At 46.1% G+C, this 72,089-nt stretch overlaps 1 protein-coding gene across 3 annotated transcripts; it reads right to left on the reverse strand.

Moving 5' to 3' along the window:
* Positions 1 to 6,659: 6,659 nt before the first annotated feature.
* LOC119445745 (monocarboxylate transporter 9) lies at positions 6,660 to 43,024 on the reverse strand. Of its 3 annotated transcripts, XM_049663584.1 has the most exons (6): positions 42,602 to 43,023; positions 29,383 to 29,477; positions 25,829 to 26,068; positions 24,988 to 25,131; positions 14,755 to 15,759; positions 6,660 to 7,203 (listed from the first exon to the last, which is right to left on the reverse strand). In XM_049663584.1, exons 3-6 carry the CDS (start codon positions 26,055 to 26,057, stop codon positions 7,055 to 7,057), a joined length of 1,527 nt encoding a protein of 508 aa, XP_049519541.1. In that variant the 5' UTR covers positions 26,058 to 26,068; positions 29,383 to 29,477; positions 42,602 to 43,023; the 3' UTR covers positions 6,660 to 7,054. The 3 variants fall into 3 exon arrangements, with proteins under 3 accessions (XP_049519541.1, XP_049519542.1, XP_037565960.1); XM_049663585.1 differs by lacking the exon at positions 29,383 to 29,477 and having other exon boundaries at positions 42,602 to 43,024; XM_037710032.2 differs by lacking the exons at positions 29,383 to 29,477; positions 42,602 to 43,023 and having other exon boundaries at positions 25,829 to 26,074.
* Positions 43,025 to 72,089: the final 29,065 nt, after the last annotated feature.

Here is a 72,089-nt window from a genome sequence, read left to right on the forward strand (position 1 = left end):
GTAGCGATGCCTTTCCGGTAATAATGCCTTTTCGCGCTTATTGCGCTATGTCAGTGGTCAGAGCAACGATCCGCTCGCGTTATCAATGGAATCAGCCGGCGGTGAACGGTGGATGATAAGACTAGTATAGAATAAATCATAAGCCATCGCTATAAAATCTCCACCCTGGTTTTCTTTAGGTTTACTTTGTGTATGTTTTGAAAGAACTACACAGACGCCGAGAACCATCGTCTGTAGGTCTTCTTGTGGGTAGTAAGGACGTGCTTTTGGGCTAGTTGGTTCTTCATCATCAAGTAATAGACAGCGCCAGAATATACACGGGACCAAACGACGAGTAACGAGACAGACACAGGGCGCACTAACAACTGAAGGTTTATTCACAAAAAGCGCAGAATATGTATACTGGCTGAACATGAATAAACACAAAAAGGAAACTGTCACTTGCATCACATGGCCAAGCCTACTGCGCGCGAAATGGGGATCTAGTAAGGAATCTGATATCCTTATCCGAGAGTATGACGGAGGGCATGCTAACACAGGACTCATCCAGCTTTTTTATTTCCAGGGCTTCAACAATCTCCCTTGTTAGTCTGTCTGCTGATTTGAACATGATGCTGGTATTTTCCATTAAAGCAGCGCAGCCGCAGTCCCTACAATGAATGCCTAGATGTCCTGATATTGTCTTTGTTGTGTTGTACTTATGTTCTTTCAATCTCTCATTTAGGCCCTTTCCCGTTTGGCCTATGTAAGATGCACCGCAATTCAAAGGAATTGAATAGACCACGTCTTTCGCGCAGTGCATAGGCTTATCTCGATGATTCGTTGTACATACAGATGCCTCACTCATCGCTGTTGCCTACTGCCGTGGAAGACAGTTCGGATTTTGCATAAGACACAAGGTCCTTCCGCCCGAAGTCGTGCATCTCTTCGGCTACGTTACGCCTTCGACAGGACACGGAAGCAGAGTCTGTAAGATTTTGCGTTCAGAATGGCTACGGCAAGCCCGCCTCTACAAGGACCACCTTCAGGCATCCCTTCAGCTGAGTTCAACGAAGGAGCGTGCTGGGAACGAGTGGCGAGAGTGGATCCGTGTGGTGAATTCTGCCACTAAAGCCCTGTGGCAGCAAGTGCTGCCTTGGCTTCGAGGTCTTCTGCCAAAGAAGACTCCTGTAAGTGGAAACCCTGTTCACTTGTTAGGCGATGCTTCCATTCCGGCGTCGGTGCAGCAAGTCTTAAGCTGTGGACCGAAGTTCGCCGTTGAACCCCAGAAGAATAATCCGGAGCTCCTTGCGATAGTCAAGAAACTGTCTAGACGTGCGCCCGAAGCAGAGCAAGACCGATGTGCAGCCGAAGGTGTAGATGTGCTGATTCGCTGTGGATCCTCAAAAAGAAACTTTCCAGTGCGTAAGACTGTAACTTACCTGAAAGAGCATTCACTATCTCTACTACCAGCGGATAAGGAAGGCGGTTTTGCGGTGATGCCCAAGTCGATGTACTTGTCAAAGGCATCCGACGCATTAGCTTCAACGTTTAAGCAGTGCGCGAATGTTTCTCTGCCGAAGATTAGAGCCAAAGCCTTAAATCTGTGTAAAAGGCTAAATCTCATCAAGCTGTCCAGTGCTATCAGTGCTAATAAGGCACTAAGTCTTGACGTGTTTTTTTCAGCTAAGACCCATAAACCTGAATGCCCTCTGCGCGTAATTGTATCGGAAAACCGAGCATGGCAAAAATCCTTATCCTTGTACTTGAAGCAGCAGTTAGACAAATTGTTGATAAATGACCCGTTCAAAGTAAGAAATTCTGAAGATGTAGTATGCTTCCTTGCAAGAAATGAAATCTTGCAGATGAGTGCTTTTTCAATAGATATCAAAGATCTGTATTATTCGATACCACAAAATGCCCTTCTAACTACCGTAGCAGACTGCATAGACAGCTACGGGATGGTGGCCTTCCAAAATGCTGCAGGTATAGCCGTAAGCTCGTTCTTGGAGCTGCTAAGCACATACCTTGGCTCTACTCATGTTGAATGGAAGGGACACACTTTTTTACAGAAGGACGGCATCTGCATTGGATCTTGCATTGCTCCCGTTCTGAGTGACATCTTTTTAGCGAAATTAGACAGGCTGTTGCAACAGCGCCTATCAGCCATTTATGTACTACGTGTGTTTAGATTTGTTGATGATTTTTTAGTGGTCTTAGAGTGTGACGAAGAAGACCTGCAAAAGCAGTCTTCCGAGATAATTTCAGTCTTTAGTGAGTGCCTAGCACCTTTAGTAATAACCTACGAGCTTCCAGTTGACTGTCATTTACGTTTTCTTGATTTAGGGCTGCATTTCTCATCCAAACATGTCTGCTGGGAGTTCCAGCCTAGAGCAAGGAAACCAATTTTGATGTTTCACTCTTCTCATTCAAAGCTCGTAAAGCGCGGTATAGTTCACTCATCCTTTGACAATGCCCTAAAGAAATCATGCGTTCATCGCATGAGAAGAAGTTTCGACGAGCAAGTACGTCGCCTAACTGAAGCGGGGTATCCGCGAACATTGCTCTCTGCAGTTGCAGAAAAGATGCTCAGACTCAAGAAGCAAGGCAATAACGCCAACAATGCGGGAGCACAACAAGGCACGAAGAATGTGTCCGCCATTCCCTACATACATTCTATTTCGCATAACCTGAAGAAAGTAGCGGAAAGGGCAGGAGTAAAAGTTGTTTTTACCGCACCGGAAAAGCTCGCAAAAATGTGCAGAGCGGTTAATGAAGGAAGCAATGGATGTGTATGTACAACGAATCATCGAGATAAGCCTGTGCACTGCGCGAAAGACGTGGTCTATTCAATTCCTTTGAATTGCGGTGCATCTTACATAGGCCAAACGGGAAGGTGCCTAAATGAGAGATTGAAAGAACATAAGTACAACACAACAAAGACAATATCAGGACATCTAGGCATTCATTGTAGGGACTGCGGCTGCGCTGCTTTAATGGAAAATACCAGCATCATGTTCAAATCAGCAGACAGACTAACAAGGGAGATTGTTGAAGCCCTGGAAATAAAAAAGCTGGATGAATCCTGTGTTAGCATGCCCTCCGTCATACTCTCGGATATCAGATTCCTTACTAGATCCCCATTTCGCGCGCAGTAGGCTTGGCCATGTGAAGCAAGTGACAGTTTCCTTTTTGTGTTTATTCATGTTCAGCCAGTATACATATTCTGCGCTTTTTGTGAATAAACCTTCAGTTGTTAGTGCGCCCTGTGTCTGTCTCGTTACTCGTCGTTTGGTCCCGTGTATATTCTGGCGCTGTCTATTACTTGACTTGTGGGTAGGCTGTGCTTGTCCCAGTGGCTTCTTTAACGACCACCTCTATTGTGGTTATAATATCTATATGATACCCTTCAATTTTGTATTTACAATTTTTTTCTGTTTTCTGATTTATTTTGAGTTTCTTCCCCGGTAATCAGTGATTTCGAATTATTTATTATTATTCCAGGCATGTCAGTAACTGAACTTGCAACTAAACTTATGTTCTCATATCATATCTATAATGAAAGCCATGACTTTTGTACTGTACTATTGTTTTTCTACTTTTTCTGATTTATTTTGAATTTTGATCCCAGTCGTCTCAGGAGGTGAGCCGTAAGTGCTGCGCAAGAAACAAGAGTGTCACTCGATACTCGTGCCACTAATAGCTGGGCGTTGATGTTTATGTTCACCGAGCTTTTGCACCGTTGGTATTGATATTGGCACGTTGGTATTGCAGCGAGCTTTTTGGGTACAGGATATGTTTCAAATTTGTACAAAGCGAGTCACCATTCCTTTTACTGAAACGGTCGCAAAATCGAAATTCTAAATTACTCTTCACAGACAAAAGTATTCGTTAGAAACAATATTTTCCTCTATTTCATGGTAAGAGATTATTTACTAGAAGAGGGAATGAAGGCCAAAGTTCCATTTTCTGTATTTTGTGCCAGTATTCCTCAAATACGACGACGTCACGGATTTTACTTTTCACTCTCTCGTAATTGGACTAAGTTCATTCTTTCGTTCATTTTGAATACCATATGGTCGATCATATGACACAAATTGACGTAGCCCTTATCAGGCGTCATAAAAATCTTATGGCACTTCTAATGCTGGTGCCAGAACTTCACAATGGCGTGAGCAGCAGTTTCGCCTTTGCGTCTGTTCTGGCTTACCAAGCCTCTGGTCACGGCAAGTGTGACGCTTTTTTACAGCGTAGCTGTTAAGGGCTACGTTCCCTAGGATCGTGTCTGCGGGTAGAAAAGAACTATCATCATCAGCATTAGCATTGGCTCCATGTACGAAGTGGTTTGACTCCGTCTGCGCGGCGGTTTCCCGCCACTTGCGCCTTAGCACAGGTGTCAAAACGGATGATGGATAGCCCATTGTTATACCCCTTGCCACTGCCGATTCCCCTTCCACAAGTGTCACGATACTCGGCGGCGGCACGTCTCACCAATCGTTGTGCCCCTTTGTCTCGTGACGTAGAGATCACGCTAGCGCTGTTGTCAGCAGTTGCCCTTTGGACTCGCTATGAGACGGACCCTCGCTTAACCACATCTTCCAGGATCCTGACGTCAGGATCCTGATGATACCGTGAAGTGTGCCGCGGCTATGAACGCTGTGGCTCATACGCTAGTCTATGACGAGGGGGCGGACTTGGCGCAGCAAGCGCACTACTTGGCCATCGCGCCGGGCGAAAGGAAGACGCTGGTGTCCTTGCTGTTCGACGAACATGCCGAAGACGCGCAATATAGTCAATAATGATAATATATGAATTCACTATAGCAATATTCACTATAGCAGATCCACCATAGTCACAGCTTCGCTGGCGTCCATCTTCACAGTAACGAAAGGGCTCTGATTTCTTTCAAAGGGGCCCTGAATGACTTTTTATCGAACTATATTCGCGGACAACTTTGTGTGCGGCAATGTAGGAAAAGCTACGGAGGCAAAGTGCGCACAAGTGCACGAGCGCGCTCCTGAAAAGAGTCCCGCATTTTAATCTACGTTAGTTTAGGCTGGGGAAGAGCAAGCATAAACACCTTACCAGCAAGAGTTAAATAACACAGAACACACCACAGAGTGTAAAAGACTACTTATTTTGCGGCTTTTCCCTTCCCCGTCTGGACAAACGCGAAACCGTCGCACGTGAAGCTGCGTCGATTTAGCGTCTGTTCCGAGCAACCAAACGCACTGTCAAACGCTGCCGTACGACTAGGCACGGTAACACATGTGCAGTAGCCACGCGCCCGTAGCTATCCCTTAATTGCCACAGAAAGTTCATTGCCAGCAGAAGCGGAGTTATTGGCAGTCAAACACAGCGTTCGCGGTGCTTCCACTCCTTCTTCAGTGATTGGCGCTGCGAAGGCTACGGCGGAGTGGGCGTACCCACTAAACTCCCCCTAATGAACGTCATCGTGGCGCGCATTTCAAGTTCAATTTTGGATGTTGACGTAGGCACCCCTACTTCAGTTTTAGCGCCTACGGCGCGTACAACGTAAGGCACATCGCGATTGTCTTCAGTGAGCCGCAGTGCGCTTAGCCAGTGGACGCGTCGCGGCAACTCGCGGCGGCCGCGGTATCTACTTATCTACGCTACGTAACAAGCCGCAGCTATATGCAACGTATGCGCAGCGTTTTCGTTGTGCGCGATAGCACTTCTGTGCGTGCTTGCGCTCAATGCTCCAGTCTGAGCATGCTAACCTGGTGCGGACCGGCGTTGTTCTTCACCAGCTTGACCAACAAATATTCATCGTCATCGTCAGCCTGTATTTATGTACACTGTGGGATGAAAGCCTCTCCCTGCGATCTTCAATTACCCCTGTCTTGCGCTAGCTGATTCCAACTTGCGCCTGCGAGTTTCTGAACTTCATCATTCCACCTAGTTTTCTGCCGTCCTGGACTGCGCTTCCCTTCTCTTGATATCCATTCTGTAACTCTAATAATCCACCGGTTATGTATCCTACGCATTACATGGCCGGCCCAGCCCCATTTCTTCCGCTTAATGTCAACTAGAATATCTGCTATCCCTGTTTGTTCTTTGATCCACACCGCTGTCTTTCTGTCTCTTAACGTTAGGCCTCACATTTTTCGTTCCATCGCTCTGTGTGGTCCTTAACTTGTTCTCGAGCTTTTTTGCTAACCGCGTTGGTTGGAGGTTAACCAACCAGTATTAGTCACATCCAGCTACGCATTTTGAAGCGCAATCAATGTCTGCCAAGGCGTCTAAGCAGTAGCGGCCAGGAGTCAGCGCTCTCTCAGACGTACCTGTAGTCTGATCTCAAGTTTCGCGTAATTCGAGGCAAGTTGAGCGTTCAGAGCTAATAGAATTTAGCGGGGCCCGATCACTACGACACCGATAAGCAGAGTGGCCAAAGTTTAATTCTTACGCGGGCGGCCACGGCCGAGCAGGAGCAGACTATAGTCGGCTTCTTCCGGAAGTACGTAATTATTATAAAAATTCTAAAGAAGATTTTTCGCTTGCTTCAGCCTATTTATTAAACTTCGTTAATAAATATACACCGTAACAGTAGGAAGAAGCGCACTGACCCAAGCACATCGAAACAGCCTTCTTGATGTCAGCCATTCGCTGATAGCAGCCGCGCTTTCGGACGCCTTATAACAAAATAAAGCATCCAGAAAAAGGTGAGAAACATGGCTTCTGTTTAAAAGAGAGCGTTTGAGAGAAAGGTGACTTCGCGCTCCGCTTACGAGTTCCATGCACCGCGCACGACTACAAAACTTGGGTGAGATGTTCACAGCAGCGTATGCTATCTGCAGACTATGTTTTTCACCAAGCCCGAGTGGTGGTTCAGGCCTCCCTTTAATAAAGTGGTAAGTTTCTTGTATTGCTGAATTTATTTTTCTATTTAGTGGCCCATTGATATCAGGCATAAAAGCCGCCTACATTTAAGGTCTTGCTGTCCGCATTCCAGCTCGGATAGCAGTGTTTATTTACTGACGAAAATAGGTAACGTCGTTGCGACACCGCAGTCGCCATCCGGTTGGGGCGTTTACTTAAATTGGCCCTCGTAAACTCAGGTCGAGGAGCAAGTTTGTAGATTGCTTCTCCTCTTGCTGGCGTCAATGAAGGCCTGTGCAGACACCATGAGTGCGGCGAACAGGTCCACGGCACCACACATTCGGTAGAGATTGTCGTACGAGCCCCTCGTATCACGGAATGCACCTGCAAGAGACAGAAGGAACAGGCCTTAACTCTCAGAAATCTTAACGCGCTTGGAGCCGAAACATCTCCCACCTTTCTATTGTCTATTTGTCGTTTTCTTACACGACCATTTGATTCTTTAGGTTACCCCGCGCTATCGACACTAAGCCGGCGCTTATAGTCATGGCACGAGGAGCGTTTCCTGCTTCGTCTTTCATTCCAATATCCACAATGTTGAAGTTGACTAACTGAAGCAGCAGCAAAATGATTATTGTTATGATTATTATTTGTTTTGAAAACATACATTCATATGACTTGAAGGGGAAAGCGAGAAGCAGGCTACCAACTGCCACCGGAAGGGGGACAATGCCTGTCTACTCTTTATAAAGGAGGAGACAGAAACATAGAAATGGAAGATAGGAAGAAGGGGAGGAAAGAGAAAGATTGCGAATTTCAAAAACAAAGCAGAACACACATCACAGGTCACACATATCACAGGTCTCACACAGTGGGGTCGGTCGCTGCAGGTGAGGCTACTAAAGAAAGTTAAAATAGAAGAAATAGTGTCTGAGGTGTTGGCATTTGAAAATATAAATAGGCTACAAACGTGAACCTAAGTTCGTTACTTAGGAAGTGGAATGCAAAATGGAATGCATTTCGGAAGCATGCACGTTAGACCCTTATGTCGCCTTGCCTCGGATCAATTATTTGTAACAGCGCGATGCACACTGTTATCACGATGAACGAGCATTCCCGGAGTGATAAAGCTTGCCGGTAACAATACGCGTAATATATGTCTGCACGGATAATGATATGGTGTCTACGCTATGTCAGCTAGAGCCGAGTGACGCCCGTCAGGAAAACCAAATCAAACCACTGGGCTAAGCGCCACCAAAGCAACACATGGGGTATGGAATAGGCCTTATCTATGGGTTCGAAATAATTTTGACTACATCGAATTGTGTGATTTTTGAAATATTGAATTCCGGCTCTGTTGGAGCACGGCCACCGCTGCAAGAAATCCAACCCAGGAGCTTTGTCAGAGCAGCCAAATGCCATAGCCAATTACAGTTAATTATTACAGCTGAAAGTACGGGACCTATACAAACAATGGCGTAAATCGTCTAGTCACGAATAGGCGAATCTTAATTAAATCAGTAGGCTTCCTACAACGTCGGCAATTTCCGCCCACTTGATGAAGGCAGCTACTCGGAACCAAATTGATCAATCACCGAGTGGCTCTCGAGGAGCTGGACAACGCTCCACAACGAAGAACATGCAGAAACGACCTATAACGTGCGAGTACAGATACGATTGCACTTCTGCACACTGGTCGTGTTGCTTTACCCGGACTGCTCACATTACCCATACCACAGGCCAACGGGTTAGCAAAGACTGCAATGAGCAGGCATACGCCACGGATGCGCAGACACTAATAAAGAAGCTTCATACTGTGAGTGGTAGAGCAAATAGCTTGACGGCATGCTCGTCTTAGATGCACGCGAGCAACTCATCCTCAAATATTTTTTAAAGCCCCCAGCCGCCATCTGGTACGCGGAATGCACTATCTACAATGCACATGCCTGATATATCAACCTGCAAAATAGCACCTATAGCGGCTCGACGCTGCGAAAAAAAGAAATACAGCGCGAAGTGTGTTTCCTCCCAGTTTAGTTCCTCGTCTAGGATGGGTGAGATTTCGTATCATAGTCATTCAATCATCGCCGTATCACGAACGTTATGCCGGTGTTGTCACGTCATAACTTGCGTCATCGTGTGAACACTATCGTGATGCCTAAACGAAGTTATGGTTGTAATTCTTGTCGGGGACCAATTGTTGGTTCATTGTGTAGCACCAGTGCGTAAAGTCATGGGGGAGGGCGGCCCCTCATCCAATTTTTGAGAAGGGGTGAAGCTCCCCCTTCGGGAGACCAACTGCAGCAATGCGGCACCCATTTGACAGGCGCTGGAGGTGATTCGGGTGTTTTTTAGCAGCATAGTTTTCGCCCATCACGGCAACATTCAAATAACTGTAAGGGACAGAAAAAAGTGTTTTCTCAAAACTACTTCAGGATAGCAAATAGTGCACCAAAATGATGGACCCCAATTTATTTAGAATGACATCGGGGAGTATCGAGCACAATGTCAGGGACGTGTGACGCGGAATGACCGTTTTGTGATAGAACCAAACCTGGTAATCTGTGTGTCTGTCGATAGTAACGAACTCGACTGTAATCTTACACAGTGAAAAGTGCGTTAAATAGTTGAACCAAGAATCTAATACTGTTAGGTGAAATGCCTTCCTTTGCTTTACTGCAGCTGATTTTACAAAGAGTTGTGAAGTTCCACCTCCTTTACGTCTTCGGTAGTCTCAAATCCAACTTCTGCGATCAGAATGATGCATTTTGTGTGGTACCATGTACAGCAGCCAAATCAACCTTATAATGACCGCAATATCGTGCCCACATCCAACTGCATAGTCACAACTAGTATGTGTGTTTTAGATGTTTACTCGACTCTCCTAGCAGTAAGCAAACAGGCAATATGCAACAAATAATGCCCCTTCCCCCCACCCTCAGACCTCCAAATTTATGGAACTTTTCGGGGCACCTCAGGAACAAACTTATTGTGCTGATTTAACTCCTTATTGCTTCAGCGCAAATTCTGGCAAAATTTTGCCACCTACCTATACAAAACGATGGCGGCAGTTGACTTCCTCTTTTAACTTAAGAGCAGGCGCGTAGCCCGGGGGGGAGGGGGGGAGGGCTGATGGGGCTTCAGCCCCGCCCCCCCGAAATTTTTTCGTGCCGGCATGCACCGCCGACCAAAACTACCACCGCCGCGGGAATCATTCTGGATTTTGTCTACAATGTCTTTCACGCACGAAAAGACATTTCGGCACGCACATTGCGAACTCGGGATGGATTTCGTAGCAACGCCCTTGCACCTGGAGTCACGTAACGCAAGGAGCCTCATCTGAGCACAAACTTTCAAGGGCTTTTCGATAGCGGGCGGGCGCGTTGCGGCATATCGCAGTGGCCTCAGAATCTACGGAGCGCATGGATTTCAATTCAGAAACTTTATGGGTATAAAGTTCTGATAAAGTTTTGACGCGAAAGGCGCACTGACATTTCCAAAGGTGTGCTTTAAAAGATTTTCAATTCTGAAACTTTGTGGGGTTAATGCTCTTATAAACTTGGACCAACATGCATGCACTGGAGCCCTCGTGTCCAAGCCGTTCCAGAAATGAAAGCACGCGCTCGCAATCTTCCACACACACGAACGTACTAAATATTACCGTGACTGTGAGCTAGAAGCTGATAATTTTCTCCAAGCATTTTCAGGAAGCGTGCCCAACGTGATCGATCAGCTGGATCACGGCAGGTAAAGTAAAATTTGAGAAAACAGGAGAAATGAAATGGCCTATTATTGAGGAAATTATTTTTGCAGGCTACAAGGTCTGGCTCTCCGTGGCCACAGGGACAGTGGCCCTATAGATTTAAGCATGGCCCCCGCTGAAAATAAAAGTATTTTCAGAGCGCTTCTTCGCATGCGAGCTGATTGTGGAGATACATATCTGAAGAACCATTTGGAAAGTTGCCTCGTATTTTAGCCCAGATGCACAAAAACAAATTATAGAAATTTGTGGCGAAATTATCAAAGAAAGCCTAGTTGCAAAACCAGGCTGCTTCTCCATACTTCCTGACGAAACGACGAACATCGCTGGAATCAAACAGCCTACTGTTTGTGCAAGGTGCCTAAACAAGGATGCCAACAACCTCGAGGGAGTGTTTTAGGTTTTAGCACCGGAATAGATGCCCTCTCTCCTTGCGACTGCAGGTTCTGTGTAAATGTGTACAAACTGTTCCGGATTCTAGTCACCCTTCCAGTACACACTGCCATCGCAGAGAGAATATTTTTTTAACAAGAGCTTACTAAAAACCTACTTGCGCTCTACAATGTCTGTGGAACGCATGGTTAGACTGGTGCTTCTATACACCCACAGAGACGTCGGCATCAACGTGTCCGAAGTCATTGACCGCTTCGCTCCACTTCCCTGCCGAGAGAAGTTTGTCCTTTAGATAGCGAAGCAGCAAAAATCAATGCAAGTAAAAAGCTCTGTTCCTTCAGGTCCATAAGCTCGTAATTATGAAAACGTATGACTGTTCGTTAGCTTTTAAAACCGCAGAAATTTTAGCCGTTTATTCTAGCAGTTAGCATCATGATCAAAATTATCATGCGAATACGAAAATTACGAGGACATCAATAACCAATTTTTACCGACCTTACTCATTGAAAGCCTGGCCCACGCGGCGTTTGCCAAAAACACACTGGGGTATTGGGTAGTTCAACTTTCCGCACCATCTGTGGCTTTCGTTTGTCCTTTTCTTTCCTTTTTAGCTACCTGCTTTTATTTCTTTTTTTAACGAAGCAATGCCCTCCTTAAATTTTGGGTGCAGAGTAATTGTTGCCGCTGTGCAGGGAGTTAAAAACACATTTTCGTACTGATTTCTGCATTATTCCTCGATTATTCTACTTGTATGGTGCTGTCGCGACCGCTGCATGGCCCGAGTACATATCACGATTTCTGCGATCATAGTTTTGTTCTCGCCTAGATCATCTGTCTTTCTGTGCGCAAAGTTTACTATCTGTGACGGCGCAACATGTTTATTTGTCTTGTTTGACGCATTATATACAGTGACGTTTGCTTAAATACGTATATTTATTGGAGACTTAGACGTATATTTAAATATCTTGTTGCGAGGTGTTGTGTATACAAGCAGTGAACTTTGTTTCCAGCGACTCTTTTTTGCCCTTTACCGACTTGTATCTTCGCATTTGTATATTCCATTCTATCTTCGCATTTCTAATGTATATTTTGCAGAACTTCTGCGTTTATGTGACTGCCACAGATAAGACGATGAGACGATTGCCCTTCGGAACGCTTTGGGGCACTTAGACGACAGGCCTTTTACGGAGGAAAAGATCTTGGGCGCGTGGCCTCGTGCGTCTTCTATGTGCAGGGCTACAAAGGTGCTGCTGCGTTTTTTGAAGTGCAGAAGCCTGTATGACCGCCTGTGACGAAACTCAGCGATGAACGCTTAACTGTAAATGTGCAACGTGTGAACTGTGAACTTCTCTCTTCCTTCTATTTCAATCCCGTCTCCCCCTTCCCCAGTGCAGGGTAGCCTACCGGGCTCAGCATGGTTAACCTCCCTGCCTTTTCCTTATGACTTCTCTCTCTCTCCTACTTTTTATTTGTACTCACCGTTGCGAGTATGATCTCGGTGTAATTACAATACACGACCAGTGACAGCTGCTCCTGCGCAATGTATTGCAACGAGGGACAGCGTCATTTAGGTTTTTTCCTGGCCGTTGCATATGTGCAAGAACGTAAACAAGGTTCTTGAATGACGAAGACTCATCAAAATATTTGTCCTCAACTTATTCATTTCATGGCCTTTACGTTCTTCATATCAGCTGTATACACTGTTTTGCTGGTTTCGAACTGATATTTTCTTTACTTATTAAATAGACAAAAAGAACGCGGCCGCATTGATATCAGTTATTTCTGCCAGAATTTTTGGGACCTACGAATATATTCTTTCATGAAAAAATACATATTTTACTTGACAGTGCGTAGCGTTGAATAATTCGTTTGCAGCATCTAATATACAATGGCATTGGCAATGCAGTTATTCATGTATTTGATCCCTCGACAAATTCTATAAGGAGGAGGCCGCGCTGCAACCTGACCCCCCCCCCCCCGAACAAAATTTCTGGCTACGCCACTGCTTAAGAGGCATGTTTATCTCGGGGAAAACTCAGATTTCCGTATTGAAATGCTTGTAAAACGCCAAAATCTGTTTATGAGGTAACCGCTAGCCAAATCCGAATGAAAGTTGTGGCATGTTAGAGAAAAAGTTAGGTTCTAGTGACTCTTGAAAATAAAATTTTGTTTAGGGACTACAATGTTGTACAAAGATTCACAGAAATTAGTAGGTGTTAAAAAAACTACGCACGAAGTTTGCAAATTCGTGACTCTGCTCCAAGAGACATCCCTATTTTGTAAATTGGATTTGCTAGATAACCTAAGCGGACAATCCTTAAATACGAATGTACAGCTGAGGTGAAGTTGTTTCATTGCTTACTAAGGTTTCACAAAAGTTGTCACAAATTAGTGCTATGTTTTAGAGCAGGTTCCAAAAATTTCTTCCGCTTTAGGTTGCCTAAAAACTGCAGTTTACAGATTTGTGGTATCAATATTTCTTACTCAGTTATAGAACTTTAACTACAGCAAGTATACTTTAACTAGAGTAACTATTGTAATAACACTTACAACAGTAACTATGCTTTCATTTTTTTATATGCGACAAAGGCTCATCAAGATTGGTGCAGTGGTTGCCAGGAAAAACTATTTTTCCCTCCTCATGTATTTAGCTGGGGGCTTCCGAACTAAAGCGTTCTCTATTGCACATTTCATTCAAATGCGTGCAACAATTTCTTGATATAAACGTTTCCGCGCTTCAAGTGAACAGACGTACCCAGCTGTGCTGTCTGCAGCATACAACTGGCGCACTAAGCAAAAAAGAAACATTGCTGTAGCATACTTGCAGTGTTGGAAGACACTGGTTTATTAGCAGGAGCAGCCACACGCATACGCGAAGCAAATTGCAAATTGAGGACTCTATAGATGGATGTGCGGACGTTTCTGTATTAACAGGAAGGTTGCCATTCCCGTTTGACACCGTGCAACATCTTTCATCACTTGCACGGCGTGAGATCGTGTTAACTTGTCCTTCACGTGGCTATATCGATTCGCACCGTGCCCTCCTCGCTGAATGCAAAAACCACAAGTCTCGCCTTTCTTTTGGTGCTCCGACGGAGAACTTTCACTTCCCAATCAGCAATGAAAAAAGTCACTAAAGAAAATGACAAACACTTTTTACCAATGCACGTCGATTATCGCGAATCGCACATGCCCAGCGCGAAGCACGAAGAATAAGAGTTTACGATGTTGAAAGAACGACTGGGTTAGAAACACGAATAAATCTAAGTATCGGATAAACCTACTAGTCTACCGCGTGTTATAGCCTATGGTCACTCCACATTATCGGTGCGTCATAAGATCTTCATAATATCCAGTGGTCTGAGGCTTCGTGATGCCATAAGAAGTTTACTACCCACAAGACCTTGCGGGCCTTAGCAACCCTTTGCTTTCGGCAACCTGAAGCCAATGTGAATTGTCAATTTCATGCACGAATTTATCCAATAACTTTCTCGCTGGAAGATTAGAATTTCTTTCAATGCATTTACTGTGCTACAAAACTTTTGTTTTCACTACAATTGCACTAGGAGGCAATAGAACAACTACGAAAGCAATCTTCGGAGGTAGCTGCCAAAGGAATGAAGAAGTAGACAATATTGATGCTAGCCCCTTTTCTTTGTAGCTGGGTTATTCATATTACAAAACATCGAGACATGCCCCCTCTACAGCCTTATACGTGCTTTCCTTTTTCCCACCTGTACACGCACACAGAAAAACAGAGGAAATTAGGAACCATTGCTTACCCACGATAGAAGGTTCGCAGAATATGAGCGGTAGCAATGCCACGCCCATGAGACCCCAGGACGCCGCAATGCTGTGCACACCCAAGTAGTCCGCTACGAGGACGGACTTGAAGGTGTTCAAGTATCCCTGCTGGACACCAGTGACAAAACTCACCACTGCCACGGCTGCGAAGCTGCCCACATGCGGAAAAACCCAGAAACACAGCGTCAACACTGCCAGGCTGAGGGCCGTGATGGGGCAACGGCTGTGCGCGAGCTTGTCTGTAATCAGTGGAACGATGAGGCGTCCGATGAAACCTCCCAAGCACTGGCACGTCACGAGCTGGGCGGCAGCGTTCAGTGCAATGCCTTTGTCCACTGCATAGTCAACTATAGTGGAACCGAACAGCGGAAGAGTGAAGTCTGATGCCACCATAGCCACCAAGAGAACGTAGAAGCAGGGCGAACGTAAAACCTTTATGACTTGCCCGATAATGCCCACGGGAGCGCTGTGCTGTTCCAGTGGTTTATGCGACGGTGTTGCAGAGCACATCGAAGGCTTTGAGGCAATATTGACTGCGTTCTTGGTACCGATGGCATGTGCACTTTGGCCTACCTCACCATTGGTCATCACTAATGCAGCGTCACGTGCGAATTCAGGTTGTTGTATAGTATAACTACTACCACTGGGGTCTTGAATTTGCGTTGTCGCCCCGTACAAGGTTGCGGCCACATTTCGCACTGCTTCGCCCGATGCCCTCCGTTGTCTGCAACGTGACCACCTGACGGGTTTTGAGTATCGCAGCATGAAAGCAAGAGGAATCAAATTTAGTGCCAGTGCTCCGACAATAAGGAAGCAGCCTTTTGGACCATGTTCCGACGCCAAGTAGGACAACAGTGAAGGTCCGACCATTCCTGACACCGAAACGCCCAGGAACTTCATACCCATGGCGAAGCCTCTGTACTCATCAAAGTAGGAAACAACGTACACAGCTGTTTCTATAACAATAGCGCCGTACGATGCCCCTGAAATGATTCAAAGTAATAAACAGTTAGCTGCAAATCTTCTTGCATACAATTTCTTAAAATTTAAATGCACTTCTCGCGTTTGCAGATAGAACTTGCTTGCGTGTGGATCATACATTTCTTTCATTATTAGCTTGACTTATGCCTTGGCTTGACTTCCTTATTCCTTGATTCACCCTGTAGGGTGAATGCCTCGATGAGCGAGCTAGGTTCATCCAAGGCTTCTTTAGGCAAACTTATGTCAATGTCGGACGTTTCGTATTCTCTTCGCGCGAGCCTATTTCCTGCCGTCCTCATTCTCTTGGTGGCCTTTTTTTTCGTCTAATTGATCATCTGCTATTTGTTGTATGGCGGACGTGCCCGACTCTAATATCATACGTCAGCGATATATGGGCATTTTCTTTCTTGCGCGTCGACTCTCCTAACACAGACAGTTTTATGCGCCGTAAACAGTCAACCCTGCCATTTGTGTCTATCCCAATAGATGTGGTTGAAGACAGGCTTTGGGTGCTTTTTCTTTTGCGAACTTTCTACTGGGACCTTGTCAAGACTTTAGGTCGTAGTTTAAGAGCACAACTAATATTCCTGAGCAACACAGACGGAACTTGGCTCACGGCTGTGCCAAAGCCATCTGTCAAGAGCCTGCATTTTTTACTAACTTTTCACTGGTCTTACTCCCTCTATTTTTTTCAGCCACTACACTTTTGTTCGGTGCCGATTAGGATTAGTGATGCCAGTCTTTGCATTTTTCTAAATAAATTACCTCTTTCTCTGTGCAACTTCATTTCTAATTTCATCTCGACCATAATATCAGCCACATGTGTTTGCCCTATTGACCACAATGTCACCATCCTGCTATTTCCATTCGAATTCTTGTATGGCCATCAGCTTTTGCTCCAGCTTCTTTGTTGTCCACCGCGTTTCAGCCTCAAAGCTTGGCAATGGCAGAAGCCTCGGATTTTATTATTCTCTTATTACCCACTCTAGGAAACTAGAAAATGATTTCTTCTCGAAGATGCGCACTGTTAACCTTGTGATTTAAACGATGGCAGTCCCGTTTTTATACGGAGACTTAAAGCAGTTGCTTCGATTTACCTATGTATTTCTCTCACAGTGACTTAGCGACATTTGGCTATGGCTCTTCGATAATGAAATTCGTGGTAATGACCACCATCAAAACAAGGCTCTAGCCAAGTGACACTCGATGCTCATTTTCAATGCATCGACTGAACAATGGAATGGTCCGTCGCGAAATAAGTGCCTCAAGGTTATCAATACTCTACTTCGGCTCTCGCGAAAGTTACGAAGCGACATTTCAGTACCTCCGTGGCAGTCACCATTCTATAAGCACGCCAAGTCAATTTAGTGCTTAGGAAGGCGCGAGATACACACAGGATTCAGCGTCGTAACAGCGCACTCCGTTCCCAAAAGTAATATTGCGAGTCGCTTCTCCCGCAAAAACATCTGTCGCAATGTCACACGCATGAACAGGTTATCGTGGTCCTGCAACATTGCCAAACTAGATAAAGCTCTCCAAAGGATTTTCCGTCCACCAAGGTCGTCGACACCTTAAGGTTGCCGAGTAATACAGGGTTAGTCACCGTACACTGCGCATTATCTCTGAGACGCTGTAATCTCGCAGAATGTTTATATTAACCATGATTTCTTCATTATATAGCTGCAAGGGTCACTAGCTGTGTGGAGAGGTTCTTCATCGCGTGTGCCTGATGGTGTTGGTTACGCGGTTCTTGGCAACTTACGCACAAGATTCCGACGTGCTCCTCTCACCGTATACTGCGAGTTTTGCGTGAGGGATTAGTTCCTTATTCATGGAATTCTAGCCGCCTCCTGCCACGGCTCATACTAGTAACATTAAACGGGCTATCAATGAAGAGGCTTGTGTCGACCTGCCTAGAGTGATTTGAGGGCATTGCGAGGTAAGCCTGATGTAATGCGACACCTTTCAAGAAAGGCATTGATAACAACAATAACCGCGCTAGATCTGTTGAGCACCAAAATACTTAAAAGGAGTATGCGCAGCAATGTTATTGGTCGTTCAAAGAGCATACAGAAGTGGGACTGATCAAGTCACCCTTGCCGCCTTGGAAGATGGCAGATTCGTTGGCAGTACCTTACGGTAGATATATAACTATTTTAAATGCAACCTATTGTTTAACACTTCAAGATGGTGAGGCATCCACCGCGGTACGTAATACTCCGCCAGATGGTCGAATCCTAAGATTGACGCTTTTTACCACAGCTCTCCTTAGCCTAATTTATTTTTCCTGCCATCCCTTAATGCTCCATTTATGCAAATAGTATTTCCAGATACTATAGTTTTTGAACTTGGCACACTGTGAGGCCCGAACGTCTATACAGAATGATCACAATTTTATTACCTTAACACGCACTCAGAGGCTACAACTTTCCACCTTGCCAACACTACTAGAATTATTGGTTGTGAAGTTTCAGTTCAATAAATGCCTCTTGATGCAAAATTTCGCGACGTTCATGTGACATACCTTTCTGCAACAGCACAGCCAATTCTCTATTTATGCAGTAAGAATGGTGACACAGTTTCCCGTAAAAAATGGAGTATGAGTGTTTCGCATGGTTTCAATTGCACCAGTGGTTGTGACACAATCAGACTTTCAGTTATTTAAATACTGATCTTCACGTTTCTTTGTCCAACCTGTAAAGGTGCAATTTTTCAACTAGTGAAATTGCTAGGCCCAGAAGGCGGCCCAGCAATTTCTGCCTTGTCTTATAATCATATATCTGCGCTTTTTCCCTGTCCACTTTCTTCGTCTCTTTCTAGCTCCCGCTCTACAGATAATGCAGCTAACCATATTTTCACATCTGCGAAGCACCGCTATCAAGAGCAAATTTCATGGTGCTATGCAAATCTAAACAAAACACCAACAAAACAAAAGGTGTCTGCACGCTTGTTTTCCGCGGAAACGGTGTGAGCGCAACCACGTGATTGAGTGAGTGAGTGAAATAATTTCATTGCACTTCCGGCGAGGATGCAAACTCGTCGCGCACGCGGCTAGTCCCACGTCGGGACCGGCAGGTCTAGCCCACGGGCCCGGTCTCGGCACGCCGGACAGCCAGGATTTTCTTGTCTAGAGCGGTGCTACGCAGAAGCGAGTCCCACTCCTTCTTACTGAAATTGGGGTATCTCGACCCGGCACTCACCGGGCATGTGTGCTAGAGTGTAAGTCTGCCCAGAGGACGTGCAGGCATCGCCGCAATATACGTCGGGGTAAACCTCATGTACAAGGGCCTGACACGGATTTGTACCGGCCTGTAAAAGTCTGAGAAACAGCTTGCGCCCTATTCAACTTTGGGTGAAAGGGTGGAAAGACCCTTTTAGACACGTAGAAGAATTTCGTAACCTCGTTGTGAGTAGTGGGAGTGTCCCTATGGCCGTAGGGGGGAGGGTAGTTGGCGCTCCTGACAGAGGAAGCGCGGTCGGTGAGGTCACGCGAAGCCTCGTGAGCAGACTCATTAGGGTTCGGGGGAGCACCCTTGACTGACCCTATGTGAGCGCGAAATCAGTGAATCGAATGATGCGTGAGAGCATCCGGACTCGAGACGCTAAAAAGACGAGCAGCTTGCTTGGCGATATGACCCTTCTGAAAAGCCTTAACTGCCGGTTTGGAATCACTATAGGTCTCAGACCCACGACCATCTAGTAGGGCGAGAGCAATCGCCGCTTGCTCGGCGACTTCAGAGTCTGAAGAGCGAATCGAAGCGCTATTCTAAATCTTGCCACTGGAGTCGACCACGACAAAGGCAAAGGATTCCCATCGCTGTACTCCGTGGAGTCGACGAAGCTTGCTCTGATGCATTATTGCTTAATCTGTTTGAGGATGGCTACTGCTCTCGCCTTGCGTCTGCTCTCGTTGTGGACGGGATGGACGTTTCGAGGCACGGGGGCCGCTTCGAACTTGTCTCGAAGGCACCTAGGAATCGCGGTACTGACCTTCGGGGATCCCGCAGGGGGTAACCCAGCTCTTCAAGGATGTGTTTACCTGCCGATGTGGTAGTCAGGCGAGCGAGTTGCGCGCTTTTTTGTGCTTCGGCAATCTCCTCGGTGGTGTTGCGTACCCCCAACTTGAGGATTTCCTCGGTGTGGGTCGTGGTGGGTAGCCCGAGAGCCCTTTTGACTACATTGCGGATAAGAGCGTTGAGCTTGTCTTGCTCTGCTCTGAGCCAGTTGTGCATAGAAATCGTGCATGTGAAGTGGCCTAATACGAAGGTGTTGATCAGGCTGAGGAGACTGGCTTCCTTCATGCCTCGGTGTCTGTTTGCGATTCTGCGAACGAGGTGGAAAGTGTTGTCCGCCTTTGCGATGAGCTTACGGAGAGCCTTTCCGTACCGGCCGTTGAATTCGACAAACATGCCCAGGACTGGAATCACGTCGACCCTGGTTATCACGCCCCCGTCCCAAGTGCGAAGACTGGCGCTGCTTTCGGTGACTGGCTTCCAATCTGTGCCTCTGCCTGCCTTCTCTTTTCTGTAAAGCAGAAGCCCCGACTTGGTGGGGGAGCACCGAAGTCCGGTGTGGCGGAAATGCTCCTCGATCACGTCGGTTGCCTCCTGCATGAATTCTTCGACTCAGCCCTCGCAGCCTCCGGTGCACCAGATGAAAATTTCGTCCGCCAAGATGGTGTGCTTGACGTCCTTCACGGCTGACAACCTCTTGGAAAGACCAATCATAGAGATGTTAAACAGACTGGGAGAGATTACGGCGCAATGGGGAGCGCCCCGTCATCCAAGTGGCATATCTTCATAGGTGAAGTCTCCAATGCGAAGCTAGGCCTTCCTGTCCGTTAGACAACAGCTGACGTAGCTGTGGAATCGGGAACCGAGACCCAGGTCCGAAATGATGTTGACGATAAAGGTGTGGAGCACGTTGTCGAAAGCTTTCTCGGGGTCCAGACGGAGAAGAGCCTTGACGTCGCTGAAACGCCTGTCCACGATCTGATGCTTGATTAGTTTTACTGCATCCTGCGTCGAGAGTCCGGCGCGGAAGGCAATCATGTTGTAGATGTAAACGTCGTTCTCTTCGAGGTACCCGTTGAGCCTTTTCAGGATGATGCAGGACGTTAGGGAAAGCGGCCTCAGGTTCTCGATGTTCGGGGCTTTGCCGGGATTTAGAATGAGCACCGCGCAGGCCGTCTTCCATTCTGTAGGAACAACGCCGCTCTTCCAAGACTCGTTGATTTTGTCGGTGCGAAAGACGATCGACGGGTCGTGGAGGTTTCTCAACATTCTGTTGATGACTCCGTCCGGACCCCTCGCAGAATTGCGGTTAAGCGCGAAGATGGCCTGCCGGAGCTCGGCAACAGAGAAGTCTTCGTCCAGCCCGAGGCGCGGGGGCCTCGGTAGCCCAGGAGTTGGGTCGTTGGATCCCCGTCGCGAGGGACGGGCACGTACTTCTGAATGCGTTTGGATACGTGTACATCCACCGTGTGAGACCTGGTGGCTTCGAGAAGGGCCCGGGCCAACGTATGCTTCTGATTTGACGTGGAGTCGCTTTCGTCGAGAATGTGCTTCAGCATACCCTAGGACGTGCCGTTGCACATCTGTCCGTCACTGGATTCGCAAAGCTCGTCCCACTGCTAATGGCATAGCGCTTTGCAGTGGTCATCGATGATCTTTTTGAGCTCCGATATCTTCTTTCGGAGTCTGCGATTGAGCCTTGGACCCTTCCATCGGCGGAGCAGGGCATTTTTTGCCTCGATCAGATGGGCCAGTCTGCTGACCATTCGCTCGACGTCGAGATCGGTTTCCACTTTCTTGGTTGCCGCGGAAGCGTCACCACGTGATTCCGCTCCAACAACAGGGAGTTGCGTATAAAACAGGAGACACACAGTACCATTCTGCGGCCGATCCGGCGTGCGGCGCTGCATGCTGTGGCATGCCAAAGGCGCGCATGCGGCATACGACGATTCAGTATATACGGGAAGTGCATCTGAACGTCCCAACTAGCGAGCAGCGCGTAAGCTCCGCCCAGACCCAGTGTCCCACCTTGTAGGCTGGGAAGACTTCATATTCTCGCCGAGATATACAAAATTAACTTTACACGCCAAAGTTTGCGCCAACAATGGCAATAAAATTGTGCCTTTGTCACCGACAAAAGACTTCACAACGGCGCGTTGTCACTCATGGCTCCACTGATAGGGCTGGTAGGCCTAGCTCGGCAGTTGGTGCACCACCCCAATTTCAGTTAGGTCATCCCTTAATTTCAAATAGGCCCACCCTTACTATAGGCTTCCGCATGCATGCCACTAATTCACGTAAGATATCAATTTATATTCCAAATTGGTCCGGCTTTGATGCTTTCACCGATGCATTTTAGAGAACTGCGCTATCTGTTTTAGGAGCAGAGCTAATAATTTGTAAACATTATGCTTCTAATAATTCGAAAGGATCATATGCCCGATTCCGCGAAAATCCGTCGGCGTTGGTGTGACCGAAAAATGGTACCGAAAACGGGTGACGGCGCAAAGAGTAATAACATGTCATAAATGCTCGATTTGTCATCAGATTTCTCGGGGAGATTCCTGTAAACAAAGTGGGTTTGAAAGAAAATTTGGTATATTTCGATCTGAGTGGGAATCAAACTCGGGATTTCCGGGCTGCGAGATGAGCACGCTTTCGCGACGCCACGGCGCTCCACGGTTCTAGTTAACCAAAGGTGTGCCTAGTGCATGCGTTATTGCACACTTCACGTAGCAGCCATCTGGCTCGCTCAAGGTGCGGCCTAGTGCGTGCGTCATTGACCTCGCGACGGTGCAGCCACTGTGGTGGCGCCTTGTGTTGAGTGTATAAAACGAGTGTGTTCAAGACGTTCCGAAGTCTACAAACCGTATAATGTTTTCGCATTCCCACACGTAAGCGGCCCAAAGTGTCTCTGCTTTTTCCAACTTCCCAATTTTTAAGCGAAGCTTTATAGGCTCACAAGTTTCGGTGGTGGTGATGGTGTCACGCTGAAAAGTGGGCCGATCCTGGTGATCGTGCAGAAAGGGTCCAAGCTCAATGGCACATACCAGGGACAAAAAAGAAAGAGAGAGAGAAATAGAGAGAGAGAGAAAGGAAGAGAGAGAGAAAGATGGACAGGGAGGGAAAGAGAGAGATAAATAAAGATATAGAGAGAAAGAGAAAGAAAGAGAGAAAACATGAGAGAGAGAAATATAGAAAGAGAGAGAAAGAGAAAAAGAAAGAAAGAGAGAGAAAGAGAGAAAGAAAATCACCAGCCCTTTCCTTGTCGAGAAAATGGCGGTATGCGAAGGTTGTGCGTGACCTACTACTTTACCTTCCTTTTTCTATACTTTTCGTTCCCTTTCGTGGTACTTTTCGTTCCCTTACCTTCTGCTTTTGTTTCCTTTTCGTGCAACTTTTCCTTCCGTTGCGTTGTATGTTTCCTTCCCTCGATGCACACATTTAATAAAAGTTTGTTTTATACCATGACTTGTTGTGAATTTTACATTACCCTGACGAAGGTCAGACAAGCTTCGCGCACCCCATTTTCTCGACAGGGGAAGGGCTGGTCAACTTTTTAAAACTCCTTTTAAAAATTTAGGCCCTAAATTAAAGTTCCGCTTCCAGCAGTCACTGGAATTTAACGTTCTTAAATGGAACAAATTCGTTAAAGTCGCACTTGTGGTTATCTCAGAAAGGCGTTTAATATTTATTTGAATAGGCGGCAGCGGAGTTTGGCCCGAACTAAAGTTTGCTGCCCTCGGGCGTCAAAGTAAAAGCATGTGACTACTTTTTACTCTTTTTCGGGGGGCTTACCTACGAGTGGTCTCTGCATACGCACACGTCACGCATTGGAATGAAAAGGAGTAATCGTCTCCTCTTCTAATAACCTGTCAAAAACCATTATTGCACATTTATAGTGCTCTCGATACCACACCACTGGTCTATGACTTGGCCACATATCTGGTCGGAGCAATATTAATAATTTGGGCTCCCATTTCCCATATCGCCTAGTGTCAGCAGTGACATGCGGAACCAAAGAAAGAAGAGAAAGTGATAATACGATCGAAGCCACAAAAGAGGAGATTTCAAAGCAGAAGTGAAGCGAGAGCGTGGAGACGCCATCTTGGATAAGCGGCGCGCGCATAGAAGGACGTGGTGGCCGGGGCGTAGCGTTCCAGTAGAAGACGGCTGGATAACGCCACTCTGGATCCTGCCCTAGCACCTAGGCGATCCAGCGACGCCCCGCCCGTGTACCAGGCTCGACGAGCACCTGGCCGCCGTCTCCGGAACTACCACTGGCCGGCACCTCCCCGCCAGGACACGTCAGTGTTCACGCCGCTGAACGCGGACGCGCGAAGGCTAGCCGCAGCCAGTCTCCACCCCGTCTAAGGATCTAAGATGGGCCGGTGCGCACCTGGAGCGCCTGCAGGCAAGAATCCCGCTCTGCTGCAGCGCGACAGCTCCTCGGCGACTATTGACGACGACCGGGTTGCGACGACGGACAACAGACCGGGTGGCGACGATATCCGCGACGAACATTACCGTTATAAGCGCCCGGACGCTAACGTATAAACGATCGCCACACAGACGTGGGCTAACGCGGTAATACGGTCGTAAAACATAGCTAGGGAGGACGAATGCCGTGTGCAATAAGCACTGGATGTTACCTAGTGCTACTGCTGTTGAAATTCTACATTTAATGAATGGTGTGTGTGTACGGCACCTTGCGTTCATGTGTTCATTCGGCCTGCTCAAGCGAAGGTACCAGGCGTTGACGTACGCGTGACACTTAGGCACCAAACAATGTGCAGCCTCATTGGGACCATTTAAAAACTCGGTAATGCAGTCGCGTATAATTTCGGTAATCAGCTTTCGGAAAACGGTTACAGCACGCTCCTTCTTATACATTTGCAGTTGTGCCCGTTTCACAAGAAATGTGGTGAAATCTAAATGAGAGCCCAGGTGTGCTTTTTATTTTTTTAGATGGGACTGACGCGGTCGGAAAAAATCAGCAGGAAGTTGCTGTGGCACAGTTATTTTCACTGCAGAACTCAAGCGTTGACTCCCTCCAGCGACCAAGTATCCTTACATGCTGCATATTATTACTCCTTCATATACCTGGCATTGTTCAGGTGTATGTGCCTCCAGCATTCAATGCACCAGCGTGACCACTAATCAGCTATATTCGAACTTGATGCGAGATGTGCCGTCCACAGGGTAATGAGCACGTACCAAAGAGCAATCCCAAAGTGACGGACATCCAAGCCATGTTTGGCACGAATGCGCTGGCGATTATGGCCACAGGGCACAGAAGGGCGCCTGCCAAGATCGTGCTGTGAATGGACACTCTGTGTTGAATAGCTCCGAGTGCAAAACCTTCGAAAGAAATAAGAGGAAAAATCAACTTGAAATCAACAATGCTCTCGCCCTTATTGCATTTAATTTGCATTAGGACACATATTGTAATTTATCGATTTTACGTGGTGCGTTAGCAAGGCATATCGACATGGAACAAATTCTGGGGATGGCACCGACATTGATATATGCGCCATCAAACTTGCTGTAGAATAGCCTTGTTCCACTTACTTCTCAAAGGCAACGCCATCTGAAGCACGGAAACACCAAAGTTGTTCCTACGCCATTGTATTTCGTCACGAACTTTAGAAATGAATATCTCTAAACTGGCGTCATCCTGTAAATTCGTTCCATGTGAATACACCTCGCGAAATCGCAAGCTCAAATTCGTGAACTGCAGTATGTATAGTAAATGAATTATATGAAAACTTAATTTACACATTTTTGTTATACAGTCTAACATGCATTTTGGATACTTCTGCAACTAATGACTGCCTCTTCGAATAATCCAGTTGAGCGATTGGAATTGTGCTATCTGCTACAGGTGCTGTGTATAGTCTAAACGAGGAAAAAAAGCACAATAAAGAAGTAGGTGAATCGTAAATCTGTTTTGTAGAACCATAATGGTCACATTTATAATTAACATTTCATTCATTCACGATTCATAAAGTGACGTACCGAGCTACCGCGGCCGCTCACATAATAATCCACATATTACCCATCAGACTGGTCGTCGCTGTGTGTATGGTTCTAGGCCACGAGGCTGTTTGCCGGTCGACGTCATACCCATTCATAAACAGAACAAACAGGAGGCCGCTGTTGGTCTGAGGAATGGACACAAGGAGGCACATGAAAGCGGTGATGAACGGAACCGTCCAGCAGCTGTCAATGAATCCAGGGGAAGGCTGCAAGCCGGTTTTCGAGGGCGACACTGATGGAATGGCCATGGTGCACAGAGCTGCGAAATGAAGAAGAAAAATAGGAGCCGGATGATTGCATTTTTTTTTACTTAGGACATCTTTCGGTTAGGTCAGCAGGCCCTTCGTAGGCCTCTTCTCGCGCTACTTTGAACTTTCTTGAGATATGAATGCGTACCTACTCGGCCAACTTTCGGTACTTATGAATACGTGCAACGACAACATGCAATGTTATTGCCGCTTACAATTCTGCAACCATGCTACTCACGCGCCTCACTTTGGTATCGTTCTGCAGAGGAAAGTAGCCATTACTCGATCAAGCATAGATCGCGTGTACGAATGGCGCCGTCGTTACACCATGCATGAGCTAAATATCGCCTCTCGCATGGCCTTCAGAGAAGCACTTAGCTCACCAGTATGTTTACCTATCCGAGCGGGAGTGGTTGCGTTTGAGAGAATTCACTCAGCTATAGTAATTATCATTCATCAAACTCAAACATATGCTAACCACGAGTGCTAAAGCTTACAAGTGTACTATTTGTTGCAAACATTTTGCAGCTGCTTGGCTATGGTGCCCCGGCGTTCAGGACGTAGGGCCCAGAAACCGTGTCAAGAGACTGGGGCAGTAAGAAAGAGGAATGCCAATTCGCGCCCACCACACACGACTATATATGGCTTTCGCACCACGAATAGGAAGCCTGTACGATAGCAAGATTAGACCTGGGAGCCCCACTAACTGTAGAATTTAGGCATGTCAGCTTTGTAATGTGTTAATAAAAGTCACTTGTGCATTGGGTAACGTCATTTCTCTACACGAGTGCTTGCTTGCGTGCGCGTATTGTGGCGGTGTGCTGATTGCACCTGTTAAATAGATAAATGCCAAGAAACTACATATCAGCGGATTGTAACTACAAAAACTACGGCGGAAGTTAACTCAAGATGATTGTCGACGGTAACACGATTAGCATTCTATAAGTGAAGTGACACATCATATTCCTGTAGTCCCATTTTTCTTTATTACCAGTATAGCTCCTTCTGAGGCTTTTCTTACTTCGGCTCTATGCGACATACACTCACTGTCTCCTGTATCAATCGACATTGCTGTGGCACTCGCTCGTCCAAGTTGCCAACGAGCGTTAGGGCGGTACGAACACTGCACGACGACGCAGTGCCAATAATGGAAATACGACGACGGAGAAACGTCAATGGAACGAGAAAGGCAGTATGACGACACCCAAGAAAGGCGGTAAACTGGAGCGACATGGGTGGAACGACAACAGCCACAACACGAGGGCGTTATGCCAGCGAATTCATTATGACTGTGTGACGACTATGGCATGACAATGGCGCCACGACGAGAGTTGGATGGCCACTCTCGAATTCCGATGATGTAATGTCTACGATGGCATCATAACCGAGAGCACATACCTAGTGGCCCCAGCTATTAGACAACTTAGGCCACAGTGTCAGCGTAGAAGGCGTGACAACGACTGTATGACAATAGGTAAATGGCGAAGCTGGAGTGACGACGATGAAATGATCCCGATGGCATCCCGACCATGGGCACGGCGACAGTGATATGACGACACTTGTGTGCCGACGATGGCGTCACATATTGATACGGAACATCCGTGACAATGCGGCTGCACTGAAGAGGAGGAAGACGACGTGTTGCCGCTTGATATAAATTATTATGGGTACCAGGACACTGCGGATTACATGTCAATAAAATGGCCGATTCACTAGCGCGAGCTTCCCTGAATGGACCGATAATATCGGTCCTCCCAGTGGTGGCACAAATACCAGCGATCAGATATCGGAAATTTACAATTCGTAGAGATATCATCGAAACAATAACATCATGGCCTGAATTTCAGCACCTAAAGTTTCCATGGAATCTGCATTGGTGTCCATCAAGACAATCGGAAGTAATAATCAAAAAATTACGCTGCCGTGCCCCACCGTTAAACCCATATTTACACAGGGCTGGTCTGGCGATATCGCCACTGTGTCGATTCTACCTAGAAATAGAAACCGTAGAACACTATTTTTTAATATGTCGTCGGTATAAATTACAAAGAAAAAGACTTTAAATTAGGGGTAAATTTAACATCAGAAACAGTATTAACTTTCGGTGCCTCGGTATTTGGCTTTAGCCACAGGGACGTATTTGATGCCGTTTGTAGTTTTATTCAGTAAACAAAACGGATGAAATTTCAAATACCTTATTTTACAATTCTCTGAGAGATATTTCAGTTTTAATGCATGGCTATAATATTAGAAATTGTGCAGTTTAGGAACATAATCTGTCTCTTCTGATTACTAAATTGCACAGCAACTGTAGTTTCAGAAACCGTATCTAAAAGTTGAGGTGCTCAATTCTTGGCCAATCCCCCGAAGTGTGTACGAGCCATGTGTTGAGGATATTGTCACCATCATCATCTGATATAGCGTCGCCACCTTGGCCTCCGTTGGCTTCTTCCACGTAAATAAATTTTAAATTCCCTTGGGTATCAGTGACACGTAACGATATTACGATAGTCGGATGACGAAGCCACAGGAATAATGACACAGGAACGTATACAACGGGGTCACGACGATGGTATGACAACGAATGCACGAATACTCTATGACGAGAATGGCGGGACGGCGATGGCATGAAGAGAGTCGGATGACAGCTGGAATGGCGACGATGTAAAGACTACGACGGCATTTCGACCATAATCGCTGGAAGACAACTTGGGCTGCTGTGTAGGCGCAGGAAGATAGATAGATAGATAGATAGATAGATAGATAGATAGATAGATAGATACATAGATAGATAGATAGATAGATAGATAGATAGATAGATAGATAGATAGATAGATAGATAGATAGATAGATAGATAGATAGATAGATAGATAGATAGATAGATAGATAGATAGATAGATAGATAGATAGATAGATATGCGTTCATAACGCCTAAATAGGCAAAGAATGCTAGGCAGAAATCAATACTAACTCACCCAGTTTTCCATCCTTTTCGAAGAATACTAATCGCTACAATATGTTAGTGGTGCCATCTGTTCGCGTTGCGCACGACTGATAAACTTTATGCGGCGTTTGACCTCGGTGGGCCATATCGTTTGATGTGATTTTACATGTGGCTTTCCCCCGATATCTTTTCATTTTTCTTCGCGTAGTCGTGCAGGAAGTGCGAGTGAAAAGTGCGCAGCTTATAGAGAGCGCAGTGACCGTGATGATCTTGCGACGCCGGGCTTTATTCGTAGCATCCGTTCACACAGACATGTGCACTGACGGTGTTGCAATCATGTCCTGTTTGTGAGACTTTTTAACAGCTGGCAGGTTCCCTACCTTGTCTGCGTCTGATGCGAAAACGGTGTGCAGAATGTTGCCGTTGAATGGGAGGTCACCAATTGAGCTGCGCGCTCTATTCCATGCAGAATCCGCTGAAAGAAGTAAGAAAAGTGACCCCCATGAGCAGGCCGCAACAAGCGCATTGTTCTGGGTGAATGAAGTGCCTGTGGCACTGAATCAACAGCAAGTGGCGGCCTAATGCAGGACGAAGTAAACTTATTGTGAAATATTTCACACAGGGTCAACAGTTTCCTCACAAGTCAAGGTGCAGGAGTAGCTTAGGCAGGTAACCTTGGGCTGTTATTTGTTACTGTTTTATCGTTTTAATTTATTCTATCCCCTCCCCCTGTCATTTTCGCCTCCCTCCCTCTACTTCTGACCGCTGTTCAGCTGTCCGCAGGTGGCACTAGACACTGACTGCGGTCAGCAGCAATATTTCCTTCTCTTCGCTTTCCTGTATTTACCTATAATATCTAAATGAACAGCCAATTACTACTTTTATTTGCTTTTATTCTCGCCCTTGGTGACCCGCTTGAACAACTCCTTTCGACAGTCAGTCGTAGGATGAACGGCCATCGTCCCATACATTCAAATGCAATCTGCACGACTATCAACAGGGTTATCCTCTTTGTATACATGCTCGGGCATTCAACCTAACCTACTGTATATTTTTTTAATATATGAAATAAATAATTCGAAGCAGGATGCGAGTTTTTGAAGATATCAAATAAATAAAACTCGCATCCTGCTTCGAATTATTTTGTAGAGCTTCTCTGGTATGATACAGCAAAATTTATTATAATATTGCGATGAAGTGCGAAATTTCTTCTTAAATTTCCGAACTTCTGTATTGCTGCGCAATTCTGGTTCTTGGCGTAGCCATTCTTGCCCGCGAAACTGAGTTGGCTGTGAGTAAAGCCTGATGATCTTCAAGGCCTTTCAAGAAATGCAGAAACTACTAAATAAATTTTTAACTTATCACCTTATGGCACATATTGCAATTTACAAATTCCAGCCGGGCAGTTCTCAAGGAACCTCGAATGAAATCTCACGATGACACCAGTTTAGAGATAATAATTCCCGAACTTTGCAGAGAAGTGCAATGGCGTCCCAGTTACTTTTGTGCTTCAATGTTTAAAACGACGTTTTGTTTAGAAAATAAGTGGAATGGCAGTGCATTTTTACCTCAAGTTTGACGGCGCATATCTCGTAAATGGCGTCATCCACGTGATTCTTTTCAGGTGCATATGCCTGGCAGTCTCACCGCTAGAATTCGTAAATTGCTATATAAGGGAATTATTTACGCACCTAATTAGATAATTTCTGTTAATTAGTTGGCTATGCATTTCGACTTCTTGTGAAAGAAATGTCCGCGTCTTCGAGTAGGCCAGGATGGCGCGTGCTGCAGCGCCCTCCGCCCGATCTTGGAAACCATGCGCGGCGCCGTGTGCTTCCCGTGCCTTCCATGTGCCACTGCTGCAGTCGCCGGCTGTACTGGGAGTAGGTTGCCAAATACGCCTCCCGGAACGCGGTATTCCGCCAAGGTCTAAACAGAAGCTAAACTCCCTGTTCTCCGTGAATATAGCCGCTAGTAGCATGATCGCGTGATCGTGGTCTTGCCGGGCAGGGCAACGCCACAGCCTAGCTTTTGCCCGAGATACTGGGTGGCGGCACATTTTCGGATATTGGCGGCCACCTCCTATCCCTGTCTCAGTGGTGTTCCTCCAAATGAGACGCAGCGGTGCATGGATTTTGACAACACTTTCTCCCTTCTTAGATACTGCCGTAACGAATCCGGAGGATGCAATTTCAATTGGAGAGCTGACGCCGCAGTCGCGTTCGGCTCTGGCTCAACAAACTTGTTGTCAGGTGTTTTGGCACTCTATAGTTAGGCTATTAAGACGAGCGCCTATCTGGCTTGAGCCTTCGTGATCAAGGACTGTACCGATGTCGTACCTGGGTGTCGCCACAGACAAAATAGAAGCCTTGGTCTCGTCCTACTGAATGGTCCTGGCTAGGTGAAAATCTTTACATTCGAATAAAATTTGTTGAGTCGTCTCCGGATTCTTTCTGTAGCAGACACATGTCTCAGCATGTTGCCTCAAATTTTGCTTGGTGTTCGCGCTGCCCCTTCCATGCTGTGTTATTCTCTAGGCGCTTGTACACTTCCGCAGTGACTGTCAATGTATTCTTCACAAAGTGGTCGTACAGTGCTGCAAGAATAGCACAAAAATATGTCTTGCCGGTTGGTCTGGGAGCTTGATGTAAAGCCTCTATTTTTTTCTCCGTCGTACAAACGTCGTTGGCGTAAATTTAATGTCCCAGGCCCTGAATAATTGAAAATGCCGAAGCGGCATTTCCTTTTCGATGTTAACCGTGAGCAGCGCGCCAGTTACATTGTCGATTTTCATTTTTTGTTATACTTGGCAGAGATTCACCTCTGGAAAGGTGGTTTCATTACTTAAATTTGCCAACGTATCTTTGTTTGGTATTGGAAATGAAGGTTCCTTTACAGCTGCGGTTAACAGCGCACCTATAGTAACTGCAAACACGGAGTGTGCCGTCGTTCTTCCGAACGAGGGACAGCAGGGTTTCCCTTTGAGCATACACTGTTAAAAAGTTGGGACCCTTTGGGGCTTATCTGTTTTCACAACAATGATTGTCAAGTGCATTGCGCGCGTTTCCTTTCTCTAGGAGGAAGCTTTAGCTTGGCCCCAACTTCGAGGTAGCCTATTCAAGTACGCGTAAACTGCAGAAATGCGTTTCTCACATAAAAAAACGCCGATGTTCATAAAATTTGCGACATTTGAGGGAAAAAGCCAAGCTATAGTGACTGTTGGAAGCGAAATGTTTATTTATGGACTGAAGTTTTTACAAAGATTGCGTAAAATTGGTGAGTTTGTTAGATAATCGAAGCACAAAATTTACTAATTTTTAATACGGCGCCAATTAGAGATATCGCAATTCTGTCTCTGAGCATCAGTTAGAGCATCCAAGGCGGACAAATTTCGGATCTAATGTATATCTTACGTGAATTGTTTACACGAAAGAAGGGCAACCGAGGGGCTCGATTTTGTTCATCATAACCACATAAAGCCAACAGACAGTCCTTGGCTTCATTGTCTGTTGGCTTTATGTGGTTGTGAATTGTTTAGAATGTTTACAAGGGTATTGCTAAAGTGCTACTGCGATATTAGTAACCGGTTTACTTGAGGCCCTTGCATAATATATCGAATTTGTCCGCTTCAGTTTTACTATTCGGTGCAATTTACAGGATTGTTACATTATGTTTCATTGCTCAGTTACAGCGTTTTAACCTAATAGTTTTGTTTTCTGGAAATTGGCAATCCTTGGCCCTTTTCATTAAACAATTGATCCCTTCAATCGAAAATTCGCAACCATTAACTTTTTCTTTTAAATGCAACAGACTTTATCAAATTTAGCACTGAGGTTGCCGAGAAACATGATTTCTCCTTTCTCATGTACTTAGATAGGAGGCCCCGAGCTAAAGGTTCCTCTTAACGCTGGGCGCCTGGTACTTCCAAGTCACGAACGGCATGCGCGTTGTCAGGGTGACATAGCATTCTTGACGGGAAAGTAGCGAGCGCAGAGTTTTCAAAAAAGGAAGTGCAAGCAACGCAGATGCCTATTTTTGTTGTGGGTCAAGAGTCCAAAGCATGCAAACTTTTTAAAGACTACATACCATTGGTTTAGGAAGCCCCTATGTTGCGGACCATTGAGTTTATTTTCCATAGACTTTGTATACCAAGTGGAAGAGAATAGACCTTGCTTTGCTTAAATGTCGCACGCACGTCTTCAACCTACCAGTGAACCAAAACGCCAATGCATCCTGTGATGCTTCATTGAAAACATCTAGTTGGCGTCCAACAACCTCAGAAATTTATGGCGCTTGCAGTGACATATAGTTGATTCACTGAATCATAATGTTAAGCACTAAGAACAAGTCTCATACTGGAGGTTGCACTGCGGTGCCATTCACAGCCAGCAAAGGAAGCTTATAGTTCTTTGACTTGATGCTTAAAGGAGCTTCTGAAGAGCCCAAGACGCTGTGTGCGTGTACTTATGAAGTGGGCCATTCGAGGGGTTCGCACAAACGTCAGGGCGTATTCTTCCGCCATGAACTGCGGCATGCATCTTCATTTATCAAAGAGTAAGCAGCAGCTATGCCATCATCGAGATGAAACCGCTTCCACGTACGTACTCTACACTATATAAACAAATCGAGTTCCGGGGACTCTCTTTGAGGAAGTGTCTGCTTGTACCATATTTAACTCCCTTTTCCAGAATAAAACACCCTCATCTCAGACAGAGTACAGCAACTACCCCGGACATAGTATTAGTACGTACTCTTCCTAAACAGAGTGCTAAAGCTTTTCCGGAGTACGAATACTTCACACCACAAGATTATTAGTAGTCCCCCGAACCGAGTGCTTCTACTCCCCCAAACAGAGTGATTGTACTCCTCCTAACAGAGTGCTTGTACTCCGCCTATCAGAATGATTGTACTCTTTCAGAGCAGAATGCTGGTACTCCCCCGAAATGCGTGAGAACAATCGAGATGTAGTTCCAGGGCCACATCAGAGGCGATTCACAACATTTACATGTCGGGGATATTTGATTCCCTCATAAGCAGCGCCTGCACTATTGCTTCGTGAATTGGATTTGATGTTTAATCACCGAGTCAGTCGAATGAAACACCTTTTTCTTAAAATGTCAACATTTTCATTGTTTAAACAGTCACAAGACAAATTCAGCAAAATTTCGAGAAACATAATAATACATACATAAAATCCGATTACAAAGATGGTCATGAACTTTAAAACACATCTTGTCATAATACATAAACATTTTCTCTAACATTTCTTCGCTAATGAAGTGAGAAATGCTTTTTATTTTCAATTGGCAACATTTAAAAATCCATTCATACAATGGAAAATTAAACAAAGGACAAATGTGCGCAAACAAGCAAAGTATTGACACTACGATTGACGAGAAAGATTCGTCACATTACTGGCCAGAAAACGCATTTTAGGCAAAAAAATCGTGTACTTATATGCCGACGGTTACCAGATGAGCTGCTAAGCATGAGGCCGTGCAAGAAACGTTTTTTCGTGCCATATTATACGACAGCAGCTCGTTTGATAACGTCCTATGTAACTCAGCTCCTGACTGAGAGCACAGTATATTTAGAAATGTGTCGCATATTTTCATGCAAAGCCGCACGCCTAGTTTTGGTTATAAATATTTCACATAGTTATTCATGTATGAACTGCGCCTCCTTTTTTCTAAGCGCGCAACTTGCCGTGGTTGTCGAAAAATTCTTTAACTTTATTTTGCCTTCTAAAACTTTTGCGTGCAGGAGCCCCCAGTCTAAGGTATTTTTCTTTTTCTTTGCTTATATGTTCACATCCACCAATTTCTCAACAAGTGTTCCATGCTGAGTCATTTGCATTGCACGTATCCCTGCTTCCAATTGCAAACTTGGCTGGCTAGTAGATTTAGTCACCCTCATCAAAATCTCAAATACCCGCCAGACGCACACGGTTGAGTGTGTCATGGGACATACCAGAATTTTACATGCGTGAAATTAAATTTTCGATTGAAAGTGACTCTGCAGCTTTGAATTAGGACGTAGGGTGCGCACCCCAGTGTATGTAACCGTCAAAGACCTTGCTCCCGCTTGCGGACGCGTGAGCGGTTTTAATGAACTGGTCCCGTGAACATGTACGCAAACGATAATGCCTTCTTAAACCTAAAGTGCTCTGCCCCTAATGCTCCCCCTCTCTTAAGCCCTAGAGGAAAGCCATACATGGTTTGCTGCTCTCTAACAGATGGCACTACTGACTTGGTCGCTCCAAACGAATTCAAACAAATCTCAATTGTTGACGCCTTGGCTTTCGACAAATCCAGAATGAATCGTGACTGGTATAACTTTTTGATGACCGTACCTCCAGGCGACGCCTACGAGAACTTTGTAACGCTGATTATCAATTTCCGGCTTGCAGCTACATGGGTCTGTAAAATCAAACGACATAACTTGAACCAAAAATAGATGTCGACAGCAATACTCGCGCCAGTAAGAGCGAAGGACTTGTTATGGGTTCACACAAAGAGAAGTCCTAATTGTACTGCTTGGCGGATTCAGTTCAGAGTTTCGAAATAAGGTCAATGCTATGATACGTCTAGCAAAATGAAATAACATACTAGCAAATTTACGGACGCTCGTTATTACAGCAGGAAAACATGGTCCCTAATTAACAATCTTGGAGGTGGGGATGTAAATGCTAATCGCCATGTTGATCTGATGTCTTGTTTTTCTTCAAATTGTGCTGTCACCGCTGATGATTTTAACTCTTTTTTTTTTTCAAAAGTGTCTGGTGTAGCGAGACCTCATCCAGATATCTGCACATTGCAAACTAGTATTTCAGAATCCGCCTTTCTTCCCATGCTTTCGGAAGATGACCTGAAATCGATCCTTTTCAGTCCTAAACCAAATAAGTCCCCAGTAATTCACGGTGTTTCAATTTTAGAGCTGCGCAGAACTTTCGAAGCAATAAAAGATGTGCCACTACTCATTTTAAACAATATTATTACCACTGCTATCATTCCCGATAATCTGGCAAATGCGCTGGTCATTCCTCTTTTTAAAAGTGCCGCACGCAACAAAATCGAAAACTACCGGCCTATTTCTATCCTTTCATGCGCCGGGCAGATATTGGAAAAACATCTGCTCAATACAATGAGCAGCGTTTTAAGCAAGCATAGCGTGTTATCTTCTAGCCAAGATGGTTTTGTGCCGAATCGGGGCACGCAGTTGCTGCTTGAAGTTTTTCCCGATACACTAAACTCTGCGTTAGAACACAAACAGATTGCTCTTGCACTGTTTCTCGACGTCCGCAAAGCATTTGACAGCGTCTGTCATAGTATACTAATAACCAAACTTTCATTGCTAGGCTTTCGGGGTGCGTTTCTGCGGCTTCTGAAAAACTTCTTATCTCACACGCACCAACTTTTGTCTATTGGAAAATTTCATAGCAACCTGGCCGAAATTAAAGCTGGCGTCCCCCAAGGTTCAGTTTTAAGTCCGTTAGTATATACCTTTTATTTCAACGATTCATCTAATGTTGTGAACATCAAATTATATCAGTATACTGATGACACTGTCCTTGTTTCATACGCTCGAAATTACACTGACGCCATCTCTTCTTAACAAATGGCAACAAGAAAAGTGGTGGACTGGTTTCGGAATCATGTAGTCGATATCAATGCGTCCGAAACTCAACTAATTGGTTTCCACAACCGTATGAAGCAAGTTACCCTATCGTCGCCATTATATTTGCACACATCACATTGCAATCCCTGTTCGTGTGACCCTGTGCAATACGCTCGTTCAATTAAATACTTTGGTGTTTTTTTTACTGTGATTTCTCCTGGAATTCTCATTTCGCACATATTTATCAAAAACTTCGCGCAGTGTCTTGTGTTCTGTATAATATTAAATTTTACATGCCATTGTCTGTCCGAAAGCTTGTAGTGCATGCCGGTACGGGTAATCTACATATGGTCATAGCGCTTAACATTTGGTAAACTGGGTCAATTCCATCCTTCGTGGTATTCTGAAGAATGTTGCTTATGATGTCTAACCCCAAGTCTGATGTGTTCAAAACGTTCACTTTACCTGATTTCAATTCTTTGCTGCTAGAAACTGTAGTCTTAAAGCGTTTTTAGATAAGCCAGCATAACATTCCTTATGTGCCTGTTCGTTGCCTGAGATCAAAGAATTCTAATGTTACACCCCACTGTAAGACGAGATACGTCGAAGACTCCGAACTATTATGCCCCCGCAATGCTTAAATTATTTCCCCAAAGCATACAAGACGTGAAGATGAAATGTCATCTCAGAAAGGCTTTTGGAGACATTAGTGCGTGATCGGAAGCGTGTCATGTTTTTTTTTTTGTTTTTTGTTTTTATTTTGCACTGTTGTCTACAAGCTAATAACGTGTTACTGATGGCTCTGTCGCTGTCCACCAGGTTCTCCCGTTCAAGCCCACTGCGTCTTTGGCAGGCCCGATTCTTGCATTGTATTATACTCAAGTCATCAATAAAGTATTACTTATTTAAGGCAGACAAATCAATGGACTGGATTCTGGGAGCAGTTCGAGCAGACAGTTCATTTAACAACAAAGTTTAACAAAAACAACAAAGTTTTTTTTACTTACGATGGTATCTCGCTGGAGAACTCGTGGCGGCAATTGCGGGATTGCCAACATCTGAGTCTTGTTATGATGATGCTGTCTATATACTCAAGAAGCGCTTTGGTCACAGAAACAGAATTGGGCAGCATCACCAAGCTTCTCTCAGGAACATTGGCCACGTTAAACTAAGTACCGACGCACGAGGCCTCCGACGACTGTATGATACTACACAGCTGCTCAGTCGTTGTCTGAATTCTCTCAGCGTGCCTACGTTTCTCGGCTGTGCTTATCGTTATACTTCAAAAGGCTCTACCATAAGATATCGTTCTTGCATCTACTCGAGAGCAGCCAGCTAAAGCATTGAGGAGGGACTCATCACACGACACTCAAGTTGCATCAGAATCAGCTTCAGCAGCGGCTTACTGAGGTTCCAAGCTGAAGGAACTACTTGCAGTTTTTCGTGTCGAGTTGGAAAGTCGGGAGCAGTGCATGACGCCATGCGAAAAACATATTGAACGTGCTGAAGTGACAGTAAGAGGTGCCACAGATTCTGTTTTACATAATACATTTTTTAAAGAAAGCGGACTGTTTCGTCTGCCGTTCAAAGAAGCATGGTACGCGTGCGTGCGACAGCGACCTCTCACTGGCTGCAAGGAAGAATAAACTCTCCAAGGACAACCAATGTTTTCGCTGCACGTCCAGAGGGCATCAGGCGCGAACCTGTCAAGTTAAGCTAACGTGCTTGTCTTGCCGTGGAAGGCATGCAACGAGCATGTGCGATCGCTCGTACCGGAAAATGCATGTCGATTCAAACTCCACGGGAAGCTGCACAGCAGTATTCGTTTCCCCAGAAACATCACTGTCATGCTCCAGAGAGTTATCGAGTAGTAGGCAGAGAGTGAACAGCAAGGACAACGAAGTATATTTGCAGTCTTTTTGTGCTTTGGTCATCCACAACAACAAGCACCGCTGTGTCGGAGGCATTTTCGATGGTCGGATTCAGAGATCCTTCAAAGAAGAGGTAGCAATGAAGATGAGCATCAGGGTAGTAGAAGAGACAAGGATAGCATTTAACCCGTTTGGGAGCGCATCTCCTTCTCGACCGGAACGCCGCAAAGTAGTTAAAGTACCGTTACGAAGTCAATCCGGCACAACTTCTTGCCTAGTACAAGCTATTGTCGTTCCGGTGATCTGCCATGACATTGCTGCTCCGTCCACTTACAACCGTTTCGTGCATCAGCTGCGATTGGAAAAGTTCTTGGCTGACGGCCGAATGTTCATTCAGGTTGATGAGGAGCCAGGACTTAGTGTGTTAATAGGATCTGATTATCTATGGGCCATTTTGACGGGTGAAGTTCTTCGCAACACGCAAGTTTAAGGGCTGACTGCTGTCAACACTTATTTTGAATCGTCGCTGCAAGGACCGGTTCGTCATGGAGGATTTCTCAATCACAGCACTAACTTCATTGTTTATCTTCTGCGGGTGGACATCACGGAAGTTGAAGATCATAAGCTACGTATATAATGTCATCTTCTCTTCATAGGTTTGCTTGCTGTGGGTGCCCTCTGAAATGCATGCACAAACAGACCCGCTCTCGAAATCTGTATGAAGAATACCACGGCTGGCTGTGCCAGGTCGGGCGGTCTACCGCGAAACTCGAGATTATTACAGCGATTTCACCGTCATCCAGAACCGTAGGCGAAAACGAAAGCAACACAAAAGCACAATGATCGATGCACCACCATATTGCCTCATCAGACATTGACGATGTCACAAGTGCCCATTATTGCCAAGCAGAATGTCTACTCCATAAACAGCTAAACTGAAACATTCTACGGTAAGAAACCCGCCCTTGAAAAAGTCAAAGGGGTGCGATTAACCCTAGGAAAACATTCTCGCAGGTGGCGTGTCAACACAGGCCAGGCTAGATAAGCCGTTCAGTTTCTTTTACCCATAGTGGTGCTTTCTTTCATCGCTAATGGACGCCTTAAGGGGACTCGGGTCATTGACGGTCTCGGTACATTCATTACTCCTAGTACTTGCAACAGCTTCCCCCTCCCCATGCAATAATCTTCAGTTCTGTTTATTTGGCTGGTAAGCAAACATAAAGCTTCCTTCGAAGAGGGCACTATTCTGGTATGGTTTGTTAACGCAGAAAACATACTTGCTCACTGGCGAAGTTGCGTGGGTCGATGTGCCGTTCACTATTTTGCCGTCACTGAGGATCAGATTGTCTTCAGCGCGTGAAGTGTGGTGACGGTAGTTTAGGTTTTCGTTTCCTTCGCTTTGTGGCGATGGCACAAACACAGTTTCGCTCTTTAACTCTTGCCTCAATACTAACAAAAAAAGAAGCCTGTGAGAGTGCTCTTCTGTGTTTTCACGTAGACTTCCCCTAAAAGCGGAAATCACCTGCATGATAAATGATGCGACTCTGGTAGCTAATGAAACATCGATTAGCTCACTTTTTGTTATTCTCTTAACGCTTGTTGAAATCGCGAAATTCTAACCAAGCGGTTAAGCAATTTGGCCACTTAGTAAAAAACATACTGGCCTCACTATAAAACAATCTGTCAGCGAAAATTACTACAACATTCAGTGACCTCATTATTATTATTATTATTATTATTATTATTATTATTATTATTATTATTATTATTATTATTATTATTATTATTATTATTATTGATTTGAAAACATACATTGGACAGGAAAGGGAAAGCGAGGAGCAGGCAGGTAACTGCCACCGAAAGGGGCACAACGCCTGCCTACTCTTTAGAAAGGAGGAGATAGAAACATACAAGGTTCAGTGCTTTCCAGAAGTGTCCATGTAGCAGTTCTGTCCTATGCAACTGATACGCCAATTCAGTCTTAAGCATATTTTTCTGGAGAGGTATCGTGATAGTCGTGGTCCTGGTGATCCTAAGCAAACGTGACTTCAGTACTGCTCTGTTTCATTTTAGCATTTGCAACATGCTCCAGACAGTGGTCATCCGCCATAACAAGAACCGCAAAGAAAGTAATTTCTGTCTCCATTCCACCTTGTGAAAGTGGGTTTACAGCGAAGCTGTTGCCGACGTTACACAAGCGCGACCACCAGAAGTCGTCCCATCGTCGAGATCAATGTAGCGCCCACGACCTCGTTCGCGCCCTTTCTATTGGTACCTCGACACCGCGGTGCACGTTCGAGGCGTCCATGCGCACTGCGCGACCGATGCAACGTACAGAGCGCCCACTCACCAAGGAAAGATACATCGCGTGCCACAATCGTCCCGCGCGCACGCAGGTGTCAGTGTTGCTACGACACATAAAAAATAGTAGTAGGTTTCTTGGCGAGAAATGAGTAGAATTTTTTATTTAATTTTTTTTTTCACTCAGTTATCAAACCCACGAATACAGCGCCTATGTTAGTAATCCATCGTAGCTTCCAGGAAATTTTACAAAAATGAGCTCGAGACTTTTGGCGTTGATTTTGAGAAACTTGGGGTTCCCGAAACCCATAATAAGGCATAAATTTAAATACATTCAAGACCTCGCAATGGCCTATTCAAAAACGTCAGGTCGTATTTAGTACCTGAAGGCTTTAGTGTCGGTGAGTTCTGGTGAGCTAAATAAAACGCGCACGCTGCACTCCGGTTATTGCGTAAATTAATACAGCGCAATGGCGCTGCAGCGTGCCTTGTCACGTGTGACATGTGCTGTACGATGTACAGCACATGTAACATATGAGTTGCTGCTCATATGAGCAGCAACCAAGGAGCATACACATGCTAAGATGTATAATTTCTTTGCAGCAACTGACAGCCGGACTGCACTATCGGAACTAGTAAGTTATTACGTAAGTGCAGGTTACTATTCTCTTTTAGCACAGGACAGGCGCTCATAGCTCCACAGCAAAGAGTGATTGGTTGCGGTTTTATAGTTCTAGGGTATGGCAGTGCACTCAGTTCCAACGATTCCCCGTCTTACGCTGTCCCAATCTTTGCTCATAAGACATACGTAGCACCAGGTTTCAGAATCTGAAAATGCAAGAATGTGCTCATCTCTAAGCCAAGGCTCCGTGTTTTTTTTTTTCGTTCGCCAGGTGGCAGCGCATTAAAATCAACTCGGCACTGGAAAAGCAGCAGCTTTTGATATTGTTTCCGCGGAAAAGACAATAAATCAGTGTATTCAATCGCCCGGCCACGGAATCAGCCTAAATGTATAGATATCAGTAGATCTACGGATAAATCCGCAGCCGTAGCACCACTGGTTGGTGTGCCGGAATGCAGCATATATCCTATTGTGTTGTTGAACTCAATCAATTGCTCAATGTAAAGTGCACCACAAATGTCGTAAAGTACCATTTACGCACAACCTGCATACATGATAGCATCGTATTTTAATTTGAACATACGAGAAAACGTAACTGTACTATGCTCTGGAGACGAAAATTTTTCTTTGTCGATGCGACGGTGTACACGCACGGACGCAGAAAATTTTCCGGGTAGCCATATACCGCTTCGCTGTAAAAAACATATGACCCATACCACAATCCTATATGATCAGCAGGGTTTACTTGGGAACATACAGGTTACCATACAGAATCTATAGGATTAGCATATAGGTCACATGGGCCTTACAGGAATTTTCACAATGATTTTATAAGTAACAAGACCGTTCTAATTTTATGTGCCTGTAATTTGCGCCTCCACAAATCCACCAGGATACACGTGCAGCGCTATGTATCTCAGGTGACATTAACGAAAAAAAGTATGTTCTTACTACAAAAAAAAAACAATAATAAAGAGTACAGGGGGTAGGTGTCAAGGAAATGCATCATGTTATCAATGTCTTTAAACACGTAAACGAAAACATCCGCACAGTTGGACGTATAGGAGAAAGCCCAAGACTTACAGGTACCACCAGTTGGCCGGTGGTCGTGCAGCTTACTATATGCATTCCGTAACTATGGGTTAGCTACGCGCCGGCCAATGTCAAACGAAGCGTTCATATACTTACGAAACTCGCTTTCTCCCAGTGTCCGGTGATCACTAACAGCATTAGTGGCGAGAAGAAAGCTGCTGTCGCTCCTCGATCGCTGTCATGTACGCAGTCGCCGCACTGCCACCGGTGGGCTGAAAAGCAGCCGGAGCGATAACCGCGACATCGTTGTGACCCTGCTGCGACAAGCGAGAATCGCGGTTGGCTCGGCTTCGCTTTACTGGCGTTCTGTCGAGCGCCCGTCAGTGGCAGCTGTGTGCCTCTGGCTCCGTATGAATAGTATCAGAAGCTGCCGCGCAGGGCCGTCCTGGGCGCAGCACGCGCGTTGCTCTCCGTGCCAGTGCGAGAAAGCAACGCGTATAGGCTGTTTCACGTGCTGCGACTTTCACCACACCAAACGTGCAATTTCGGTAGCATGCGTCCGAAGTCGCAGTCGCGAACGTCAGTCAACCGCACGTCCCTTTTCGACTGCGATGATCCGGTTGGTCACACGTCGCACCGATCACAGTGATCGCTGCGATTTTTTGTCGAAATTGCGCCGAGAGCCGCGAGAGCTATTTTGCAGTTTGTTTCTGGAAATGACGGCTATCGCTTAACATGATTAACTAATTAGATGACTAATTAAGCGGAGCCATGTATTGCGCATGCGGTACGTATCTTAATCTTGTCTTTGTTAGACTGTGAGATGCAGATGCTTATTGATTTACTTCATGCTGTGATTTACTGGCATGACTGAATGATTGTTTTTTTTATTATTTTCGTGAGAGCTCAAGAGCGAGGCGAGGACTAAAGGCATACGTGCCTGACAGCGGTCCCCGTCGCCATGTATAATTCGGACAACGGAGATCACTCAGCCATGTGTGTGCACTCCCGGCCGATATTCTATTCAGCCGAGCTTGCTCTGACTCAGGCAAAGGTGCACTAAGCCGAACTTGCTCCGAATCTTATTCACCACAATTCGCTCAGCTAGGCTCACACGAACTCAGCCTCACCAAGCTTCTTCTTCTTTTTTCTGGGATTTTACGTGCCAAAACCAGTTCTGATTATGAGGCACGCCGTAGTGGAGGGCTCCCGATTAATTTTAACCACCTGGGGTTCTTTAATGTGCACTACAACGCAAGCACACGGGCGTTTTTGCATTTCGCCTCCATCGAAATGAGGCCGCCGCGGCCGGGATTCGATCCCGCGATCTCGTGCTCAGCAGCGCAACGCCTTAGCTGACTAAGCCACCGCGGCGGGTAGCCTCACGAAAGGCTTCAAATCTGAGTGCACTGACTGTTGAGTGAGTTCACCGACCTGCGTATACATTAGATGACAATAAATTTGTAACCTCTGAAAATAAGGACAATTGTACAGAGTGTACTTAGTTTTGTAGAATTTATTTGACCGTTGCATGAAAGCATCGCCTCAAGTCGATTCAAAAAAGTGCATTGAACCTGCATCATAATTTTTGCCGACACTGCTGGCTATCTCGGCCATTACTGAATGACCACATTTTGTACATTTCAACACAAAGTTGAATAAACGACTGCGGTGCGATATATTAAAAAAAAACGCTTACATCACTATACAAGTACAACAATGAGAACATGATACAAAATAAGATACTTGTACAAAATAATACTTCTACAGACGGAATCACACTTCGGCCTACTTTTCCACCATACGTAGCAAAAAGAACAAGAAATCACAGACCGATGCTGTAACGACACCACGCATACAGGAGAAGCATACATGGAACCTAGCAGTTACCGCAAGGTAGCAGCTATGGACATTGGCGTAGTCCTCAGCTAGTCACTCGACCACTCTTGACAAGTGTTGCTTTTATTTAGACACACTTTTATTGTCTATATCTGAAGGTTTTCATGTGGTACCCTCAAAAATTTCACGATGCTTGGATTCAGAAACTTGGAAATGTGAACAGTTTTCCAGTGTTGTTCATTAAGAAGGCACATATAAGAGCTTACAGATATTATCAATGCATAACACTTTCCCTTCGAACAATATGCAGTTTACTCAGTTCACTTGTTGTTCAGTTCAGTAACTTATTCAGTTCACTTAATTATTGCTCAAATATAACTCCAAACCACAGTGACACTTCTATAAGGAAAGAAAGAAAATACTCTTACAGGAATTTGCAGCTTCTCAGGCATGCAGCCTTAGCAGACGCCGTCGTGTACTTAACGAGGCACCAAATGTGCATTCTGAAAGAGAATTGTTTGCTCGGCAAATCAGCCCAATGCTACAGGTGGGGGGAGTTTGCCAGCTTCGTTATCGATGGCGCTCTGCCTAAAACGCTTCGGTGTGCTCCACCGCTTGCACACGCTTCGCTTGAAGATGATTCACTGCAACTGTGTGACCTCCACGAAAGCCTTGAGTTTCGATGTGTGTTATCAACCAAATACCGTTCTATTCGGGGCGAGATCGAGCTACAGGCCGCCGGACTGTCGCCGTGTTAGTGTGGATAACTGCTCGGCGGCATACATTGAAATACACACGACGGCGCCTCGCTGTGAACAATTTGGTCCTAATAATGCGTATGCATTCTAGGGCTATTTCTCTCGTAAATCGTTCCGCCCATCCATGGGTCTGTAACGCGTGACATGATGCATATAATAGGTATACATGGTGTCTTACGCGGGTGTATATGAGAATGCCTTATGACTACATATGATTACTGAGATTTATGATAACTATCTATAATGAGTACTGGATAGGAATTAAGAGTAAGTTAGTTTAATTAAAGACTACTAAAATCAAATACGATCAAATAAATTAATCCTAACTAAATGAAGTTAGGTTAGGCTAAAGAACCGTAACAGAGCATAAATGATAGAACGGTTATTTAATTATTTATAAATATTAAACTCAGCCTACTGAAGAATAATTAGGGTACTAACTAAGCCTATTTCCATTGATTAACATAACACTGCTTTAGGCGAATCAAGAATATTTAGTGTAATTAAAACAATAATCCTAATTAGGATTAATGAGAAATAAATTACTTTAGTCAAATAATAATTCCCACTGATTTGGGTTTACGCGTTCGGTAAATTCAACAGGCCATTGCAATAATTGCATCACATTGCGTCATCCTTGACACACTGAGCCGTAACTCGGGCACTCAATCAATCGTTCGTTGCATGAGTGCAAGATGAGCGACTAGAAATCATGTTTACGCATTACCTGGCAGGTCCCACCGGGTTGTTTCGGCAGAAAACGTTTTCTGCTAATGAAGCGTGCTGAACACAGTGAACTGATGATATATCGCCCTGTAATGCCACATTATTGCAAGAAATGCGCACAACAATTGACTTGAGAGAAGCGCAAAACTCAGCCCCACATTCTCTGTTTCAGCACTTCCTAGGAGCTTTTCTTTTTTTCTTTTTTGCGCATCGCTCGCTTGCATTTCCAAAACACTATTAATATTGTTGCGCCACTTAATTATTACCGCATTCTGTGCGGATCTCGCACGCACAATAAGGAAGCTATGATTCCGGCACAACAAAATAAATATCAGGTTAACGCACACTCTGCATGCAAAATTGTACACTTTCATCTCAGCTCTTTTTAACACGATTGTGTTCTCTACCAAGCTCCAGCTAAAATTGCTGTCATGTACGCACCTCCCTAAATCACCAGTAACACGCAAAAGAAACATCAACATTTTTCCCTGAGACCTGATTATCGATGATCATAAAAAAAAGTACACTTGCGTTCCCCTCACTCAATTAAGCAAGAACTTCTCTTGCTGCTTTTACTTTTATCCAGTCAAATGAAATTTTTCCCTCTAACGTCCTGTTTTGCCGGCTCCACGTTGGAGGCCAGCTAGGATTTATTACCGCGGCGGAGGCGAACACTGACGGTGTCATCCAGCAACACCGACAGCACAAGAAACCCGAAGCAGCCGTGTGACTAGGGCCAACATTACAGCAAAGAAGACCTATTACCAAGGCTGGTGTAAAGTAAAACTATTCCAATTTGTTTTTGGGCGAAATCGGTGAATAGCCCTCCCTGTAAGGTCAGAATGGTTCGAGTCCAGCTTATATGAGCGGACGGCATGCCCATTTGGGCAGAACCCAAAGCGTTTTCACCTATCACGGAGGGCTAATAGCCGATTCGAAGTGATGTAATAGTTTTACGTTATAATGGCCCAACTTCAAGAATGGAAACTATGCTTCTCACAGTGCAAAGTAAATACCAGCAGTCGTGACGCCTTGAACTAAACTATGCGGCCGAGGGATGGCAGTGCCAAACAGAGCACTAATATCATCATCATTAGGTAGTCAGCAATATCGATACTGTGGTGGCGACTGGTGGGCTGATCGCGCTGCTAGCTTGCTGGTTTTGGACGTTTTCTAATCGCTATCTTGGCGGTTTTCGCGTGTACGGTACTCTAACAGACTACAGGTGATTTTAATAGGTCGCCAGGTGACCGAGAGGCGTCAAATGGCAAAAACAAGACACTTCATAGAAGAAAGCTTAGATTGTTTATTGTCCTGGTGAATGAAGCAGTGCATGGCCTTAATTTTCGTACAGACCAGGTGGGCCTAATGCTGTCAGTCACTGTGTTTGCAACGTACAAAAACACGTATGGTCATCTATTTAATGGAACCTAAAGATGAAATTGTGCGACTTTTTATCACCGCGTTCAGCGCGCCGTTTAAAGAGGGGAGAACGAATCTTCAGACAACGACATTTATGCTAGGCTGCTCAAGCGCTCTCGTTTGGTGCAGGGCTGCTTGTCGTGTTTCCCACTATACGTATATTGTCTGCCTTCAATGATTCCAGCTTGATTAAAAAAAGAAACAAAAAATGCTATGAAAATATGTGTCAGCAAGATAAGCTTGAGCTGCAATGTTACATTCCTTTCATAGCACATTGACGAGAGGCATGTACTTTAAGACATAGGAAATGTTATACTGAAATTCCCAGCTCTTGTTCAGGTGTGGCAGTAAATGCTTTGGCACAAGTGGAGTACTACATAGGAAAGCAACGAACGTTATGGAGACAACAGTGCTTGCACGGTCTTTCGCGAATATGGTGTGAATACAGCACGCGGACGCTAAAAAAAACATACCAGCAAAACCAATCAGTGCTCGCAGATTGTTGGAAAACGCAATTACCGTACAAGTTCACAAAAAACTGGGTTTATCTATTCTAGCAGGACAAAGATGTTGCAAGCAGACAGCATAGAGGTTGCATAGTGTTTTTAGATGCAATTAAACAACATTGATGAACAAGGAAAGCCTCAGCCTGGAGCAGCCGTTTCAAAAGGCAAGCATAATTGTAATGGCAGTGACAAAGACAAGTTCCCACGCTGGGGCTCTCTTGCTCGACCACTCTTGATTGGCTGAATGTCAGGTGGAACTTACTAGCCGCCGAGTATACTTAAAAAACTTTTTGGGGCACGCTGTACTTAGGCTTGTCATGTGCTGTTTGAAGAAAAACCAAATGAATTTTTTTTAGTTATTTGTCATGTTTGTGAAATGTGGAGTAGGCCGGTTGTGAGAGCTTGTCTTTTCTAGCGACTCTATATTACTGCGCGGGGCTACCCTAGTTATTGACTTCATGCTAACTGTTGTGGAGCCATGCAACAGTGACTGCGAGAGGTTCCGTCACCATGAGGTTTCCTCGAAATTTCATTGAGCACTTTTGGTCATTTGGAAGTTCTTCGCATTTACAATTACTAAATGTTTGTTGTGAGGAAGCATGTGATACTTGGTCACATTGCCCGCCAAGTTGATTTGCAAAGAGCAGATGACACAGACTGTGTAACAACAAGCAGGAATGTGCTACTTTGCTTCTTTTCAGGACGTCACGGTTGTAATGAGTCGAAAAGAAACATATTGGGACACAACATGTTATTTCTCCGTTTGGCATTATACAGCGTTCAAAGCGAATGAGCTTGAATTTCAAATTTACCATTCCTGTTTGTGTATTATACAAATGCGAAGGCTGTTGCTGTTTTGCATAGGGCCCACACCCCTCCACCTGGTAAACTTGCAAACAGTTCACGCGGAAGCACCGAGTTTTAGAGGGCCTACTGCCATTGTGATGACTGTTGAGTTTTTGTATGACTTTGTGGGGGAAGCTTGCAGAGCAATAATCTCTTTTGTCCGTATTCCTGAAAACAGAAAGGATGAAGCCATGACAAACAGGTTCGCAAAATAATGTGAAGCAAGAATTACAATAAACGAAGAAATCAAGGTTCTTGGTGAAGTGTTCAGAAACATACATTGCAAGGATTCTGGCTCTTAAAGCTACTTCTAGTGATTACATGTTCACTGTTGACTCTAGGTACGTTCAGGTACAGTACCCTCCAAAGTCATGAATAAATATGGACAATGCCTTGGAGGCTGCGGTCGGAAGAACAAAAACAGCCTCAATTACTGTGGCGCCATTTTACGCTACAGCAATTCCGAGCAACAATGAAGTGCTGCGCGTCACCAAAAAGCTTAGATGTTTAGTAACGACAATCTTGTGGATAAGATGTCCATACGTTACAATATTCCCTACCGCCAACGCGCACATCGAGCGAGTTTTCAGTGTCGCTGCTGAAGTCTTTCCGATAAAAGGGAGGGAACACAACCAGTGACATCGTTGAAAAGCTAAGTTGGGAAAGATAAGCTAAGTTGGGAAAGATAAGAAAAGCTAAGCTGGGAAGGATAAGCAAAGTGAGCAAAGCTACCGATGAAATGTTTGACAAGAAATTATTGGGAAAGATAAGCAAAGCGAGGGAAGATAACCGATGAAGTGGTTGAAAACCAATAGTTGGTAAAGATAAGCAGAGCGAGTAGTAGCGTCAGTGAGCACCGACGAGTGTGAGCGACTAGATAGCGAAAAATATCGTAAGTTGTGAGTAGACACCAGATTTTAGGCAAATGCCTTTTTTGTTCCTTGCGCTCCTATCGCACCACTTTGATATATGAGCATGAATTAGAGGTCACCAAGGGCTTTTATAGTTTTTTTATAGTGCCTATAAATGCCTATTTTGGCCTTTGTGCCTAAATGCCTATAAATGTCTATTTTCAATATCGGCGCCCATATAAACACTGTTTAGTCTCAAGTTTCGCTTTCGAGTGCAGTTAGAGACCGTTAAGGCCCAACCGCATGCACGCGATTTTCGAGCGACAGCGACAAGCGACGGCGACGAGCGACAGGTTTTGCCGTCGCGGAGGGCTATCCGTCGCTGTCGCTGGTCGTGTCGCCGGTTTCTGGCCAGCCAGAAAATATCGCTTGTCGCCCGGAAGTCAGCGCGACGACATCCGCTGGGGACAGCGATTGCACAACAACATGGCAGCAATCAGTCTGCCCGCTTCGATCTGAATTCGCTCTTGCAACTTGCTCTCTGCTGTGACAGCGAAAAATAAATAGTACAATCAGTCATCGCTTCACCTCATCGCTAGCTGAAGACTAAGTATCGGCGCTCTCTTGTCGTTATTATTGAGATCGGTTGTTTTGTTTTGACGCTGCTAGGCCTGAGACGCCACCGAGAGCCGAGAAAGTGTTTTAAGTTTTACTCAACAGATGGCGCCACGGCACCTTACGCTGGCGGCATGGGACGGAGTTCCACTGGGGATGCATGGGACAGATTTTCTCTGGGGATGATAGCATATTTTAGCTAGGTCTAGATAAAACATTGACCTTTTGATAAAATTGAGATTTCTTTACGCGCGCAAGATAACATTTATTCGCACAACAATGTAAATCCGTCGCTACTCTTTTTCGCGATGTCGCGTTCATGTGGTTGCTCCACTCCGCGACACGACAGCGCGACAGGGTGTGCCTGTCGCGTCGCTTGTCGCTGTCGCTTGAATATCGCGTGCATGCGGTTGGGCCTTTATACATGTTATCGGGCAACATTGACTGTTCGGAACTCTATGGGGTTCAACCTAGTCCTTTAGTTCAACCAACTCCCGCAAAAAAAAAAACAGCTAGCGGCATAGAAATGAGGCGCGCCGGCCAGCATAAGCCGACGCGCTGACATTGCGCGAGCGGTTGGCGAATGCGAACCGCGGAGAGCTGTCAGGGGAAAGGAGAGTGAAGAGCAAAAGAAGAAAAAAAAATGTGATGTGCACCCGGCTTTTATTTTGCTTCTAATGAACTTTTTAAGGTGTTCACCGCCGTCAAGCATTCCTTCTCAGCCTACGAGATCATTCTCAGTGACAAGAGGCACAATTTTGAATCCGGAAATCTGGAGATGGTGGTAGTTTTCTATTGCTTCAACAATCTTCACAGTGATTCTTCGACTACGTTCCGCGTGCTCTCCAAACATATTTCTTCAAACAGGTGCACTTCAAATGGGCGGAAATGTATTTGGCAGTGTTGGGACGCCTGGCCTGTACAATTCGGATAATATGAGAAAATTGCAAAGAGTTGTACCTAACAGTCCTCATGTAAGGACATGGTAATTTCTTAATAAATCGTAGTCTCTCTTGCATTTGTTATTTGTCTGTTTTTGTTGTGTCTTATTTGAATTGTGTCAGGCAGACATAAAGTATCGCTTTTTTTAATCAGTATCCCAGCTTTCAAGTATTCTTTTTAATGCCTGTTTCACTATATACGACGCTCGAATACAGTGGCCATTGAACATGAATATGAGCAGTGTACTTATTGAATGAAGCCAATTGATCGTCATTAGTCCAGCAGTTTTATGGGACAATTGCACGGCTACGTTCAACTGCTGGCGCCTTTGTGCCATCATACACAATAACATTTCTTGTTTTCCTATCATAGATATAGGCCACGCACGTCTTCGTTTGAAATTATTTGCATTTATGTAAAAATTTATTGTGTCTATATTTACGACGTTGGAGGCCTAAAACGTTGTTTTGCCTGCCTATTTTTGGCGCCTAAAGCGCGCTTCTTTTAATGCCTAAAGATCCGGCCTCCAGTTAAGAGGGAGTTTCGGCTTATTCTGCCGTCATATGATTTCCACTACACTTTCTTTTACTTTGCTAACAGCTTGATTTTTAGGCAAACCTGTTTATAAAATACGGGCTATAACGAAAGAACAATAGCAGCGTTGGTCTTGAATAGGAAGAAAACCAAAAAGCAGACAAAAAAACCAAGCGTTGACCTTCAATTGAGAACCTTAGTTACAAACGAACATGCTGTGCACTACAAACAAACAAGGAACAAATAAGCGATATGAGACGTAATGGTTAAAATACTAATGACGACATTGCTTTCTATCGACGGTTCGGTGTTCACGCACTCGCTCCGCAAACGCCAGTTCGTTGTGCAATAATCTGATGGGTGGTTTGGTAACACGTGATATGCCTGCATGGGCTATCTCAGCAGTTTGAATAATTTCGCATGTGGGCTGATCTGGATGCTTTCCGATGGCATTTATTGGTTTGTTCATACAAAGCGGTGCAACCACAGCTGTAACACTAAATGGTTGAAAAGCCTTATTTAGCATTGCGCACATTGTTATTGTGCTTGCGCAGACAGCCGTTTAAGCACCTTCCTCTCTGGCCTACGTAACATCGGCTGCTTAAAAAAAAAGGAAATATGGTAAAGTAGTTGAATTTGCCTTCCTGCTTTTTTTGTTTTCTTTTGATAGCACAAGTTTTCCGGGAAAAATACGAAGGCTTGTGCGATACGGAAAAACGCACCAGAAAGTGATTGAAACTTCCCTGGTGTGCCCCCTCTGCATAACCTAGCTTGACACTCCAGCAGATGTAAAATATAGCCTTCAGTTGCTCTGCGTGCATGTTGTATGTGAGCGAGGGTGCATGTGCGTATGCGCTGGTGCACGCACGTTTGTGTGTGTGTTTGAATGTGCGTCCATGAGCGCGCGTGCCTGAGGTTTAGCGCGTGTGTGTATGTGTGCATGTGTGTGAGCGCATGGCTGTGTATGTATTATACGTCTGTTGCCCGTGCCTTTGTGTGCTAGTGGATGTGCGTACATGGGTCTGTGTGCGTGTGTGAGTTTGATCATGAATGCGCATGTGAGTTATGTATCTGTTCTGTACCCGTTCAGTGTATCTGTTTATATGGTGTACATGTTGGCCATGTATTTTGTGCGCGTGTGCGCGGCAGTGTGTTAGCCTGTGTGTGTGCATGTGTGTATGTGTATCTGTGCGCGTGTGTTTGTGCCAGGGGCGGATCCAGGTTTTTTCTGAGGGGGGGGTCAGCTTCTGTCAATGATGATGATGATGATGATAGTAGCCTTTCTCATTTATCGAAATGCACCGTTTCTGCTCACGATAAACCCGCGTTTTATACGGCTAGAGCAACACCTGTAGCCCACCGTGGTGGCTCAGTCTGCTCAGGTGTTGCGCTGCTGAGCACGAGATCGCGGGATCGAATCCCGGCCGCGGCGGCGGCATTTCGATGGAAGCGAAATGCAAAAACGCCCGTGTGCTTGCGTTGTAGTGCACGTTAAAGAACCCCAGGTGGTCAAAATTAATCCGGAGCCCTCCACTACGGCGTGCCTCATAATCAGAACTGGTTTTGGCACGTAAAACCCCAGAAAGAGGAAGAAGCCCTATAGCGAAGCCAGGTATCGGTTTCTCCGAGCATAAAGGAAAAGGACGTTACCCAATACAGCCATGTGCTTGGCGGCTGTGCCTGATAATACAGGGTGTTCAAAACTAAGATTTATGGTTTTCTTAAAATTAGGCACTGGGAGGCACGCAAAGACCACCTGTGCAAATAACTTATGTGGCCAGGTGGGCACAAAGTGAGAGGATTATTATCGCTGTGAGCAGCCGAAGTCACTTAAGTTGAACAATTATTTTTTTGTCGACTGCAGTAAGTGGGCATGTTTGTATTGAAAACTTAGAGACAGTAGTGTTTCTACACAGTATCGGTCGGAAGAATTATTCTAGCGTATTCGTGCTCCGAGATATCCGACTCCAAATTTCTATTGTCGTACTGCGAAGAGTGATGGAATCGACGCGGGAGTGGTTTATGCTTTGCGTTGCTGTGGAAGGGTGGCATTTTGAACGTTTTTAGGGCATTGACATCCTCATGGGTGAAGTGTTGTCATGAGATTCGTGCATGACAACATCAAACTTAAAACGGCAGTATATATGAAATATTCGTTAGCATAGCTAAAAAGGTTTCTGTTGTTGATGGTGTAGTTGTTGCTTTTGATTTCAATAAAACTTACAATACTTGGAAATCAGCAGTCACTTTATTTGCGTAGCCCAGGAAATGACCATGCCCGGTCGTCTAGTCACCATTACGCACGCGCATTGCCCTCCGGCTTCTCCGCTCGCGCCATTATCTCGGCATGGCAGCTGCCGCCATCTTTACAGGCTGCGCGGTCGCGTGTTACGACAGCGGTTACGGGTTCTTCGATTTATTTTATTTCGCCAGCCGTCAGGGGAAGGGGGACAGTTATTATCTTTACCAATGCCTCCGCCGCGTTGTCAGACTAAACGCCGCACCCATCAGCCGCGTCACATCATGGAGGAGCTTTGCGCCAATCCTCACTCTCTTGCATGCGTAATCATGCGAACGACAATTAAAATTTGGAGTTGGATGTCTTGGAGAATAGACATGCTAGAAGAATTCTATCAAGTGAAACTGTGTAGAAACACGGCTGCCTCTAACTTTTCAATACAAACATCACTTACTGCAGTCGATAAATAGTTAATTATTCAATTTTAGGTAATATTCGGCTGCTGACAGCAATAATTATTATTTCACGTTGTGTCCCCCTGGCCACATAACTTATTTGCCCAGGTGGTCTTTACGTGCCTCCCAGTGCCTAATTTTAAGAACACCATAAAGCTTAATTTTGAACACCCGGTATATCTCGCCTGTATTGTTTCTTAAAATAAAATTTGGGATGATCTGTCGCAGGTTTGTTATAAATGCGTAAGCACGGGTCCATCTTTGGAGTTCTGTTGGGACATCTCCATTTCCTTAAAAAAATGTGGTTGATCCCTCTTATATAGGAATCGGTATAGAACACGAAAGTGAAACGTGTCTTCACAGAAGTAGTGTAATGTTTATTGCACATTGATATATAATGTCTATTGGTGTTTTGTGGCTAAAGCGCCCTTAGGCGTTGATGCACACACGCTGACGCCTGGTGGCACGTCTCCTCCATCACGACTACCAACGTCGATGACCATGAGCAACCGTCGTGCATATGGAAGCTGCACTACGCTGCACACGCTAGCACAACGCGAAAGACGAAGCACGTAACTGACACACTAATACAACGCGCAAGACAAAGCACGTAACTGAATCGTCACCGAGTCAAATCAGCGCGTACAGCGCGTCGTAATTGCAGCCTCCGCGATCAACTTCAGAAACATTTTCAGAGCTAATTGCGGAGGCCACGCTCCGCTGTGCTGAGTACGGTGAACGCCACCTAGGTGGCGTTGGTAGTGCTTCTTGATGCCAGCGTCCCTTCGAATGCTGGCATCGAGGCGTCGTAGTGCTGAGACCACCGAAGCGTTCACTGTCGGTGCGCGTTAGTGTCATAATGCAGTACTTCTCTTTTCTGCTCGTAGGCGGCGGCACCGCCCCGAGCAAGAGCGCGGGTACACGGAGGAGTGTTAGATATATAAGGCGCGTCTGTGTAGCTCTCTGCAAATGCGTTTGTGGCGCAATGGGTTAAACGCTCGGCGATCTATCGTCGCGGACCGAGAGGTCGTGGGCTCGATTTCCAAATTTTGCGTGTTTGTGGAACTTTTTCTTCTGGTTTCTTTCTTTGTATTATGTTCGTGTATGTTCGTGTGACGTATTTCCGTGACGGAAATACGTCAGTGAAGTCTTGGTGGACCCCGGCATAAAACACTTTCGTGTTAAAAGATTCTTTGTGTTCGGCTGAGACACCTTCGTTTGCTTTGGAGCTCCAACGCGGCAACCACTACGCTGGTTTACGATATGCGAATCACCCCGTATGAAGAAGACTCACGACGCCACCTACAAGAACGATGTGCCCTAGTAGCCGAGAGCGCGAGCCAGCGTCTACATGTTTTGCTTCCGACGCAACGTCATCCTTTTACACAAGGCGCGCATCTGCTCCCGTTTCTCTAACCACGCGTGGTTAGCGGCCAACGCCCGCGCGCTGGCGTTGGCCGCTGACGTCACGCTCCCCCACTTCGCAGCCGCTGCTCGAGGCTTCGCCCCGCTCCGCGAGAACGGCCACTCAGATAAACGGATCCGACGGCTTTGAGCCTCCTATGCTTAATCTACGACAATAAAACTTCGAAGTTACAATGAAAAACTTGTAGCGTACGAACCGTACTGGGCTCGTACTGGATAATGTCAACGTGTAACTGTGATCACACTTCTTTCTGGGGTTTTACGTGCCAAAACCAGTGATCACACTGAGTGCTACAGTTTTAAAAAAAAGTTGCATATGCGAAGTTCTTAGTTTAGCTGTTAGTTGTTATTATTTATATATCAACAATTCAGCGAGAGATCTCTTTCATTAAGCAGGTTGGTCGCGCAACCGATGACAGCCAATGAGGCAACCGATGACACCCCAATCGGGAACTGAGTTGATCAGTTGCGAAGGCGCTCGCGCGGACATCTGCGTGCTTGGCAAAAGGCACGTCCCCTCGTTCATTCGACGCCACCGATGGGAAGAGTAAGGCACGGCCGGCGCCAGGAGGTCCAAGGTGTTCATGAGAAAAAATAACTACGGCAACTTCGCGACACCACACCCCCTACGGAATAAAACTACGCTTGTGAGCGAGCTAGCTTTACTTCTACATGGCTCATACCACTGGTACTCGCGAAAAATAATTTTGAAGAATGCTGGTGGCGATACTTTTTTGGGGGGACAGGGACATTCCCCTGTCAGCGAGGGGGCGATGCAGAAATCTGAGGGGGGGGTCAGGACATCCGGACATCCCCCCTGGATCCGCGCCTGGTTTGTGCGCATGCCTATGTGTGTGTGTGTATAGTGTATATGTGTACTCTGCTTCTTGGAGTGCGTTAGTGCGTGTGTTGTGCAGGCGTATGCCTGTGCGCATGTCTATGTGCGTGTGCGTGAGTTTGCTTGTGTGCTTGTCTGCGTGCGTGATCGCATGAGTGCACATGTGTGGGTATGTGTGCGTGCGGGTCAGTGTGCGTGTTTGTGAGCTTGTGTGTCTCTGCGTGTTAGTGTGAATTTGTGTAGATCTGCGTATGCGCTGGCATGTGTATGTGTGCCTGCCGGTGTATATTTGTGTGCGTGTCTGTGTTCCTGTGTGTCCCCGTGTGTACGGGTCTGCGGATGTTTACATATGTGGGTGTTCGCGGGTGTGTTTCGCATGTGCGTTTTTGTACGCTCGAGCGCACTCTGCCAAAGTCAGGGGTTGTTAGGCATGCGTTTCCTGAAATCTGAAGTTTCAGTTCCCCAAGTTATATCAACAAAAATATAAAAACTTGACGCCTATCCGAACGAATGGATGTGTTTGTGTCTGCGCAACGAGGGAAACGCCCCAGGGGAAGCGTATGGAAGGTCAGACAGGGGAGCAAATAGCCAAGAAATAAGGCCGCCAAAACAAAGGACACAAAGCGAAACAGCCTCTGCAACACTGTTGGCAACAACTAGCACACTGTATACCAGTGACCAAGCTAATCGAAACAAAGCGAAAGGGCTCATCGGCCAGTGTAAACAAACGTACTTGGACTGACGCAGTCGGATTGTTCTCATTGTCTTCTGCACACGGAAAAAAACCTGCAGCCCTATTTTCCGCTCTGCGCTTGCCGAGGTCAAGGGGGCGCGATATGCCTCGATCAAAAAACAAGACCATTGTCTTCTACTTTCTTGTTATTCTATTCTAGCATGCCAGTGTATTACTTCTCTTTGCTGTTGTTATACGGCTGTTGACGAAAATGTCACTGGCCTCACCGCTGATCCCACGCTGGTTTATTGATATACATACGGTGTTTTTCTTACGGGTACCAGAATATTTTTCCGAAATTGCCTTCGGCATTCAGCACATTTCTGCTTCCTGAGATCGATTACTATAAGAACCAGGCGCCATTTGAACTTGAGACGCATAGCAAGGTAATTACCAGAACTTTGTTTATTAAGTTTAAACTAGTAGCATTACGTCGCATGAAGCAATTCACAAATCGCAGCCGGTTAGTCCGCACGGCATAATGAGAGCAAATTCTTAGGATGGCGCCAGTTTGGACTTATGCGATGAAATACTTCCAAGTTCCAGTTGTTTAGGTTTTCTCAATGCGTAAAAAGACGTTTTTTTTATAAAGACAAGTTGAACAATGCCGTTATATTACTGCAAGTTGGACGACCCTTAATAATGTGAAAAAATCGTACTGGTTTCTAAATTCGTCCCATGTGAACGAAGCGTTGAGAACTCTTACCACTTGTTTCGTTTCACAAATTCCAATAAGTACCCTAAATTATTTAGGTGAAACTTTACTGTTAAATTTGTGTAAATCTTTCCATTTTGATTTCATGTGCAGGTAATGTCAGCCGCTTTAAGTAATCTAGTTCAATAAGAAGATTTCTGCTTTACCTCACCCGTTTCTTTCTAATTTTTTTCAAAATTATGTTAAAGCAAAATAAATTTGAGTATTATTACCAATGTTCTCACGAAGTATTACGTGTGTAGATGAATTGCATCCTTTTTAGAAAAATTTTTAACAAGCGCTCGAATCTGTTACGTGCGCACAAGGTTTTAAACTGACCAAACATATTGGGCCAACGTTTTAAAGTATGTGATTTTACTCTCATTGCAGCTGCTCGAAAGCAACAACTTGGCTTTAAATGGGCTGCGATTGTAGAATGTCGTACAAGTCTGCTGTCTTTTTTTGATGAATCCGTTCTCAGATTGGCATGCATAGACGTAGAACGTTTTCTTTCCATGAGGCCATAAATGCCACATTAGAGTTTCAAGCTGAAGTAGTCTGTCATCGAAGAATAGCGTGATTTCGAGTAGCGAAAGGAAGCCATTGGGGCGAATACTAAATGGCGTCTACCGTATATTAGCCCCAAGCTCACAATGTAGCTTACGTTTTCTTTTATTCTTTCTCTTTTTTTCCCCTTTCGAGGTGGCTGATGATGACGATCATCATTTGCAGGTGCATAGAACGAGTCTTCTACACTTGCGTGACCCGTGAGTCACCGATAAACTACTGTGGCCGAGACAATGTGTTTTGTTTACCTTCTAGATAACTTGAGCATATTTTTTTTCTCTTGTCACCATTTTGTTATTTTACCAGTTGTCGTACATAGGGGTTGAGACATGCGCATTGCAGGGCACAGAATTCCTCAGACAGTGAACTTCAAGAATCTACACGCATCTTGATAAAATCTAAAGCTTTGTTTTAATTATTCTAGCCGAATTCTGATGTAATCGCGTTTTGAAGATGGCGCAATTTTACTGAGCTGGAATCGTTGATGAGGAGTATATTACTTGCATTATAAATCTAAATGCATTGTGAACTAACAAGGTTACCCCATCTAACTTTTGTCTAATTATTACAGAGCTACTAAGGCAATGGACTAACTAGAGTGACTCATTTTTCAGAGACCGAAAGGAGTTTGAAACGTGCTCAGTATAAGCGCCTGCCAAATTAATTTTCAAAGTAGCACCAGTGTTGCGATAAGCGCCATCAAACGTCCTCTAATATGCGCCGTTGTTCGACTAGTTATAGTAACTTTACCTGCCACAACAATGAGTTTCCTAGCATAATCAGGGAGTGCTTGTATTATTGATTCTAAGCGTAATGTTCCTTGCGAACTGAAAAGATTTATTTCAATGTGCATATCTACTCTAATGTGATTAGCTATTGTTAATGAGCGAAAACTTGTTATTTCCGAATTGAGCAGCAGAGTTTCGGCGCAAAGCAAACGCCCACCTCAACGAGAGATCCAGCTCACGTAGAAGAATTGTGCTCTCTGTCATTGATAATCGTTCTTCTTTAATTTAGTATAGTAAGGAAACCTGGTATAACGAAGCGGTTTTCTAGCAGCTGAGATGGAATGAAGAAATAGATAAATAAATATCATGGAAGGTGATATGACCCGCCTCAATATCTAGCCTAGTGGCATCTAGCATATGGCTTAGCTTGAGGTGGTGGGTTCTATCCTGGCCGCTGCGGCCGCATTTCGCTGGGGGCGAATTGTAATAGTGGCTCGGGTGCTTAGATCAAGCTGACCGTTAAAGAAACCAAGGCGGTTAAAATTTATCCGGAGTCCCTCACTAAAGTACGCCTCATAATCAGATCGGGGTTCACGCACTAAAAACTCAGGGATTTGATAAAGTGACGTGATGCCTTTTTAATCTTTCCAAACCGCAACCGTAAGCGCATTGACAGCAAATCTGCATTCCTTTCAGAGTTTCGAAGGAAGTTTAAACTGCAACATAAAACTATATATGTTTTAGGGGAACTGACGAAAGTGATTCTTTATTGGGCGAACCTGTGCCCACAAAAGCAAGTTACACTCGAAGAACAACGATAGCGGTTAACAGTCGGCGATCGTCGAAAATCTGATCAGCGGCGAAATGCGTCGTCTTTTATACATGAGTCATCGAAGGTTCCAGATTATTCGCTGGTGCCCGCGTATCTTCCAAAAAGTTCTAGACCATTCGCGTCGGTCATACTATCAGATTACGTAAGCGTCGGCGACAACAGAGAACGGATAGAAGCATCGATAACGTTCGAGAAACTTCGGAAACATGCAGGCGCGTCCTGTGCCTAGCGATAACGTTTAACATTTGTTAGTCGGTGAAAAGCGGTCACCGGTGAAAGATAAACACGTACACGTGTCAATATGCAGCAACAATGGGGACGACTTACACGAAATGATTGAGGATCTTAACGGAGAAAGTTTATCACGATTGAGGATCTTAACCGAGGAAGTGTATTAGTGTGTACGTGTCATAATGGCACGTACACACTAGCGGCAAAACTAAAGTCACTATATAAGAAAAGTACCGCCATCTACTCTTTCCTCCGCCGCCTGCTCTCCTAAAGCGCTTGCTTTTTTCTTTACTTTTTGCTTGCGAAAGCCAAGTCGACGGTGGCGCACCTAGAAAGTCCACGTTGAAGCTTTCAGGCCGGGCGTGCGCTGCCGCCGCCGCCGGCGACTGCGGCTGCGCAGAGGACTTTCAACATAGCTCTGAGGCGGAAAAAAAGAAAATATGGAGAAGTGAAAAGTGCGCGCTATCATCGTCCAATCGGAGATACAGGAAAGAGAGAAGCGGCGTTTATCAAAGGATGGCGGTACTATTCTTATATAGGGATTTTAGGCAAAACGCGCGCAGCGCGCCGCCGGCGGCAACACGCAGCAGCGGCAGGGCGGCCACAACAACTGGCGGCGTGCCGCTGCGACAATCATTTGACAGACTAGACTCCTCTCCCCTTATCGAACAATCCGTCAGCTCCGTCCGGGAGCTGACGCGTGCAGATGATAGTGCGAAACCAGTTACCGGCTAAACCGGACGCCAGTACGAAACGAGCACTTGGGCGGGTCCGCATGACACCCGTTTCCCGCGCGCACGTCACGGAAGCGGGCCGCTGTCATTGGTCTCCTTCATCCGCGGCAAGCGGCAAACCGCAAGAATTCGGTCCAGGAGCGATCCCTGCCGCGGCAAGAAAAACCTGTTTCGAGGCTGCTTTTGCGGCGCGCGTTTTGCCGCTAATGTGTACGTGCCCTAAGACTGTTGCGGCTGGACGAAAATTTTTGCGCTGGAGGCTCTGTTCTCGACACGCATGGCGGCTGCAGGGCCGCCATCACGGTGTAAGAAAGGTGCTCCGACGGCGCGCACGCGCAGGGGTGAGAGAGCGGCCACTTCGTGTGGCCGGAAGTGAGCGCCGCTGCTAGGGGCAGCACGTGTTTAGGAGGCCTTGGAGCAGCGGCACAAGAGTGGGTAATTTACGACCTCCGTCAGCATTTAAACACCCATACCCAAAGATATGCAATTTTTCGTTATTCAGACGCCGAATCCTGAGCAGGTAGAAGTTTTCATGCCACTTACTGTCAAAATACCGTCATTTACAACACGAGAGAGACGAGTGGTCTGCTCGAGCAGACGGCGCGCTGCGCTTGCCGCTGCTAGGTAGCCGCTGCTCGCCGCATCGGAGTCAATCGGAATGTTGGCAGAAATATAAAGGAACGTTGCTCCAACTAAATAGAGTCGTTTTAAGCAGGCGAAGGACATATAAGCATTGAAATAAAGCACCTCTGCCGCGCGTGCCCATAGAAGCACCAGCAAAGCTCGCGAAAAAGAGGCCCCCAGAACAGGTGCTGCGCCTTGCGGCAGCGGCGTGTGTACAGTCACACTAAGTGGCCGCGCCTCGCGCCGCCGTCGGATCACCTGCCTTCTTACACCGTGGCCGCCATTATCCGCCATGTTGACTCTCTCATTGACTGTTGAGAGGTCACGTGTTTTGAAATTTGTGCCGGGAAACGCAAGCGCTAACCCTACGCTTATTACAAACAGACACGTACCCAAACCCCGCGAAACTCCACGTTCTCTATCCTGTGTTGTGTCTGGCGGTCCCTCGGGACAAAGGAGGCCGGCGCCGACTCAGACGTGCCAACCTGGCGCCCTTTCTCGCGGCCGAGAATTGTCACCTGGGACTGAGGGATTAGCAGTTGGTCTCCGGGCTACCTCATGCGTGGCTAAACGGCAGCGTCGCCCCTTGGTGCGGTCCCGTGAATTACCAGCGCCGCCCGAACCACGACGACGTTACGCCGACTGCTGACTTTCGAGACAGCCACCGCCCCACCTGGTTCCGCGAACTGACCACTATGGAGAGGCGAATCTTGAAAGGGGCCCGCGTCTGGCAATCCCGGGGGAACGACATGAACGTTCGGTTCCCAAGGTGTCAACCGCTGCCTGTGTTCGGGGGCGACCTAACAAGATTGGAGGCGGAGCCCGGCGGGAAACGACGACACATCACGTGCGGGATATGGCCACCTGATCCAAGATGCTGATTGGCTAAAAGAACTACAGTGTGTTCCCTCGTCGAGTGAAAGAGGGAAACGAAAATAGATAAAACAGGGGACTTGAGTGTTGTGAGAGACGCTTCACCATGTAGGGACGCTTGAGGCTTGACCATGTAGAGCACGCTTGACGATGTAGAGCACGCTCGACCATGGAGAACGCTCGGAGATGTAAGCGCTACCACATGCAAAGATGTTAGCACGTAGACGGCTCCAATATCATGGAGCCCATCTTGTAATATACCATGTACAGTGTATATAAAACAATTTTCTAATCTCCCTGGATATCTCCTCCTCTTGGCACCTGACACGGCATCAGACATGAAACCTTGATGGACCCACGGACCATCACCATTCGCAACAGTGGTGGCAGCGGTGGGATCGGCCGGCGTTGGCTACATCGGTGTGGTGAGTGCTACGTGTTTGCTTCTCTTTTCGCCAGACTCATTAGCGCAGGTTACTAAGTCGGTAATGATGATTTGGTGTTGTTAGTGACTTCATCTCGCCGACCAAGAATATAGTGTCTCGTGGGCTAAGTTACTAAGGGGAAGAAACACAGGGTGCGCTGTAAATACGGATAAGTTTGAAATCCAGGAACTCCTCAAAAGTTGTGAGCCGATGGGCATTTTGGTTGTCCCTGCGGTAGGCAAAAGTCAACAATTGGAGCTTTTACAGAATGAGGAAGTGAGTTGGGAGAAGGCCGGAGAGGCCAGAAAAATTGTTTCGTAAGCGAAGAGAGGAAATTCTGCGATCTCCCGATATGGTAGCGATAAGGACGGGCTTAGGGCCTGAGTTTGCGCTTCATGTCGCCAGGACTCTCTAGTACAAGTAGGTAGTTGCTAGGAGAGTAACTGTGTGTTTTCTGGCGGGCACCATTTTGGGAAATTCACCTTCTTTAAATAGCGAATTTTAGGAAGGGTGAATTTTGAAGGCAAACAAGATCGCTATGGAGAAATTCAGAGTGCAGGACCTCCTTCTAATTTGCGAGGAGTTAGGCATTTCGGTCGACTCCGCAAAAACGATAGAAGCGATTCTCGACGTCATGAAGGTAGAAGAGGTGACGGTCGAGGAAGCTGATGAGGCTTGGGAGACAATTAAGGAAAGAAAGCAAAAGGCAGAGGAGTGCAAGAGGCGCGAGCTTGAAGCTGTTGAGAAGCGCGAGAGGCGCGAGCGTGAAGAAGCAGAAAGGCGCAAGCACGATGCCGAAATTCGTGAGAGGCGCGAGCAAGAGGCAGCGCAACGGCACGCTCTTAGGATGAAAGCGCTCGAACGGGAAAATCAGATGCTGAGATGGCGGACAGCACGACGCCGGCTCCACACTTTCGAAACAGACGAGGGTATTGTTAATTTCCTTGCCGGTTTTGAACGAGTGTGTGAGAAAGAGGGTGTCAGCCGGGACTTGTGGGCCGAGCGATTAGGAGCACTTCTCCCGTTTAGTGTCGGCGCGTGTTTTATGCATTGTTTGTCCGAGGAGAAAGCGCGCGACTACGACAGGGCTAAGAGGGCTTTGTTCAGGCGCTTTGGTGTAGCATGGCAGGCCGATTTCGAAGGCCCAAAAGACAGTGAAAAAGCCAAGCCTGTCGAAGGTAACATTAGCACTGAGATGACTAGTGTAGAAAGCTTTGGAAAAGGTGTGATGCAAGTGGCACACACACAAAGCGAAGAGAGCGGGGGACCACCCGCACCAGAAACGGAAGGCCCTTTAGGCCAAGTGTGTACGGCGGCGGCAATTTCGGCCAGCCTGCCAGACAAGGTCACGCATTGCTTCTCGAATAGGTCGGAGCAAATGCTGAGGGAACCGGGAAAATCCACCACCAGCAAGGGAGCTTTCAGGGCGAAAGCACGTGAGGAGACTCAGAGACTGATAGGCGCATTCCCTATTGAGCAGCGGTCACAGGACCATGGAACGATTCCAGAGGCAGCTGTAAGCAGTGATGAGTTAGACGGGTTAGTAGCCGGAAGCGAGGTGAATACGGTCACCGAAGAGAGCTGTGGTTTTCCCGCCCTAGAATTCGTGGCCGACTGCGAAGGCCAGGATGAGAACAACGAAGCTAGTTCAGACAGCGCTGAGAGGGCTGTGGTGCCAGTAGTTAACGGACACAGTGACAAGCGCGAAGAAACAGCTGTTTCGCCATTTAGCGAGGCTGTTCTGGAAACAGAGGCCGACTTCGAAGGCCAGCAAGGAGTTTTGCATGCTGTCGACGGCAGTGATAGAGCTAGGCCAGCTGAAGGTACACTTCATGACAAGCCAGCTTGCTCAATGGTCAAATCTGGTAATGTTCTATTACAAAGGCAGACGCACTGTGAAACCCGAGAGGGCAACGAAATTTCAAGTGCGTGTGCTGATGCCGCAGGACCAACGAAGCATGCCAAACATAAAAGGCGTAAGCGCAGGATGCGAAAGGTGGAGGCGGTCGGGGCGTCTCGAGTCAAACGTGCGAAGCGCCAAGGCGACATTGGTAAACGCGCTAAGATCATGATCCAGCCAGATAATGTGAAAAAGCGCAGGAGGGTAACTCCCAAGCTTAGGCGTTTGCTGAGGTCAAGGATCGGCGTGACGCACGTCGCGAAAAGGCGAGTCTCGCGAAGATTCAGGCGTAGTGACCGTCGCCTGACCGCAACGCGTAAAGTGCACTGTAGACAGAGGGATGGTAACTGTCGCCTAACCGCCTCGCGTACAGCGCATTGTAAGCAGAGGGACAAAGGGAAGCGTCCTGTAGGCTGTTACAATGGCCGAGCACTCGCGGGGGAAAAGAAAAAGGTCTGCCTAGCAGATAATGGGACAGTGCGCGCACGGGTCTGTCAATGCCTCCCCCTCCCAGTACTTGGAAGCGGCTGTTGGAAAGTCGCAGCTACAAGGTGTGTCAGGCAAATTAGGGGGTTTTGCCTTATTCGCGACGACACCTTGCGAAATCCCCGGAACGCGCGACCCCCTCGAGTGCGTTTGAAAGTAAGGGGTGTGATTGGGGCCCGAGAATAAGTAAACAAGGAAGACGGGTAGCAATTTTTTCTTCTTTTGTATTCAATTTATGGGAGATGCGTGTTGAATGTTTGACAGGCGTAAGGAAGGCCGCAGTTGTTTGTTGTTGACCTTTCCGGCTCAGGTTAGACCCACGATTTAAAAGGGGAGTGTGTACGCGGCGACAGATAAAGAATTGAATTGCAAACCAGGTGTCAGCCATAGACTTAGTGTCAAGGTTGCAATAATTTAGAAGGTCACGCGCAGGTTGCGCAAGTTGATGACCTGCGCTTTTGCGCGAGTTAATGACGCGCCGTGTTTTGTTTGGGATTTTCTTTCAAGGCACGTTTTGTAGTTTGCGTTCATTGTCTTTCATTTCTTTGGGAATATGCTGTGAGCGACTTTTATGTCTTGGGAACCGTTGGTTAAGATAGGGCCATCTGCTCAGATCGAGCTTAGCATTAAAGCAGCACAATTTCGAAGTGCGATAGGGCAAACGCAGAATAAGTCACCCTTGTGAGCCAATTTGGGCACGTGGTAGATGGTTTTCCTATTTGTTGATTCGGCATTTTCAGCATTATGTAATGATTATGTAGCTCTTTTGTGCTAAGTGTTACAGAATGCGAATTAGTGAAGGCCAGTTCTCCCTTCGCCTTCCTGATATGTGGAAGCTCTAATTCATAATTACTTAGCTTCATTACATTAACCCAGATGGTGTCTGTTTCCGAAGACACATCATCGGAAGTTTTTTTTTTTTTTTTTTTGGTACTTGTCCGGATCAACGAGCACCTTGTGTTTCAGGGTTTTCTTTAGATAGGGGGCAGTCAGATTTTTGGAATTGGTAAAGTCTGGCGATGAGAGTGGCTTGCAGTGGCGCTTGCAGCATTGTGTGTGGCTGACAAAGGTCGCTCCTTGGAGCTTGGAGCTTGTCATTTCTGCAGCCCAGTCTGAGCCCACCTATGAAGAGGCCTTTGGCGGGAAGATCATCATTCCTGGAAGCAGCGGCCCCATGGCTTTGAGCGAAGCAGGCATCAAACCGGCCGAGCTGCATGAAACAACTCGACCTCCCAATGCATCATCTGGCGGCGGGGGTGCTGTTGTGTCTGGCGGTCCCTCGGGACAAAGGAGGCCGGCGCCGACTCAGACGTGCCAACCTGGCGCCCTTTCTCGCGGCCGAGAATTGTCACCTGGGACTGAGGGATTAGCAGTTGGTCTCCGGGCTACCTCATGCGTGGCTAAACGGCAGCGTCGCCCCTTGGTGCGGTCCCGTGAATTACCAGCGCCGCCCGAACCACGACGACGCTACGCCGACTGCTGACTTTCGAGACAGCCACCGCCCCACCTGGTTCCGCGAACTGACCACTATGGAGAGGCGAATCTTGAAAGGGGCCCGCGTCTGGCAATCCCGGGGGAACGACATGAACGTTCGGTTCCCAAGGTGTCAACCGCTGCCTGTGTTCGGGGGCGACCTAACAAGATTGGAGGCGGAGCCCGGCGGGAAACGACGACACATCACGTGCGGGATATGGCCACCTGATCCAAGATGCTGATTGGCTAAAAGAACTACAGTGTGTTCCCTCGTCGAGTGAAAGAGGGAAACGAAAGGGATAAAACTGGGGACTTGAGTGTTGTGAGAGACGCTTCACCATGTAGGGACGCTTGAGGCTTGACCATGTAGAGCACGCTTGACGATGTAGAGCACGCTCGACCATGGAGAACGCTCGGAGATGTAAGCGCTACCACATGCAAAGATGTTAGCACGTAGACGGCTCCAATATCATGGAGCCCATCTTGTAATATACCATGTACAGTGTATATAAAACAATTTTCTAATCTCCCTGGATATCTCCTCCTCTTCGCACCTGACACGGCATCAGACATGAAACCTTGATGGACCCACGGACCATCACCATTCGCAACACCTGACGCGTACATCAGCGACATGTGCCCCTCGTGCGGATACACGGCGACACTCACACACATGCTCTGGGCGTGTAGAAACGCTCATCCCGACTCTACCTCGGGCAAGTGGGAGAAGTCCCTCAGAAGCTCGCTTCTCGCTGACCAGCAATGGGCCGTCCAGTAGGCCCACGAAGTGGCCGCCAGGTATTCCCTGTCGGTCCCTACGTGGGAGACGCCCACTACGGCCTAAGCGCGTCCTGCAGGACCCAAATAAAGTTTGTCCAGTCGAGTCCAAACGGAAGTTTTGCAAACTGCAATTTTGCGTTTTCATCAGAATGGTGAAAAGTGACGCGGAGCTGCAAATTTTATCAACTAATACTTTTTTGTGGTCCTTTACACCTATATTGCGACTTTAGCGCTTTAAAAAGAAAGTGGACGGTAGCGTTCAGAAACCCGTGCAATGCGTCTGCAATTTCGCGAATATGTGGTGGCGCTCCAAGATAGCCGGCACGTAAGCTTGTTGATTGACTGACGGAATATCCCATGAAGAACCTCACAGGAAGGTTCATTTCGTGAACGTCAACTTGACGTTGCGTGTCGGGACGCTGGGCCGCCATTCCAGAGATGTTACGCCGTAATTTGTGGTGCGACAATCCGCGCGAATTATGGTAATGAGTGGCCATACGCAATAGCAGTCGAGAGGCATGCGTATCGCCACATTTTCCCTGTCATTTGGGGCCATAGAAATCTCATGCTCACAACGCGTACTCATAGCATTCGCATCGCTCTCGGGTGGTGTTGGCATTTGTGTTTTGAACCATCATTTTTTTATTAAAAACACTTTCATTTGAGATAATATTGGTTGAAACTAACAAACTTTCTGCAACTTTTTGCACTTTTCACTACTGCGTTTGTATCGTAATCAATATTAAGGACTTTTCGCGTCATCAAAGGCCATGATAACGGCGACGTTTAAATTTATAAAAAGAAATGTGCGCAAGGCGGCGCCTAGTAATTCCCCTCTCGTTAAGTCCCTATATAAGAAAAGTACCGCCATCTACTCTTTCCTCCGCCACCTCCTCTCCTAAAGCGCTTGCTTTTTTTTTTTACTTTTTGCTTGCGAAAGCCAAGTCGACGGTGGCGCACCTATAAAGTCCACGTTGAAACTTTCAGGCCGGGCGCGCGTCGCCGCCGCCGCCGGCGACTGCGGCTGCGCAGAGGACTTTCAACATGGCTCTGAGGCGGAAAAAAGAAAATATAAAGAAGGGAAAATCGCGCGCTATCATCGTCCAATCGGAGATACGGGAGAGAGAGAAGCGGCGTTTATCAAAGGATGGCGGTACTTTTCTTATATAGGGATTTTACCCCTCTCGCGGTGCGAGTAAGCAGTGAAGTGAACAAGAGATGGCAGTGCCGGCGCTTGCGTCGTGCAAGCGGATGCCTGTGGCGCGGACAACGCTATCGGTGATATTCGACCACTTCTCAGCCAGTCGAGACGGGCTGAGTCACTTGCGTTTCACGAAATAGTGATAACGCGGCCTAGAGCGCGCGCTCATCATCACTGGTATAGGTCGCTTATGTTGTCTCAACGTAGAACGCACGCGCGTGGGCGCCAATATACGTTGACTCACTCCGTTTCCCGAGGACACGCATCCTAGCTAATGAAGCAGACGACAGCTTGTGTGCATGCAGACGACGGAAGCGAGAAACGATTTTGATGGAATAATCGTATGCTTTGAGCTAGCTGCTTTATTTTTACTGGGGAGGAAAACTGTTTTGCTTTATCAAGAACACTAGGTTCAATGCCTACATTACAGTTTCGTAGGCGAAACATCTCATTTGCGTCACGTTACGAAAGCAAATTGGGGCTATGGGTGCCATTTTTTAAGCGTCACGCCTACGTCACGTCTCGAAGAAAATGGCGGAATGTCGAGAATAGCGGCTCTGGATTCACAAACGCCTATGAAGGGTTTCTTAGTTGAGAGTGAGAGGAGGAAACTATAGAAAGAACATCGCACGAAGCGACTGAAAGACGTGAGTGACGTCATTTCGCCCAGGATTGATGTTAGTCTGGGGTTTAGAATAAGCATCTCCGGTCAATCATAGGAAGGCGATGGCTGTCGTCTGCTGTAGCTTTTTTTTTCCGTCTACTTTTACCGTTGGCTGTTGCCTGTACTGGCTTTGCGTATGCAAAACAAAAAAAGTAGTGGTGCCGTTATGAGCATGTGTTGCGCTCGTTTTTACGAAAAACGAAGTGTTTCCAGTTATACGACTGATTGTGGTTATAAACATAAGTGTTTGTGTGTGTGTGCGTGTGTGTGTGCGTGTGTGTGCGTGTGTGCGTGCATTTGTGCGTGCGTGTTGGGACGCATGCGACAATTATTCGCTTCGTTCGTGAGATGCATTTGATTTCACGTCATCACAATGGCGGTACGTAATTTTATATGCCATTTCCTTTTTTATTAGCATCCTATTGACGGCCCGCGTCATATCATAGACAGGATTGCCATCCGTCGTACGCATACGTTGGTTCACACCGTACACTCTAAGAAAAAAAGGACGAAATGGGGTATCGAGGTTAGTCCTTTTGGGGAGTAACTGACCTGCCACAACCATTCGTCCTTTTGGGGAGTAACTGCGAGGGGATGAACTGTTACTCCCCATGTGGTTACTCCATCAAGGGGACTAACAGTTGCTCTTTTCCGATGTCCCTCAAGGGAGTAACGGTCATTTTTTCCGATGCTCCGCAAGGATGCAATTGACGAAATTAGCCATTTACACGCTGATAAGAGAAAAATAAAAGGTATTGAGGTGACAAAAAAACAACCGCTCCCGCAGCAGGATTCGAACTAACGTCCTCTCGCTATCAAGTCGGGTACCCTAACCACTATACCACGGCAGCTCTTTTTTTTTCGTACATGGTATTTATTGCATCATGTATATGCGAGAGAAATACTATCTGCGGAAAACGAGCAAGCACCAGCCAACACATCTCATACTCATGGCCTAGAAATGGCCTAAAATCTCGTTAAGCACACCCTGCACGAACAAAACTACAAGTAGCTTTGTTCTTAAACACGTGGCAAGTAACTTTGATCCTAAAAAGGTGGCAACGACAAGCAACGTAACAAGAGATGGTACCAGTCCGGTTGAAACTCTGTCAAGTCATACATGTCCTTCAAGTGACCAATCATTTGAGCGTAGTGAAATTTCGCCGAAACAACAGGCTCAGCGTTTCTGTATAGCATGCGCGTCTTCCATAAGCTGTGTAGTCCAATTAAGAAAAACATATCAAAAGGCACGTCTTCTCCGTGGGGTGCAATCAAGTATCGGATGGTATGGTGATTCAAAATCTCGAAGTCTTTCTTGAGATTTATTTGGAGCACATCCCAAAACAATATTGCGTCTTTACAACTTATGAAGCAATGCTCTATAGTCTCAGGAACATCACAAAGGCGACAGTTCACAGTGGATACAAAAATTCCTTTTTTGTGCAACAAAGTTTTGACAGGTAATGTTTCACTGTGTAATTTAAAGAAAAACGTTTTTGTACATGGGGATAAAGGCATCTTGCGGACTCGTTTAAGTACGTCTTTCCCTGGCAAACTGGAGAATGTAGAACGGTAAAGTGGAGGTGGGAAAATCATTGATATCAAATCTTTGTATAGTTGTTTTCTGGACACTGTGTAGAAATACTCAGTAGAAAATCGAACCATGAGGAACTGCACAGCTAAATATACTTCATACATAAAACCCCACAAACAAGGTCTTTCAGAATATTGGGATGAAACTACCGGATTCGGTAATGCATTGAATAAGTTCACTTGTATGAATGATCGTAGTATCGGGTGTGAAGTATCTCGAAAAAAGAAGAAACGCCAAACAATCTGTCGCACATATAGATGCACTAGGCCAAGACCGCCAGCACAGACGGGTCTAAAGATATTATCTCGTCTCATAGGCTCAAAGGTGGAGGACCACACAAAAGTAGCAAATATTCTATGAAATCGTTGAATATAAGTCCGGGCACAATGTAGTATTTGCACTACATAAAATATTTTTGTAGCCAGGAACAAGTTACAAGCTGCCGCCCTACCAAATATAGAAAGGCGGTGTGGCGTAAAGGTATCCGCATGGCGTTGAAGTGCCGGTACACGTTCCCGGCAGTAATGTGCACTAAGCTTGTGAGCATCAAAAGGTACACCAAGGTATTTAGGTGGCACGGTTGTCCATTCTATACCCGCATATTGGGTCCGGCGTACATCCCCATAAACCAAACCAAAGACCTGAGCTTTTTGACCAATTTATCTGGGCACTAGAAGCCATACCAAAATTTTCAGTCAATGATAGCACCTTGTCAATGCTCGGTTTGTCTGAGCAGAAAAAGGCAAGATCATCTGCGTAAGCCAATACTTTGAGTTCATTGCCCAAAATGTTAAAGTCATGAATGTCACTTATGTGTATCGCTTGACGAGACAGGATACTGAGACAAGGTTGTGAATCGAAACCCAGGTGTGGCAATGCAAGAGACTCGGCATTTTGTGTATGCAATGCGGGGAGAGTCTAACGCTGCGTGTACTTGCAACCATGCGACGGCAAAAAGAAAGTTGCCCGATTACGCAATGAGAGATTACGTGATGCGACATTACGCGGTGTACGTACATACGTGTAGCGAGCGTATACGGGGCACGCAAGACGACAGAGAAGGTGAACTAATCTGTCGCTTAGCGTGCCCAGTTTGAGCTACATATCGC

Source organism: Dermacentor silvarum, chromosome 3 (assembly GCF_013339745.2).
Source record: "Dermacentor silvarum isolate Dsil-2018 chromosome 3, BIME_Dsil_1.4, whole genome shotgun sequence".
NCBI classification, from domain to species: Eukaryota; Metazoa; Arthropoda; class Arachnida; order Ixodida; family Ixodidae; genus Dermacentor; species Dermacentor silvarum.

Bases quoted from the DNA above. Each gene is read 5' to 3' on its own strand.
- LOC119445745 (XM_049663585.1), bottom strand. From the start codon at position 26,057: ATGGCCATTCCATCAGTGTCGCCCTCGAAAACCGGCTTGCAGCCTTCC. The intron at 25,132-25,828 runs GTAATATGTGGA...TTTCTTTCGAAG, and splicing joins AGCGACGACCAGTCTGATGG to GTTTTGCACTCGGAGCTATT. The intron at 7,204-14,754 runs GTAAGCAATGGT...TGTCTCTTGCAG, and splicing joins CTGCGAACCTTCTATCGTGG to GTGCATTCCGTGATACGAGG.